At 33.4% G+C, this 72,089-nt stretch overlaps 7 protein-coding genes across 9 annotated transcripts; 3 read left to right on the top strand and 4 right to left on the bottom strand.

Moving 5' to 3' along the window:
- Positions 1-21,108: 21,108 nt before the first annotated feature.
- On the bottom strand, positions 21,109-23,164 carry LOC134700013 (uncharacterized). Its single transcript, XM_063561412.1, has 2 exons — positions 22,843-23,164; positions 21,109-22,178 (listed from the first exon to the last, which is right to left on the bottom strand). The coding sequence occupies exons 1-2, from the start codon at positions 23,162-23,164 to the stop codon at positions 21,109-21,111; spliced, it is 1,392 nt and encodes a 463-aa protein (XP_063417482.1).
- Positions 23,165-24,499: 1,335 nt separating this feature from the next.
- LOC134700012 (uncharacterized) lies at positions 24,500-27,361 on the top strand. The gene has a single exon (XM_063561411.1). The coding sequence runs from the start codon at positions 24,500-24,502 to the stop codon at positions 27,359-27,361; it is 2,862 nt and encodes a 953-aa protein (XP_063417481.1).
- A 2,403-nt stretch (positions 27,362-29,764) lies between these two features.
- Positions 29,765-35,182, bottom strand: LOC134700011 (uncharacterized). Its single transcript, XM_063561410.1, has one exon. It carries the CDS (start codon positions 35,180-35,182, stop codon positions 29,765-29,767), a length of 5,418 nt encoding a protein of 1,805 aa, XP_063417480.1.
- A 2,161-nt stretch (positions 35,183-37,343) lies between these two features.
- Positions 37,344-39,008, top strand: LOC134700017 (uncharacterized). Its single transcript, XM_063561416.1, has 3 exons — positions 37,344-37,461; positions 37,822-38,014; positions 38,483-39,008. Exons 1-3 carry the CDS (start codon positions 37,383-37,385, stop codon positions 39,006-39,008), a joined length of 798 nt encoding a protein of 265 aa, XP_063417486.1. The 5' UTR covers positions 37,344-37,382.
- Positions 39,009-39,471: 463 nt separating this feature from the next.
- On the bottom strand, positions 39,472-43,671 carry LOC134700016 (uncharacterized). 2 transcript variants are annotated; one of them, XM_063561414.1, is made up of 4 exons: positions 43,342-43,671; positions 41,993-42,167; positions 41,234-41,423; positions 39,472-40,364 (listed from the first exon to the last, which is right to left on the bottom strand). In XM_063561414.1, exons 1-4 carry the CDS (start codon positions 43,651-43,653, stop codon positions 39,515-39,517), a joined length of 1,527 nt encoding a protein of 508 aa, XP_063417484.1. In that variant the 5' UTR covers positions 43,654-43,671; the 3' UTR covers positions 39,472-39,514. The 2 variants fall into 2 exon arrangements, with proteins under 2 accessions (XP_063417484.1, XP_063417485.1); XM_063561415.1 differs by having other exon boundaries at positions 43,534-43,671.
- Positions 43,672-44,767: 1,096 nt separating this feature from the next.
- On the top strand, positions 44,768-54,766 carry LOC134700020 (uncharacterized). Of its 2 annotated transcripts, none has more exons than XM_063561417.1 (7): positions 44,768-44,859; positions 45,871-46,042; positions 46,560-46,689; positions 49,617-49,940; positions 51,533-51,607; positions 54,026-54,097; positions 54,507-54,766. In XM_063561417.1, the coding sequence occupies exons 1-7, from the start codon at positions 44,783-44,785 to the stop codon at positions 54,764-54,766; spliced, it is 1,110 nt and encodes a 369-aa protein (XP_063417487.1). In that variant the 5' UTR covers positions 44,768-44,782. The 2 variants fall into 2 exon arrangements, with proteins under 2 accessions (XP_063417487.1, XP_063417488.1); XM_063561418.1 differs by lacking the exon at positions 44,768-44,859 and adding an exon at positions 45,178-45,358.
- Positions 54,767-54,812: 46 nt separating this feature from the next.
- Positions 54,813-67,914, bottom strand: LOC134700022 (putative nuclease HARBI1). The gene is made up of 4 exons (XM_063561419.1): positions 67,637-67,914; positions 56,385-56,722; positions 55,318-55,569; positions 54,813-55,032 (listed from the first exon to the last, which is right to left on the bottom strand). The coding sequence occupies exons 1-4, from the start codon at positions 67,853-67,855 to the stop codon at positions 54,813-54,815; spliced, it is 1,029 nt and encodes a 342-aa protein (XP_063417489.1). The 5' UTR covers positions 67,856-67,914.
- Between the last annotated feature and the right edge of the window lie 4,175 nt (positions 67,915-72,089).

The following is a 72,089-nucleotide window of genomic DNA, read 5'->3' as shown; positions in this document are numbered from 1 at the left end:
TCGATACCAGTCGAGACTCAATTTAAAGGTTGAGACTGATTAAGCATTAGTCGAGACTGGTTGAGCATTGGTCGAGACAGGTCGAGCATTGGTCGAGACAGGTCGAGCATTGGTCGAGACTGGTCGAGCACTGTCGAGACAAGTCGAGACTGGTTGAGAAAAGGTCGAGACCAATTCTGATTTTTCAAGTAAAGTCGAGACTGAAGTCGAGTACAAATCAGTACAGTTAAGTACTGTCGAGACCAGGTCGAGTAAAATGTGTGCTCGATTTTACTGGTCGAGCACAAAAACTGGTCAATTCAGACTCTGAATTTCAAAGATTCTTCAACCGTATTTTTGTGTCGTTTCTCGCGTTACTTTTTGCTTCCGAAGAGCATAAGGCTGACTGATTTATAGATAATCGTCACCGGCAAATTCGTAACTTTTGCTTTCAAATAACAAAGAACATCGACCAATAAGAATACAGAGAAGAAAATGCCGAGAACTATAAGTATTTATGTAGCAGATGTAAGAACAGTGGCATGACTTTTGTGTCCGATTTCGTAACGCAAATTTTAGATGATGTAATCTGCTTTGATGTAATAGAATTCTTAAAAACAATATGCAAATATGAACTCTCGCGAGATGTTCAAACAGGTAAATCAGAGATGATTTACATTCTTGTTTTGATCTTCGTAATAATGAAGTTAGAAAATGACGTTATCGTTATGCGTTACATTTCACACGAAACAGAAGTCCAGTTATTTCCTTTTTTTTAATAAAAATTGTTTGTCTATTCATTTCCGGTCATATGTGAAACATGTGACTAACATGTGATCACGCCATTACGGCCGGATGTACGAAATACTAGGTCTAAACATTGTTTTTGTTTCCAACGGGATGTTAGCAAACATAATCTGTAGACTTGTTTCGTCTTGTTTAAAAGAGGAAAATACAATTGTCAAAGAGATTGCGCCGGTGGTCTGTTATTTTTCCTATGTGCATAATGTTACATACGATCCTGTGTGAAAATAAATGCCCAATGACTTGACAAAATCGATTTCAGATTTGTCAGACGTTAGAACACACTTCGTTTCCTGATAATGATGTGTAGAGTCCTTGGAAAAATCAATCGAAATTACGTCTCTTATCATTGTACCAATGCTCATTGGATTGATTTAACTTCAGCAGTAAATATTACTGGATATTTTAGGTGAATAAATATAATTTAATAAAAAATACATGTTAATATGCTGTTACACTTGGAATGTACAAAGTTGGAATCTTTGTCACAATTTTTAATTCTTATTTTTTATTCATTGTCTGCAAACACTTATCAGAAACGCAATAAACTTGTCAAAGGAGAAGTAAACTTTTACCATGCATGACCTGAAAGGAAGTACTTTATTGATTTTAGCCCACTAAAGTAGGTTAAAATGTGGAAACCATGTAGATGGTGTACAGGTCACAAGTATCACATTGTGCCTATTTTAAAGATTTTAATTCCAAGTTAAAAAAAAATTTCTTTACTGGATTTAAAGAATGTTACATTGCCAATGATTTGGAATAAATTGTATATAACGGGAATTTCAAAACCAAATATAAATACATTTTTTTGGCTTAAACATCAAGATACAACGATTATGGTATCCTGTATCAATGAAGAAAAAATGGAAATTTCTGAATAAATTGTACTAATTGTTTTCAAAACAAGTACATATTTAGGAGTTTTATAATACTGTTACATTAAAGATGGATTTTAAGAAAAAGTATACTGTTCAGATTATTTTAAGCAGATTTTGCAATAAAATAAAACTTAAAAAATGCTTTCGGTTTCTTATGGTTTCCTGTCGCGTTTAAAAAAAACTTTAATTTAACATTGAAAATAGATTTTAAATATTAACATGAAGCAAGTAACACTAGTAATGGTGTTCATGTATGTCTTATGCAATATATTGTGCAAAATAAAGCAAATAAAGATTGGTTTCCTGTTTGGTTTCCTGTCATGTAAACGGTGAATCAAAATGTATTAATTTTTTCTTGAAAAACTCAATTGTTCCATTAATACTATTCTAACACCAACACAACCCACAGAATAAAAGTTAAAGTTTTAGAACTTATAAAAATGAAACCAAAAGAAACCAAAGGCCGAATACCAAATTATGGTCCATATTGCACTCGCAAGCTCGTGCAATATAAGATTCTACTCGGGACAATATTCCCCAATATTCATGCAATAACCCTATAATATTCTAGAGCATTTAAATAGATTTTTTTTATTTTTTTTTATTTCTAAAGACCAATTTGATTTAAACCTAAAAAATTAGCATCCAAATGTCAATACTAAAATGACCCAAGTTTCTATAATACATGTCCAAAGGCCATGAAACTTGGCCAACTATCTCATAATTTCCTAAGCTTAGGTCAATCAAAGTTTTATTCAGATTTGTTTCTGTCGTATTAGGTCCAAGGACACAGAACTATCATCCTTTGGTTTTCGTTGTCTGCGAATATAGTTCCTAATGTAAACAGTATATATAACCCTTTTTTATACACCTTCCCCAATTCATTTCTTGATATAATGCATGCTATATTAAGAAGAAGGATGAACATGATGAAGATATGAATGTAGGACAGAAAGTCACAGGACAAAAAGTCACAATTCAGTTTTGAGATTATTTTTCTTAAACAAAAAACAATCAATTTGAAAAAATATTTTTTTTATTTCTAATAATAGACATGTAAAAAGCAATTTCGTAATTACATTTATTTATTAAATATCAATAATGATCAAATAATTGTTGTGAAAACAATATTTCAAAGTGACTTGTTACTTAAATGGCTTTATTTGCCAAAAATATATCCTTTGCATAATTAAAATTTTATTCATTTTCATTTATCAAGGTTTTTGAGCATTTTCCTTAACTTAAAAATGTAAATGTATAATAAAATGAAAATATTCCAAATTATATTTAAACAACTAAGTGTCAAAAATTTATTTGTTACTTTTTGTCCTTTCAAATTTGAGACTTTTTATCCTGTCCATTTACTGAAATTACATGTTAAAATAATGGGTGTTGAATCTTTATGGTAAGAATTAATTTGAAGATTCCAAACTGAATTTTAGACCCCCTAAACACAGAATTGTCAATATTTTCAGTAAGTCTTAAGCAAGCCAACTATGAGGTTTCTATGCTTACTTATAATATATATAACATAGTTGTATAAAGATATAAATATACTCCATACACACTGGATAAGACTTTTATTAAAATTCTCACTAAAATAGACAAATTGAGGAAGACTTTATCAAAATGCTAACTAGAGAAATTCAAGGTTATCTAAATTCAAAGTTACATGTATGTGTACAGTGTTGTGAAAATTAATTTTGGCTATGGTTAATGATCTTTATTGGGGGTGAAGATCCTTATTAAAGGATCATTAAAAGTTAATTCATATTAATTAATTTGAATGCCATGTTAAAAAACAGGAATGAAAATTTTATTTTGTTATCAAAACAAATATTGCATTTTATTTTTGTGTTTTCACACACAGGTAATTAAAAGTTTATTGTCATTATACATGCCCATCTGATGTCATTTTTTTGAAACCATACCATACTAAATTGTGTATTGTAAGATAGGAGATAAGTGTCAGAAGAAGCCATTCATACAGGTTCTTACTAACCTTCTCTACTTTTGACACAAATCTTGTATTTCACTGTCCAATCAATTGATGGCTGTATGAAATTAACCAATCAAAATTAATGAAATATTAAAACAACTAAAATTCTCTTTGCTATTTATATTAGCATGTTAATTCTTTGATTTATATATAATCATTCTCTGTGCAAGTATGGATTACAACGCTAGCAATAACCTTCCAACATCTTATCCGTATATGAACAACTATAACCATCAACAGTCATACCACACTACATTTCAACAGAATCCTCAGAATCAACTACCTAACCATGTGCCAAACCAACCAACTGTAAGGTGTACATTGAACTGTAAATGTTGTTCTAAGTTTCTTTTGACCGGTAAAGTTTGTTCATGCCATCAAGACAAAGTATCCATAGGTACACAGACTGACAGTCTTCAAGCTAACTTCCAGAAAGAGGACTATTTTAAACCAAAGACATCAGCGTATCAGTTCTTACAGGTATGTAACTTTCTTTGATGATTAATTTACAAATAACATGCAATAAAAATTATCTCGTGTGTGTAAATATTCACAGCTTAAACCTCTGACTGGTAAAAAAGTTTTTTGCTAAATTATTCAGATTTAAGATTCCTTATTTATTTTCAAACATTAAAAATTAAATGACAATTATCTACAAGAGTAAAGATTGCAAGTATGGTAAATTAGAACTTTACAAAAAATAATAAATTTACAGATTTATGCTTCAAATCCTGCTATACCTTCACTAATTAAGGAGAACATCCAAACAACATGGAAAACATTTAAATTATTGACAAAACTTGAACAAAAAATTAATGAGTTTCTTTTTTAATTAAAAAAAATCCATTACAAAATCAAGGGGGATATAAATTTTTATTTCTTTAGAAAAATAAGGCCATTGAATCCTAGTTTTATTTTGTAGACAAGACAAGACAAGACAATATTTTATTTGAGTCTCACCTCTTCTAAAACATTTACATAATATTACAATTTAAATATTACAATATAAAACAAGAGCCACTCTAAAAAGAGTTATGAGAGACTATAAAAAAAAAAGGTATATACATTTACATATATATATTTACATACATAAAACATAAAACAAATTAAAAGTATACAAATGTTAAGAATAACATACATACATAAAGCAGTTTAAAAGTAAACAAATTTTAAGAATATAATAAACATTTTCTTTTCAGTAAAATATCATAGCAGATTTTGGCAGTGTAAAAATAAACATTTTCATCACTAAATAAAAATACAAATTTATCATCATCTGACATACTATTAAAATCATGACAAAAAGAATTAGCATGACTAAACAACACAGCACGAAAATCTGCATATAGTGGACATTTCAAAATTACATGTTTCTCATCTTCTATGGTTTCATTTCAACTAAAACATATTCGTTCATGAATAGGTAAGTTCTGATACCGGCCCGTTATTTTGTATTTCATAAACTTGTTTTATAATTGATGAAAGCAATTCCGATTTTGAATTTAAACCAATTGTATCATTTGTAAAGGTTATTTAAAATAAGACAACATAGTTTCACCATTCAACCTGTGTTTAATATAAAAAATAATTTCATTGTATTATTTTATTGGAATTATTTTAATTGTCTGTGACCCCAACATTTTAGATTAAAAAGTGTAAGCAAATTTACAGAAGTTTGAAAGGAAAATTCTATTAAGTCAAATATTTAGACACCAAGCTGCCCCTTGAATATATATATCATAGGGAATATGTATGTAACATGGTTAAAAAAGGTTTGTACTGAACTTAATGATGTAAGTTAAGTTACATGAATAATTATACATTAATTAAACATACATGACATATATATATATATTGTAATTCAAAATTAAAAAAAGATAATATAATATGTTATTCTTTATTACAAATGCTTTTAGGATGAGTTTCATTTCATCCTCAAATGTCCACTTTTTTCAAGGTTTTCGAACAATTTATCTTTAATAGCCCTATTATTGGAAAAAAACATTGATGTACACATTTATTAACATAATGAGCAAAGAATGTAAAAAAGCTGTGTAATTTAGATAAAATTATATTTGGATCTTAAAGATTTTGGGTGGCTGATTATGTTATAGGCCGAGATACCATAGATTCCTCTACTTTACATACCAAATAATGGCCCATTTTTATTTTCCAAAATATTACAGGGGGGGGGGGGGTTCGAACCAATGTTTTAAGAAGATTGATCTTTTATCTTTCTGTAGAACATTTGTAGAATTTATTCACATTATAGGTGTCATACCACCAATAAAAAGTCCCTATCTGTTAAATCAAATTTTGCCATTTTCACAGCTTTCTTTTAATATTTTAACAAGTTTAACTTTATAGAAACCAGGCATATCCTGAATCAATAGTTTTTCCAATAACTCTTTATGGGAGTGAAGTTTGGGGTGTAAGCCATTAGTGTTCAAAGATTTAGCTCCATTTAACATTTACATATTAGATTTATTTAAAGAAATCTTAGGAGTATGAATGTGCCTGTCCCAAGTCAAGAGCCTGTAATTCAGTGGTTGTCGTTTGTTTATGTGTTACATATTTGTTTTTCTTTCATTTCTTTTACATAAATAAGGCTAATAGTTTTCTCGCTTGAATTGTTTTACAATGTATTATCAGGGACTTTTATAGCTGACTATGCAGTATGGAGTATGTTGAAGGTTGTACAGTAACCTATATTTGTTAATGTTTGTGTCATATTGGTCTTTTGTGGATGGATGTCTCAATGGCAATCATACCACTTTTTTATAAAACAGCAAGTGTAGCCTGTTTAGCTGAGACAAACAGAACCCCTTTTGTACTTTCAAATTCTGCTTTCAGCTATAAAATTTCTAAACCACACTGTGAACTATATAATAATGTAGAGAAAACAAGTAAAAGGGTTAACATTGTAAAAGACTGGTTAAATAAATTAGGTTTTGGTCATCTCACTTTTGATACTATAAATTTATAATATCACATAAATACTATCCAACAAAGAATCTATGACCAGGCTTATCAAATTAGGAATTGATTTATCAATAAATGGGAAAAATTAAATTTCTTATGTCATACTAAAAGAATTAGAAAAAGGCCCCATATATTGATATATGTAAACTCAAAACTGATCGATCAGTATTCAGTAATTAATTTAAACTTAGTGCCCATTCCCTAGCAATTGAAAGAGGGCGTTATACCAACATTGAAGGAAATAAACGCATTTGCTTATCCTGTTTCAAACAAGAAATTGAGGATGAATACCATTTCTTCTCAATCTGTCCATACTACATGTATAAATCATTGAGGGATACCTATATATACAAAATTTTAATAGTTTAATAATTCGCAATTTCAATTTTATTAAATTGCAGTCCGCTATAACACTGAAGCATTTGACTGCACTTTCATATAGCAGTCTACAAGTCATTATAAAAATCACCATAAGGTCAATTAAAATTAATTAGTAGATTTTTATCCAATTTTTTTGAAAAAATGGGGTGGGTTGGAGGATTTAATTTTTAAATTCTATTTCATATGAAACCGTTTTGTCATGAGTTATTCATACCCCGGGGTATAAGCAAGTGTAAAATAATATTTAATATGTTTATATATGGGCAGGAATTCGCTAGTGAAATTTTAGGGTCAATAGTGTTTATCCAATTAAAAAATAAAGAAATCATGCAAATTTGGAGAATAAACATTGTTTAAATATCAAAGTGGGTTAGTCTTTATTGCCAAATGCAAAAAAATTGGATCCAATTGAAAAAATCAACAAAAAATCAGCACTTGTTACGTGCTGGCAGTTGAAAACTGTAGACAAAAAGTGTGACATTTCTGCAGTGGCAAAACCCCTAGCCATATTTAGAATATGCCTGAAGAATTGTTCTACTATAATAGTTGAAAATCAACTGCAAAATGATCGGTCTATCATTTAGAAACCCCATTTTGTACAGAATCCGATTATTGCTGCAAATAAAATACGTTTGAAAATGGACAAGTGCATGTAACTTTTCGGGTCAACAAATGTTACATGCACCTTTTCATTAGCTGATTAGCTTTGGAAACAAGTTATTGGTCCAGCATGGCAAATTTTGAAAGCTGTCAACAATGGGTACAATTTGGATTTCATGATTTTTATCAATCAACTGAAGTTTGAAAAATATAGAAGGTAAGAAAATTTATTTCATTTTCGTGTCAATACTGCCCAATAATACTCATCTTTTTATAACAGTTGCATACTTTTTATAGTAAGCATTACCATAATTATTTTTTTCACATTTCAACCCACTGACAATTACATTAAAATGTGGCTTTGCCATCTTTCACACTTGGCATCTACCAGTGATCAAGCAGATGATAAGAGAGTGGGACCAGGTTAATTTTACCTCACAATGAAGTGTTACATGCACTTTCTGTGTAAATTAGGTTCTTTGATAATGATGTGTGACTTGCTTTGCAATTTTGTCAAAAAATATAAGTTTATCTTGTATTTAAACAGGTTTGAACCTTACGATATCCATTTTATTCCTCATCATTTGTTGGTGTTCCTGTCAATGTTACATACATAACCCAGAATTACAAATGAATTACAATGAATTATAATGTTTTAAAAGCATTGATTTCCAAACCTCTGTTATGAGCTTTAAAATGAGTTTATCTGAGTTTATAAATGACTAACATCTGAAATATTGTCATCACACAATTTCTTTGATGCTCCTATGATAACTTTATGAGTAACATGGACTACGATTTTTGTATCAAGTCTTTTTTGTGTTACATGAGAAGATTTTACTGTGTTGAAATCAACAGTTAATCTAATTTTTAATATTCAAAGTTATTATTATGATACTTATTTTAAAAAATAATGTATAAAGTAAACCCAAATTAAACTTTTTTTTCATTAAGAAATTGTGTATGTAACATTGACAGAGTCTATTATTTAGACTTTTACATGTTCAGGCCAGTGTTACATGCGTAAACAAAACTTACTGCCATATGGAGCTATTATCTTATTTTTAATTTACAAAATTAAAGCGTTTTCATGTTTCTGTTTAATTTGTCTTTTAACACTAGTTAGTAACATTGACAACAACATTTTGTGTCAAGATTATTTTATGTTACATGCAAAGGTATTACTTCCTTTAAGTCAGACATTTATATAACATTTTATAACCTAAATGATTAATTAGATATTACTGGGCAGCAATTATATTATTTCTCCAAAGTTGACTATTAAGCACACCACTTATATCTTCTGGTCTTCATGTATGTAACATTGACATACAACCTTTTACTTTTCTGTCAATGTTACACGCATGAACAGAACTGATAACATTTACTAACTCCTTTGCTCTATAAAGAGATTATTGATAATTTAACTTGTTTTACCACCATCAAACTTCATCTTTATTTCTAAATATAAATATTCTTTATAGAAGTGTATTTTCTTCATTGACAACAAAATTGGTGTCGGTCTTGAAAAATTTACAATATTTTTTTTTTTAAAAAATCTACAGGCAATATAAACCAAAGAAAGAAAAAGATGATCAGCAATAAATGTGATGAAGAAAACTCTCAGGAAGATGCTGCAAAAAGATACTGTCCCTGACAACCAGTCAGATGGTGATGTCCCTGGCAGCCAGACAGATGGTGATGTCCCTGTCAGCCTGGAAGATGGTGATGTACATATCAGTCAATCAGTTAGTTGGTGATGTTCCTGTCAGTCAGTCAGTCTGTGATGTTCTTGTAAGCCAGTCAGAGGGTAATATCCCTGTCAGCCAACAGATGGTGATGTCCTAGTCAACCTGGCAGATGGTGATGTTCATATTAGTCAGTCAGTTGGTGATGTTCCTGCCAGTCAGTCATATGGTGATGTTCCTGTCAGCCAATCAGATGGTGATGTCCCTGTCAGCCAGTCAGATGGTGATGTCCCTGTCAGCCAGTCAGATGGTGATATCCCTTTCAGCCTGTCAGATGGTGATAACCCTATCAGCCTGGCAGATTATGATGTCTGTGTAAGCCAGTCTGATAAGGTCCCTATTAGTGAGTCAGGTGGTGACGGTCCTTTCAGCCAGTCAGATAGTAGTGTTTTTCTGTGTCAGAAAACCAGATGATGGTGACTGTGCATGCAGACATACTAGTGATCTCCAATTTAACTATTCTACAGCAGTGTAGAAGATAGTTATTTCAAAATCTTGTTTATTTATCCCTTTTCAATCACCAGTCAACACATGTATCATGTGTATTTACTGATGCTCATTATACATGTTATAGAAATCATGAGGAATTCAATTTGTAACATTTTTTTTTAAATTGTTATGCCAATAATTGACATTCCAGAATATCTTTTGCATTATAAGAGGTCCAGGCTCCTTCTGATTTCAAAATAATAATAATAAACTCATCATGGATACCAGAATTGAAATTTTGTAGGCCAAAAACGCTTTTCGTTTACAAAAGACTCTTCAGTGACGCCAATGAAACAAAAAAGTAAAAGAAGGCCAAATAAAGTTGAAAACAGGACTATGGTCTAGTGGGTGTTGGTTTTCTCTTCTGAATTGTTTTACACTGGTCATTATGGGGCCCTTTAAATTGTGGCTTCCTGTAGTTTAGGTAACAAGTTTTCAAGATGAAATGGCATTGAAAAATCGAAACAAGATATTTGAGAGTTTCTATATTATTGTAAATTTTATAATCTATGCATGGATTTTGGTTCTGTTTGAGGGTAGATTAATTGTTGTTTTGTTTTTTTCTTTTTTCAGATAGATAGTTGAAGATGTTGGAGACAGAAAACAAGAAACAAGAAACTTGTTTTGAATGTTTGAAATAAAATTATTGTTTAACTAAACCTTAAAAAGTTATCATAAATGTAAGATTAACCAGCAGAAATAAAACGAGATATGGGGTAATATGTCTATCAGACAACAACCTCAAAGATGAAACCCAAATTGTTCTTTATAGAAGTTATGTAAACGATTGAAAATAAGATTCTCAATAAATGCAGCTGTATCAACCTCTTGTAGATTTGTCCATGTTTTGTCTTGGTTTTTCATACTATTAGTTTTAAGTGTAACTGTGTCACATGAATGAGGGATACATGTAATCATTTTGTACCCTTACTTTGTCAGTATTAGTTATTGAGTGAGAAACTTGTGGATGCTGATGGTTGTGTGGTTGTCTTCTTATCAATCTCATCCCTGTGCATAAAAAAACTGGTTGCTTACTTACTGATATAAAAATGTTTCATGTTGTGGAAATTTTGGATGACTCCTTCATCAATTGATCTATCTTTGCCAAATTGGTCTTAATTTTATTTTTCTGGTTATTTTGACATTTGAATATCTTTTAATTTAGCCTTCCATAGTGTACCACCATGAACAAGCATAACTTCTGGTATAGTTAAAAAATATGTCTGCTGTCTGAAATTTAGGTGAATGGTTTTGGTATTAACCACTATTTAAATAATATCATATATGAGAAATGTGGCAGTATTATTGTTTAATTTACATTCAGATGGTTGTTTGGAGGCTTTTTATATCTTTTAAGGTCAATTCTGGCATGGTTCATTATTCATATTTTTTGTGTCCACGTTACATGCAACATTTAAGTCACTATTTTATGACAGAAATGAGATAATTGCAAAAATATTAATACAATTTTTTAATGTGAGAATAACACAATGAAAAAGAGCCTTTACATGTTCAGAAAGAAAATGATTCTTACTGTATTTTTTCTCTTAAACATTGCATGTAACATTGACAGAAAAGTAGAAGAAACTTGTTTTCACAAAATTTCTGAAAGAAATGAAAATATACATTTTAGAGTTTTGATGATAGACAATGTTTTGTGATCAATATATATGATATTGAATGTTGAATAAGTTAAGGAATCATTAATCTCAATTTGGAAAAAGTGTCCATGTTACATGCTCCAAATTCATTATTTGCTTTGGTTCCAAACTGACGCAAGTTTAAAAATGATCTTTTTGGTTACAAATAGAAGGACACCATTTGTAGCAATAATTTGTAAAAAATTTAGAAGCTTATAATGATTTTTATTTTTTTTTTTACAATGTCACACTAAAGGAGCATTAGCGAATTCCTGCCCATATACATGTACGATACATGACGTACAAGGAATCATGAATAATTTTTCAAACTCTTTAATAAATATCTCTTGATTGGCAACCACTTTTATACATGTAATTGCCGTTTTAGAAAACTATTTATAGTAAACATCAAAAACAAAGAGAAATGCTCTCTTGAGTTAGACTATACCTACACCAAATTCATTTTGCTTTCTAAGCGATAGTTTGTTGTCCCCATAAAATTAAGAAAATGTATCAATAATTGGTACAATTGTATGAAACACAAGTACTAAGAGTACAGAATAAAATTAAAACTAATAAAAAATGAAATAAATTTGATTTAAAACATGAACTTTACTAAAACATGTAAAAAGAACATGTTGTTGAATGACTAAATTGAGGGTATTGGAATAGAAGGCATTTTGTCAACCAAAAAAGACAGCCATGGGTAAATCTAAGGGCTTGCTATAATAAAATTATGTTTGTCGACTTTTTTTCCCAATATACAGTCAAAGATCTACCAAGTTTATGCTTGTGTCCTTTTCTTTAATCCGATAAGGTTTTTTGTACCAATTTGTTCCATAATTCTTACACTTTGGATATCATTCACAGTCCAAATTTCCTGACACAAAGTCATTGTATATAAATAAATAAAAAATACGGCCGGTTTCTAATCATTTGTTACATACTGCAATTTGTGTTTTTGGACACAGCATTTTACTCATAACTCTAATATTTCATGCCCTTCTCCTAATCAATCTCTATTCTTGGTAGATGATATTGTCATCATACAACAGCATAATATGTCGAAATTTGAAACAGGAAGTTATCGATGTTTCCCGTTAACGGACATGAATAAAATTTGGAAATCGTAATTATTTTTCAAATTTAAAAAAATTGGGGCGGAACGATTTCAGAAGGGGGGGGGGGGGGGGGGGGGGTGATGAAAATCTATCAATTAATTTTAATTGGCCTAAAGTATATTAATGATTGTTTTTTTATTGAGAACATCTGTTTCACTTGTATTTCTTTTAATGCAACCTAATTTTTCTTTTTGTTCTTTTATTAATTGTTCATGAACATCATTATATTTTAACTGTTGATATATATAGTCTTTTTCTTCTTCCCTGTGAATACCACTGTCTCTCTAATATAATTTCAATCAATTTAACTATTGTCAATTTATTGTCTCAAATTTGAATGCCATTACTATTTAATGTAAATGTGTTTGTGCATAAATATTGTCAATTGTCTATACCAAGTGGGCCTTTTTGACCTCCTAATCACTAATTTACCACTTATCTTTCAAGAGGAAGGAATGAAAAAAATCTGATTCCCAACCTGAGGGAAAAATATTCTATTAAAGCAGAGGAGTCTGGACACAAATATATACTTGAATCCAGATTACCCTCATACTTTATAATGAAAGAAATAATTGGATATCTAGAGCTAAAAAATTTTAAAATGGTCTTCTGTGAGAAAAAAGACATAATTGTACATGGAAAACTAAATAAGATCACCAAAAAAAGTACCAACTACAGCAACAACAAAACATGTAAAGAAGAATGTGAAGTTTGCGAAATTGAAAGAAATGAAGAAAAAATTATACCATGTATACTCGGAGATAAAACATTCAACCTCAAAAAGAACATTCATGGATGTCAACTAGTAAATCTTATTTATGGACTTCACTGTGAAAAATGTAACCACTATGTCTATGTTGGAGAAACAGAAAGATCACTAAACGAAAGAATAAAAGAACATCTTGCAGATATCAGACATGATAGAGATACAGCTGTGGCAGAACATTTCAACCAAGAGGATCATTGCAAAGAGGACATCACAGTTCAGGTTCTGCAACAGATTTATGATAAATCAGCAAATTACAGGAGATATATTGAGGCACAATGGATGCAAAAACTTAATACAATTAGACCATTTGGAGTTAACGTTAAAAAGGAATGACTTTAATTGATCAAAACTTATAAAATTTAACTTTAATTCATGCTAAAGTATTGTGACGTCATGTTATTGTGACGTTAAAGTATTATGACGTCATGACGTTTCCAAGGACATTTAGCTATAACATCTTATCAATGATTGAATGTAATGTCAGCCATGTAGTTGAGAGGAAAAATAAAGAACTGAAGAAGGCCATTGGCCGAAACGTCTTGAAAAATTGGTTTATTTAAACAATTATGTCCTAAGTCAGGAATCTGATGTACAGTAGTTGTCGTTTGTTTATGTAATATATACGTGTTTCTCGTTTCTCGTTTTGTTTATATAGATTAGACCGTTGGTTTTCCCGTTTGAATGGTTTTACACTAGTAATTTTGGGGCCCTTTATAGCTTGTTGTTCGGTGTGAGCCAAGGCTCCGTGTTGAAGGCCGTACTTTTACCTATAATGGTTTAATTTTTAAATTGTTATTTGGATGGAGAGTTGTCTCATTGGCACTCACACCACATCTTCCTATATCTATATAAAGTATGTTCCCTATTGGAATTTTGAAAACAAGGATTTTTATTCAAACCCTATAAAAGGATGGAAGATTGTGAGGAGATGGAACATGGCAGACTGGAATTTCTAAGAATAACTGACAAGAAGGTTAGATATATTTCACATTTAAACTTTTTAAATTCCTGCATTAAAGACAACGTGGTTCCAAATGGATTTCAACTAAAATGGAAATTTAATCTAGATGCAAAACCAGAAATTATTCAAAAAAGCAAAACAGTACTTCATGATGCTTCAATGAAACTCTTAAACTTATCGATTAATGTATGTGAAAACAAAATTAATGAAACTAGTATTACCCTAAATCAACTGTCCAATAAGCTATGTGATACAGATGTAGATAGTTACCACAAAATCAAAATGGAAGCAAGAATTCTGTTAAAAAACAACAAAGAGGAATATGACAACAGAAAGAAGTCAAAGATGAAAAGGATAAGACAAAATCAACTCTATAGCTGCAATTGTAACACAGATATGGTCAAAAATAATTTCCAGAAATTGTCAAATGACAGTGGTCAAATCAGGGATGATGATCTTATAAAAATGAAAGTGAGAGGAGATGGAAATTGTTTCTACAGATGTATAAGCCTTTTTCTATATGGCATTGAAAACCACCATAATAAAATAAGACAAGCAACAGTAAAGTATATGAAAGAACATAAAGATAGATTTTTACCTTTCATAGATGAAAACTTTAATTTACACATGGCTCATCAATCTATGACTGATGGCACACTAGCTATAGAATCGTGGGCAACAGAAGCTGAAATAATTGCAGTTGGTGAAATGTATGACTACACAATATTTGTAAAAACTAAAATAAATGGAGCAGTTGCATGGATAAAATATTCACCAATGAATGGTGCACTTGATAAAGAAAGATGGATAGCCATTGAGCATTTACAAAATCATTTTAATTTATTGAAATTTAAGCAGAAAAAGTGTGTATGTAAGCAGATTCAACTTACAACAAGTAACATTCAGGAACAAAACAACATGGTTAGAAACAGAAAAGTACAAAATGATGAGATAGATTGGTTTGATCAAACTAACATGAAAGATAATAGTAATAAAGACATAGAACCAGTTACTTACAGACCGGAGAAAGAAAAGAAAAGTATTCAAGAAAACGAAGTCACAAATACAAGTTGCCCAGTCATTAATCTGTCTAGTAAAAATCTAAATACAGAACACATGTCATTGTTATCAAAAGGATTGTCTTTCATTCCTGCTCAAAAGAAGGTAAACATTGGTAAGGTTTTAGCAGATTTAACAGAATGGGAAAGAAGAATGAGACTAAAAGAATATTTTTACAACATCAAGGAACATGAAGAAATTAAAGAGAAATCAGAATGCAGTAAAACACGTAGAAAAAATAAAGATTTTACACCAAAACCAGGAAAAAACATCTGGTTAGATACATACATAGAGGTAGTTAAAGGAGATGTCATGAATGGTCTGAAACAGCGCAAATCAATAAATCTTACAACGAAAGAAGAAAACGCTCTTAAGGATATTTTACAAGATGATGATATAGTTATACGACCAGCAGATAAAGGATCAGGAATAGTAGTCATCAACAAAGAAGAATATTTTAAGAAACTAGAAGAGGAAATAACAAACAATGATACTTATTCTGAAACAGAGCAAAACACGACACATCAAATTACGAAAAAGGTAAAATCTTTAGTAAATAGAATGAAAAAAGAGGGATCAATTTCTGGGGAAATGAAAACTTATTTAATACCAAAACATCCACATCCAGCAAAATTAAAAGGAAACCCAAAAATCCACAAACAAAACAAACCATATAGAACAATAGTTAACGGGATAGGTACTGCCACTGAAAAAATTGCAGAAATAGCAGAAAAGGAACTAGACAACTATGTTATCAACTCACCAAGTTATATTACATGTATTAGAGATACTACAGATTTTTTAGATAAACTTTCAAAAGTAAAACAGCCAATACCAGTCAGAGCTCAGACATAAACAAGTCGATTTTTGTTTTTCACTTAAATAAGTCGAAACATGTATTTATTATAAAAATGTAGTTTCAATTTTAGACTTATCTAAGTCAGAAAATGACAGACTTGTTTAAGTCTATTTATGTTGGTGAAAAAACTTAATGTTACTTTGTGGCCAAACTACACCACCTATGACAGCAAAAACCTGTATGAGAGTTCACAAGGACTTGAGCTATCTATATTTAATTATCTAATTGAACATCCTTACTAAACACAGTTGTTTTACCTCATTAAGTGTGATTCCAGGTGGTTGCATTGTAAGGTTAATTAACATTATCTCCGATTTTTTAGACTCTCATTCATATTTTTCTTTAGAAGACAAAGCATTGGCTTTCAATGTTGTCATTATTTGATTTAGATGCATGACCTCCTTATAAATATGCGTGGGTCTTGAAGTTAACCAATTTTGATCACTTATCTACTTGTAGGAGTCGATATTTGCAACTTTTTGATTCTGGTCAATTATTTCTAGTTTAACAATATTGGACTTATTCAAGTCGTATTTTGTCTTACATTAAAGGGAGACAAATCCTAAAACTTACAAATTTAGACCTCTATGAGTCAAAAGCAGATTCAGACTTATTTATGTCTGAGCTCTGACTGAATACCAAAAAACAGTATATTGTTTTGTTTTGATGTAGTAAAATTATACCCATCTATTCCTAGAGAAGAAGGAATAAAAGCATGTAAAAAAGCTCTTGACACCAGGAAAAATAAAGAAATACCAACCAATGATATTCTACAAATGATAAAATTAGTTTTAGAGGGAAATAACTTCAGATTAATTGACAGAGATTTCCTGCAAAATGAAGGTGTGGCTATAGGGTCAAAACTAGGAAAAAATTTTGCATGTACTTATATGCGACAATGGGATAAAGCACTGGAAAAATTCAAAGAGAAACCATTGTTTTATAAACGCTTCATTGATGATGGTTTTGGAATTTGGACTCATGGCGAACAAAAACTCAAGGAATTTATGGACTTTGCAAACTCAATAAATGACAAAATAAAGGTGGAACTTAGGTACAACAGCAATCAAATTGAATTCTTGGATACACTTGTGAAAATAAAAAATGGTAAATTAACAACAGACCTTTATACCAAGCCAACTGATAAACATATATATGTTCACAGCAAATCATGCCATCCAAAAAATGTAAAAAGGGCAATTCCATATGGTTTAGCATTACGATTAAGAAGAATTTGTGAAACTGAAGATGACTACCAAAAACATAGACAAGAACTGAAATTACAACTGCGAAAAAGAGGCTACAACGGAAAATTTATTGAAAACCAACTAAAAAGAGCAGACAACTTAAATAGAAAAGAGCTATTACAGAGAAAAATGAAATTAAAAAAACATCAGAACGCATACCTCTTGTTGTAACCTTTACGGATTTATTACCTGATATTCATGACATTGTTAAAAAAAGAATTAATATTCTACATAACTGTAACTTGATGAAAGAAATATTTCCAGAACCACCACTAGTAGCTTATAGAAGAGATAGAAACTTAGCAGACATAATTGTACATGGAAAACTAAATAAGATCACCAAAAAAAGTACCAACTACAGCAACAACAAAACATGTAAAGAAGAATGTGAAGTTTGCGAAATTGAAAGAAATGAAGAAAAAATTATACTCGGAGATAAAACATTCAACCTCAAAAAGAACATTCATGGATGTCAACTAGTAAATCTTATTTATGGACTTCACTGTGAAAAATGTAACCACTATGTCTATGTTGGAGAAACAGAAAGATCACTAAACGAAAGAATAAAAGAACATCTTGCAGATATCAGACATGATAGAGATACAGCTGTGGCAGAACATTTCAACCAAGAGGATCATTGCAAAGAGGACATCACAGTTCAGGTTCTGCAACAGATTTATGATAAATCAGCAAATTACAGGAGATATATTGAGGCACAATGGATGCAAAAACTTAATACAATTAGACCATTTGGAGTTAACGTTAAAAAGGAATGACTTTAATTGATCAAAACTTATAAAATTTAACTTTAATTCATGCTAAAGTATTGTGACGTCATGTTATTGTGACGTTAAAGTATTATGACGTCATGACGTTTCCAAGGACATTTAGCTATAACATCTTATCAATGATTGAATGTAATGTCAGCCATGTAGTTGAGAGGAAAAATAAAGAACTGAAGAAGGCCATTGGCCGAAACGTCTTGAAAAATTGGTTTATTTAAACAATTATAGAAAAAACTGACTCAAGACACCCCCCTTTTTGAAGTTAAATGGGTTCTCCCTTAGCTTATAGAACTTAATGAAAGTATAAAAGTCCCACCCTGGTTAGTCCTATAACATATGAGCTCGGGGGCATTATTTACTATTTCTATTTACTGTTCTGATCAAATTTTTTTTACTATCAATGTTTAGTGGTTGTCGTTTGTTTATGTGTTACATATAAATTTGTTTTTCTTTCATTTTTTTTACAAAAATAAGGCCAATAGTTTTCCCTTGAATTAGACCACTTTCGAGTTCATCCGTCACCGGAAAAAACTCGTCAATTATATGCGCCTTTATCATCGTCATTTGAGCGTTTAGGGGCGTCGTCACTTCCTTCCAATGTTGAGCGAGTGGTTGGAAAACTATAATTCTATATTGTACGAATTATTCGGAAAATTGAATTCTCAAAATTGACAATCAACACTGCTGTCATTAGGGAAATGTCAGTAAGTACCTACAGAGCAACCATTATTTCTAGTTTATCCTGCACAAAGACGATCACTAAGACGCTTGATGAACGTAAATAGTGCAGGGATACAGGCGAGCCCCTCTATCTGGTAAATGACGTCATAAAGGCGTGTATAATTGACGAGTTTTTGCCGGTGACGGATGAACTCGAAAGTGGTCTATTGTTTTACAATGTCTTATCAGGGACTTTTATAGCTGACTATGCAGTATGGACTTTGCTCATTGTTGAAGGCTGTACAGTAACCTATATTTGTTAATGTAATTTGTAAATTGTTAAATGGATCTGAATCTTTGAACACTAAAATGGCTTAATTACACCCCAAAAAAAATAAAAAATGAAAATATCAGTAAGACAGTATAAAAACGTTAAAAATTGAATAAGAATAGGACTACACCCTGGTATATGAAACATGTTTATTATTCATTTAAATTTAATATCATGTGAATTTCACACCTGGTTGTTCACAGTAAATAAGCTGACCATGCAGGGAGTTAAATAAGGTGAATACTGACCTAAGGTTTTTTCATCAACCTCCCATGCACAGGCACTTGTTTCTGTCAATGTGGATTCTACTATCCACATCTATTTTTGTATGGGTGTGGAGATAGTTAACCCTACAATGACAGAAACAACTGCATGTGCCCGTCATCATGTGGCGATGTGCTCCCATGCCCAGAATCTGATCATGTCAGATGTGTCAGGAAAATGATTTGCTTAGTTATGAGATATTCAACATATTACATGTATGTCTTCAACTTACTATACAAAGCATCTTTGCAATATTTTCTCAATTTCTGAATAAGACAAAAACTTTAATATTTTTGGATTAAATGTTCTGTCATCAGCAGTGATGACGCCATTCAGAAGTAAAGGTGAAGGTCAACTTTGCCTTCCAAAAGTAAACTAATTAGCTCCCTTGACCACCATTTGCCAGTGAGCAAAATCATCAGAGAGGTAACATGTTCTAGTCATGAGGGTAACAATACTATTTATAACAAAAGGTGACAGTGTCTTACTATATTTGTCACAGCACAAGCTTTAGTCCTATAACATATGACCTCGGAGGCTTTGTTCACTATTTACATTTGCTAACATATGACCTCGGAGGCTTTGTTCACTATTTACATTTGCTGTTCTGATATTTTCTTTTTACTATCAATGTGCCACCCGAGGTCATATCGCGATTGGCAAAAAACGCGTAGCATGAAAAAAAATTTAATTCTGATTTGACCAGCCACGTAAATGTTTTAAATATGTTAAGAAGTGATTACTTACCTGAATTATGGTAGTTATATTGATTGTTTCTCCTTAAATAATCCAAAAGAAAGAAAAGTTTATCCAGGTCATTGATGTTGACACCGGTGAAATTCAAAAACTCTGGTCAACATAAAAATCGAAATTGGGAACAAAACGAATTTTTTCCAAATTATATTCCTCCGTTATTGGAGCACCAGTGCCAAATGGTACTAAAGTGAAGTAATAAGTGATGATCATGAATTAAAAAAATCGGCATCTTTATCAATACTATATTTTCTTAAATAGATATAAAAATTATATATAGATAACCATATACAGTTTATGTATATAATATGTCCTTAACAGAAAATCTGAAAATTTGATAGCTTCTGTAAATGATCGTCTACATTGCATTTCTGAAAATGGATCAGGATAAGATTGTAACAGTATACATTGCAATTTAGTAAATGTATCAGAAATAGACTGCTATACCCGGCGAGCGAGGCAATCCTCATTCACCGTCTATTATGATTTCAGTCTGTGGTGTGTACATTGTAATTTTCATTGGAACAGAAATAGACTGCCATTCTCGGCGAGCGAGGCAATCCTCATTCACCGTCTACTACATTTCAGTCTGTTTTTTGTTTGTTTTTATACATGGATCACAAATATTTTTTGTTTTATACATGAATCAGAAATATTAAAAAGAATATGTGGTATGATTGCCAGTGAGACAACTCTCCATAAGATATCAAATTGACACAGAAATGTACAACTATAGATACGTCTCCTATACCCGGCGAGCGAGGCAATCCTCATTCACCGTCTACCATACCATATTTCAGTCTGTATTTGTAGTATTTACATTCTGAATTTCATTTAAAAATTTCTGTACACTAAAACTACATCTTGTGTGACACTGACATTTAGAGGCACAAAGTGTACAACACTTGCACATGCTGCATTGACACCAATCCAATTCACAACCTTCACAAGATTCTTTTTCAATTTCTTGATTGCTGTCTTCATCAGAAAATACATCTAAAATTTGCTTTCGAATGCATTTCCCGTCTTTATTTTTTACAATATCAGCAATATCTTTGTCTGTTGTCTTGAGGGCAAGAGTAAAGTTGTCATACAAGATCAAACTATATCCCTGTCGACCATCCCTAGCACAACGACCCGCCTCTTGCCAATAGGAAAGAACTGTTTTTGGACAGCCAATATGGACAACTAAGTCTATGTCTGAAATATCCAAACCCATTCCTAGCGCCACGGTAGCAATAATGCACCTGATACGACTAGTTTTTGTCTTGAATTCGTTGATAATTCGGTCTTTCGAATCCTGGTGTGTGCTTTTGTGATACATCTCCAGAAGTACTTGATTACCATCCACAATTCCGTCAACATAAGCCATTTTACCGAGACTATCTTTTAAACAACAAAATATTTCAGATACTGCGTCAATAGATCTGCAGTAAACAATAATTTTTTTCGATTTCTTGCCATTAGTGCGAATATGGTTTATTAACCAGTCTAAGCAAGAATCGTAATCCGTGCTTTCTTTTTTTAAGATTTGTAGATATAGGTTTGGCCTATCTGGTGACTTGTATACAAGATCAGTGTCTTCGTCTAGTAGTTGCAAGTGTTCCATTATGTCCTTTTTAACTTTTTTTGTTGAAGTCCCAGTCAATGCCATCAAAGGAGCTCCAAAGAAGCTTCTTAGCTCGTACAACTGCTGGTAATCTTTTCTGAAATCATCCCCCCATTCGGATATACAATGCGCCTCATCGATTGCAATTAATTTCAAGTGAGTTTGCCACGTAGCTGAGAGGAAGACAGTTTTCCAATAAGGCTTTAAAACTGATTCAGGCGATGAGAAGACAATTGAATACTTTCCATTGGTTATTTCTGAAAAAATTAATATTTAAATCAAGAAGGTGATTGACCATAAATTACAACCGCGTACAATTGTTGGCCAAAAAAAAGAAGATCTGGTATGAATGCCAATGAGACAACTCTCCATAGAGTCATAGAAATTGACAACTACAGGTCACCATACGACCTTCAACAATGAGCAAGTCTATACAGCATAGTCAACTATAAAAGTCCGTGTATACTTGTTTATATGTGCAGTGGCGGATCCATTACTTTTTGTAAGGAAAGGGGGTCCGCTGACTGACCTAAGGCTGACTGACCTAAGGCTAACTGACCTAAGTGGCTGCTTCAGTCACGCTTCAGTGGTTCCCCCTCCCACCGTCGTTTAACTTTAATAAGTATTATGAAATTATAATTGACATAAAAAAAAGTTTTAGTAGAATAGGGGCACATACCAAAGATGAATGAGATAAATATTATCAATACAATAAATCGAAAAATGAATTTACATGACGGGAATTTGATCGTATGGCGTTGATTTCTTTATATGTGAATGATCGTGAATATATGATAATAAAAAGGTATAGAATGGATTCCTTTTTTGAAAAGGAAAATTGGCGGCAGTTATATTCTTTTCACACATAATAATTTATAATATCCCCCCCCCCCCATTTCTGCCAAATAAAGTTCAATGTACCTGTTACTGTCTGTCTTTCCATTTCACCTATTCCTGTTATTTTAGCACAGCGTACATTCAGTTTATTAAGTCTGCATATTTGGTCATCGATCAGCAAAGTCAATGGAGATATGACTATCGTTATACAATCTTTATCTTCTGACAGCATGGTTGGTATGGCTACACATAAAGTTTTTCCAAATCCAGTTGGAAGTAAGGCTAATACATTTCGTCCTTTCAGCACAGACAAAACAACTTGAAGCTGCTCCACTTTAGCTTCATATTCTATATTGTAACTGGCTTTAACTGATTCAAAATTTGCGTTGATACTTTTGATGTCCATTTCTTTATTTTTGTCGGATTATTATTTTGGCGCCCTTTTCACGTCTGCTTGAAACCACGATGGCTGCATGTGCAAACTGTAACAAAGCGTTTTCCAAAAAAAAAGGAGATAAGGGTTACTTTAGATTTTCGCTAGAGAATTCCCTTACTGGAGATCAGAGTGCCAGAGATTTGCTAACAGATGTTACGGGTGCAACTTTTACCCCTGTTTCCAGCAAACGTTTAGGACAATTTGTGTGTCCAGAATGTTGGACCAGACTTAATGACACTGCAAAATACCAAAATTCCTTGAATGAATTTTGGGGAAGGACATTTTCCGATTCTTATATTAGTCAGAAAAAAAGACACAGTACTGGAATTACAAAGACTTCCCCTATCAAGAAAGCTCGATTTACTAGTACACCATGCCAGGTAATATGCACTTAATATAGAAAAGTAAATAGTGGTATTTATGAATGACAAGTGATTTTTTTTTCATAAAGTATTCCTTTCTTTATATGACAGATAGAGAGGGGGTGTATATTTTGCTAGTATATATAATCAATTCAGCCCCGGCTAGTTCATTTGCGTGCGTAATGGTACATTTCGTGGAAAGGGGAACACTTCATTAAAAATGGAAAACCTGTACAACTTTATATTTAATTATCACTGTTTAAATTCAATGCTCAAGATCTTCTTATTGACCTGTTTCTATAGACTTGCAAATAATACCATGCTGCACTATTGTTTTCACATGCGGATTCGGGGTGGGGTGATAAGCAATAACAAATTACAGCTAATTTCCTAATGCATGTGAATGAAGACTTAGTATGAAGGTTAGGCAGCAACATTTGATATTTTTGGGGGGTGGGGGGGCTATAGGGTTTTTTTTCTGGACTAACTTTTTTTCGACTTTGGCGAAAAAACAATCTATTTTTTTGGCGACAAGTTGACAACTATTTTTTTCTTTTAATTTTTGCATTACATATAGTGGCAGCTGAGGGTGAAACAAACATTTTTTTCTCATGTTGAAAACAAATTATTTTTTCTCCAAAAACTGGAAACAAACTTTCATAAAAAATCCAAAAAATTGGAGATATCAATCTTAATTACAAATTTGAGTAAACAATTATACAAACAAAGACAGCAAGCCAACCAAAGTTTTACTCTACAAGCATTAGGAAATTAGCTGTAACGAAAATTCATAATTAGATATTGATACTTAGCTCAAAATGTTTCATTACAGAAAAAAGGAGTCGCAAAGAATCTTTTTTCCAAAAAAGCTTCAAAAAGTACCAAGTGGGAATCTATTATCTCAGCAGTAAAAGCTAGACAATATGGTAGGGCAATAAGAGGTATGTACACCGCAACAAAAGGCAGCAAAAAATCGTTCACCAAAGTTGTTGTGAACCTGGTGCGAAGAGAAGTATTGACATTGCTAGGACAAAAACTATTCCCCTTGTTCCAAGATGTCAACATAGTTAATCTGGAACAATTTTCGTGGACAAAGACTCTAAATGACTTTGAACAGGCATGTCCATTGCTGTCTAATGTCCTAAGAGGGGCAGTTACCAAACGGGCAAATGAAAACAGTCTAATCAGAGGAAAATCTGTAAACTTAGGACCACAGATTGGAACATCTATTGCCTGCATTCTCAACGCTAGAGCTCCTAAGACTGCTAGCTTTCTTCCGTCTCTGTTTTCAGTACAGTTTTGGAGAGGTGGCTTAAAACGCAATGTCATGAAACAAATTGCACATACCGGAATATGTAAAGGGTATGATACCACCTTATCTATCTTGAACAAAATCAGGCAAGGCTTTGATTCTGCTGCAACAACATGTAAAATAATAATTGAGGAACAACATCAACAACAAAATGTTAGACGAATCAATGTGACAAATGAAGATGCAGACTTGTCTGTAGCTATAGCTGCTGTTGTTCCTAACATAGAGGACGAAGTCAACAGTTTATCAGCTAGCAGCCAGGATACAATAATAATGAACATGGACGATACAATTCCGTATGGAATGGAAGACACAGATGACGATGATGTTCTAGATGACTCCCTTAGTGACCATTCGAATAGTGATGGTATACATTTATCGTCAGATGATGCAGATGATATTTCGGACGGCGATGAACAGTCGGTAATTTCACATGAATCTGACGAAGAGAAAGAACAAATTGATCTACATCCCGGCTTCTCCATGTGTTGGGATAATGTTGGAAAAAAGGTTACCAGTAGACATCCATCTGAAACCTCAAAAAATACGTATCTGAATATGGCTCTAGGATACATAGCCATCAACCGTCTTCAAACCACTCATTTGAACTGGAAGTTCGATGAAGAGTTGAAGAAGGCAGCTGAACTACCATCAAACATTTTTGTTCCAAATGAGAATGATTTTGAACTTCTATCAAACAGAATGAAAGTTATGGTCGCTCGCATTATAACCCGATACTTACCATGGTTTAATGCCAACTTCTCCGACTGTGTCACTTCTCATATGCTTCATGAATATTCACTGGATTCATCAAAGAGAAGTGTTCTAATTAACCTTGGAGTTTTTGATGTCGATCCTTCCTCTACTCAAGGGGCCATTACTATTTATGAAAATTTGCAAAGGTATATACCATCTATACAGGACAAACCTTACACTGCGATAGTATATGGCGATGGACTCAGTTGTGAACGAGGAAATGATGCACACAGGGCACGTGTAAATGGTTTGAATCCATGGGAAAGATTGGAAGGCTGCGAGCCTGCAGTACAAGAGTTTCACAAAGAGATGATTTTATTACAGGACTACTTCGATGAGTTCTTTAAGGGTTCCAGTGCTGCAGACAGAGGAACACTTAATCATCTGAAAAACATTTTCAACTTTCGTCAAGTTAAATCAGACATATCGGACAATTTTAACCACGCATGGCAGTTAATGTGTTTGGTAACAGAAGGATATGTCTGCTTATTAACTATGGAACTTATGGAAATGGCAGAAAAGGGCGATAGACCATCAACAGCCCCTGAATCCATAGAAAACTCGTCTGTTGACGACAGACAAGAGTATTTACAGTCTGTTGTTAGCTCTGTTGTTCAAAATGTTTGGCACCATTTGGAAACAGAATCTTTGAAAACGGATGACCAGACAGAGCCGGAGAAATTCTGTTGTGGAGAAGACATCGAAGAGGAAGTCATACTGTGTGGGGCTGGTAGGAATTGTACTAAGGGTGAAGTCTTTCACTATTCATGTGCTGGACTGGATACTGAAAATCTCCCTAATAATTGGTTCTGCAGCGACACATGCAGAAACGAGAAAGACTCCTACCCTTACTGCACCTGTCATCAAGATCTCGGTAATGATGAGCCAATGATTGGGTGTAGTGCTGGTTCCAAGTGCACGGCAGACGAATGGTACCACACTAAATGCTTGGACATGACAAACGTTCCAGAAGGCAATTGGTACTGTAGATCTGCATGCAAATCGTCAAAAAAGTCTAAGAGCCGAAAGAAATCTAAGTCAAGATCAACTGTAAACAAGTCCGACGATTTCAAATACAATTACAGTAGGGCTATAACATGGACAGGACTGAATCTGCTCTGCCGACGAGATGCAGTTCGTGAGGCGGACGGTGAGGCCATGATGTCGCACTGGAAGTTAGACCTCGTACACTTCTTTTCGACAAAACATCCAAAATATGTCATATTAGCACATAGACTGTTAGTTTCGATAAATGGTTGGCTTCCAGATAAATTGAAGCACGATTTAATTTACAACAGAACAGTTAACTACGGGGGTGGAATTGGTCGAAATTTACCAATGGATTTCATGAACGAAATTTTAAACAGATTATTTAAGGATTTACTAGATTCCGCAAAGGGTAGGTACACCAATAATACAATACAAAGATGTAGTCAGATTGTAGGACCACTTGGTGAGGCATTGGACTCTGTATTTGATTCCAAAGTAATTGAAAACGAGCTTTATAGACATAGGCGGCGAAATGCAGACCGGGACTTAAACGTCAGCAGAATGATTACATTTCTTGGTGGTGAGTCTTTGTTTTCACAGACTCCTGGTCGTCATCATAGAGCTTTTCCAGAGTATATTCACAACGAAAATCCAAAATTTCCTGGAAAGTTTCAAGGAAAAATGAAACAGCTCTCAAAAAGATTGGACAAACGCAGGAGGATCATGAGGATTATAGTTGACGCTTGAGTACATACAAAAATATCATAGGTTTAGAAATGGAAGAATGCATAACATTATTTAAACCAAAAATTAATGTATGAATTGTTTGGAACAAAAACTCTAAATTGTCGATATTTATTTCACTAATTAAAAAAAAAACTGGGGTGTGTTTGCCAACGAGACAACTATCCATCAAAGTGCAAATAAATAGTATGTAAGCAAATATCGGTTAACCTTCAACAATAAGTAAAACCCAAACCGCATAGTCCGTTTTAAAAGGTCCCGAAATGATCATGACAAATGTAATAAAAAGAATCAAAGTGGACAAGGCACGGGATCCGATGTATTGATATACATCCCCGGATTTCAAAGAGTACGTGTACAATCACTTGATTAAGAGTAGACACCTTTATGTATAGAATAAATGCAAATTATAAATAACCGATAAATTCTTCCCAAGAAACCGATTTGTAATAAATGCAATAAGATTTTTTTTTAGGGGGGGGGGGGGGGGGGGAGTCTGCTCACAATTCGTTTAAATAGTATATTATACCGTTATCACGATTAACTGCCTCACGACATGACATTAACGGAAATAAAGCAGCCTTATACATATATGATTTTTGTATCTACAGCAGTAAAACGTATTGATTACTTGACTTATGTCTTAGATTTTATTTGGCGGGAAAATACCACGTGGCTTTCTTTTTACATTTGTAATTTGACAAAATGTCGTATTCAAATTTAAGAAAACAACTTGACCGTTTTGAAACCGAATTTAATTTGGCTAACAGGAATAATCCTCGCAGAAAAGCTATTCTGATGACGGACAGTAAGGGGAAATACCTTCAAGATGTTGTTAATCGTGACGAAGATATAATTGAGATATTGTTTAAAAAGGGGGCAAAAAGCAGTAACAAATCACTTCTTAGAAGAGCAAAGGATTCTGTTAGAGGGTGTGATTCGCCGCTTTTAATGGTTTGGACAGGAACCTGTGACTTCACCAATTTCTCGCCGGGTGATAGAAATATTTCTTTAAATGAAATATCTGTGGCAAACGTTTTGGCCGATTTGGTTGATGTCAAGAAGGAAATTTTGGAGGTTAATCCGACAACTGAAATAATATTTTTACACTGTCCACATTTTTCAATTAAATTGTGGAATGACAAACAAGTTCACACAGAATCTAGCTCAAATGGAGATGATAATGTATTAGCTGAAAAAATTGATCAGTTAAACGAAGAACTAATTTCTTTAAATGCGGCCGATACAGGACCAAAATTTTCTCTTGACATATTAAAGTCCAGCAAAGTAAGGCGCGGTCGCGACCGGTCCTCTATGAGGACGAAATACTCATATAATTTTAAAGACTTGTATAAAGATGGCATTCACCCTATAAACCTTTTGGCGGAAGTTTGGCTACGAAAACTCCAGCAACTTGTTCTTAAAAAATGTTACTGAATATTCATTTAATTTTAATAATAAAATTTGGAATTTAGGATTAACTGAAGATATTTTTTCTTCATTTTAAGGTATTTAAATTCTTCCATTTCTAATTTCTCGTTTCGGTGAATGAGGATTGCCTCGCTCGCCGAAATTAATTTTTCGTTCGAAATATACAATTTCTCTATTTCAAACAACTATTGGAAATTCTGGTAGAAATATATCACAATGAAAACAATATTTTATTTAGTTCATCAATTATAGACTGTAAATTTTGCTATAAAATTTTTAGTGGAAATCGGACATGTACTACATGTATCATATGGACACTCGATAGCCTTACAAAGACAATTAACAAAGAAGAAGAAACATTACTGTGAATGACCCTCATGGATATTCATAGTCGTTAAACACCCCCGTAGTTACAGACATAACACATACAGATTTTCCGTTAAACATGGTGAATGTGGATTGCCTTATGCAACATGGTGAATGAGGATTGCCTCGCTCGCCGACTTCATTAAAAGTGGACAGATGTAAAATATACAGATATTCCGTTAAACATGGTGAAAGTGGACTGCCTTATGACATGGTGAATGAGGATTGCCTCGCTCGCCGATTTTATTAAAAGTGGACAGATGTAAAACATACTATGTAAGATGCTATGATGCTAGGGTTAGTACTTCGCTTTTGTAGGCAATAAAAAGACGTTGTGTTGCTTTCAATTCTATAATTCAGATCCCATACAAGTTTGCGTTACAATAACGTTACGTCAACAATAGTAACGTTGGGTACGTTTGAACAAGGTCGTGAATCTTTGACACTCCGGGCGCCGAAAGTGAAATATAAATAAAAATGAAATGAAAATTTGACTAAATTGAAGACATATATCATAATTCATCACTTAACTTTAAAGTCTATGTATCATAAAAGAAAGAATTAATCACTTTGAATTTGAACAGTCTATTTCGATCATAATTTGAAAAGTTATTTTGTCCACTCGTGAATCTTTTGTACAGCATCTGACTTCGCCTGACGGAACATCTTGGGTCGTGTAACATCCTCCGGTTCAGATTCAATACAGTTCACTTCGATTGGGTATAATTTCGTGATTGGGCGGTTGGTGGTTCCGTTTTTAGTGCGAAGTTTTACAGTTCTGATAAGATTATCCTCTCCTTTTACGAGTTCTTCGACAACGGCGAGTTTCCATGAATTTCTTAAAGTTTCGTCATGTATTTGAACAACATCACCAATAGCTATCGATTGTTCGTTATTTCCGACACTTCTGTGATGTTCCCGTAATGAGGTCAAATACTCATATTTCCATCGCTGTTGAAAGTGGTTTAGAATGTCTCTTTGTAATTGAACACGTTTGTTAAAGTTAATTGGTTCAAAATGTCCATTGTTTTCACTATCTGGATACGGAAGTCGCGTAATTTTTCGACCATACAAAAGATGTGATGGTGTCAGTGGTTCTGGATCCGTAAGATCGGATGAAACATACGTTAGAGGTCTATCATTGAGAGTTGCTTCGATCTCTGTTAACACAGTTTGTAAAGTCTCTAAATCGACACAGTTACTTCCTAATACTTTCTTCAAACACATTTTCGTTAACCCAATCAACCGTTCATAGAAACCACCAAACCACGGAGCTTTCTTTGTAATAAATTTCCAATTTGTTCCTGTAGAGCTTAGACTTTCGCGCACTAAATTTGAGTTTGTAAGATGTTTGATTTCTCGACTGGCTGCTTCAAAAGTTAGTGCATTGTCAGATATTAGTAACTTCGGTAAGGATCTCCTGCTTGCGAATCTTCTGAAGGCTAACATAAATGTAGGTTCTGATAAGTTATTCACAAGTTCTAAATGAACAGCTCTCGTCGACGCACATGTAAACAAACATAAGTATACCTTTGATTTTATATCATCTGTATTTCGCACATACATAGGACCAGCAAAGTCTACGCCTGTAACAGTAAACGGTATATCCTCGTGTAACCTCTCTTTGGGCAGTGGCGGTGGATCAGGTTGTTGGTAAGCATGCCCTGTTACTTTCCAACAGTTAACGCATTTTCTAAGAATAACTTTGACTCGTTGACGAATTCGAGGTATCCAGTATACTTGTCGCAAGTGTGTTACGGTAGAGTTGACGCCTTCATGTAAATGATTGATATGAGCATCCATAATAATGAGTGAAGTGAGTCTATGTAACGGAGGTAACAAGTATGGATGTTTAGCTGATTCCTCCAAAGGTGCATGTTGAATTCTCCCGCGGCAACGAAGTGCATTTTTTTCATCAAAGTACAAGTTGAATTGTCTTACAATAGACGGCTTAACTGTCACAGATTTGTTGAAATAATTAAAGACTTCATGATATTCTGATTTCTGAACCGTTTGTATCCATGTCAATGTAGCATGCTGTATTTCATTAACGGTCAATTCCGACAATGTTCTATCACTCCGTGCTAACTTACAGTTTTGTATAAATCTCATCACATAGGCTGTAACACGTATTAATGTCTTCAAACTGCTATAACGTTCGATATCCATAATCTTATGTATGCCAAATTCTTGACGTTTCTGAGATGTGAGTAAGACGTGCTGTTTTTCTGAGGTTTCATTAGTGGGAATCTCCATTATATTCTCGTTTTCAACAATTTCGTTTCCGCTCCATGTTGGCCATTGTGTTTTGTCTGTTATCCACTCGGGTCCATGAAACCATAATCTGTTGTTTATGAATTTCGTTCCTGTTATGCCTCTAGTTAATAAATCTGCAGGATTTGCATCCGTCGGACAATAACGCCATTTTTGATTTTCATTTGACTCCTTAATTTCCTTGACTCTGTTTGCGACAAACTTTTTGAGTGGTTTTGTTGATTGAAGCCATTTCAAAACGATCTGACTGTCACACCAGAAGTTGATTTGTAAGTTTCCAATATGTAGATTTTGAATAAGATGTTTCGCAAGTCGAGCCCCTAAAAGGGCAGCCATCAGTTCAAGATTAGGTAGAGTGACACTTTTCAATGGGGCAACTCGATTCTTTGCCATTATTAATGCAGACTCCTTTTCTGTGACAAGATACGCACAAGTTCCATAAGCTAGTTGACTTGAATCTGTGAAAATATGTAATTCTGCTGTTTCAATGTCCGTTATTCCTGAACACTCAAAATAACATCTAGGAATCTCAATGTTCATTGCAAATTGTAGATCTTTGGTCAAATCACTCCATGTTGATTCGATTTCTTTTGGTAAAGGGCAGTCCCATGCAAACTTTTCTTTCCACAACAATTGCATTAACATCTTTGTTCTGACGGTGACGGGGCTAAGCAGACCTAGCGGATCATAAATGTTTGAAGATTGTTTTAAGATCTCACGTTTTGTTATTATCCTTTCCGTTGTTGTATTTATGTTGTTTCGAAACGAGATTTGATCGTTGTTCACATTCCAACGGAGACCAAGAATTTTGATGTTCGTATCTCTTTCTATGCATTTTTCAGATTGGGCTAAGCGTAGTAATTCTGTGCTATTTGACGTCCATGATCTCAGATTGAATCCTCCTCTTGCCAATAAATCTCGCGATTCTCTGTAGAATTTCAGCATTTCTTTCTCATCCCAGAAGCTTGACAAAACATTGTCAACATACAGGTCGTTTTTCAGTATCTCGGCTGTTTTACAAGAATTGAGTTTGAAGTGCTTCATAAGGGTGGCATTCAAGATGTAAGGTGAGCATGTAGTTCCAAATAGAACGACTCTAAAACGGTAAGTTATCAGTGGACTGTCTGGGTCAGATGGATCACTCAACCAAAAAAATCTTGTGACGTCTCTATCTTCTTTATCCAGTTCGATATTCAAAAACGCTTTCTCTATGTCGGTAGTCACTGCGTGCTTGTGTAATCTGAATCTAGCTAAAATTCCCGTCAAATCGTTTAACATCGGCGGAACTGACATGAGACAATCGTTTAAACTAGCCTTGTGAGGTGATTCGTGACAACTACAATCATAGACTATACGTATAGGAGTCGTAGATGAGTCCTTTTTTACTGCATGGTGAGGAATGTAGTGAATTCTGTTTGACTGGTTTCCATTTTCTGTTACCCGCTCAATGAACCCTCGGCGTTTTTGGTCCTTAATTATGTCGCCATACATTTTCAGCATGTTGGTATCCTTTTTGAGTCTATCGATCATATTACAAGTTCTGCGTAAAGTGACATTATAGTTCGTAGGTAACTCATTGAAATCATTTCTCCATGGCAGTTTTGCGGTATAGCGATTATCTTGGTAAGTTATGCATTTTGTTTCGTATTCATCATTGAAGTCTTTCATGGTGGTTGTTTCTAATTCGTCTGCTTTGACACCAATAGATTCTAAATCCCAAAACTTTTCCAGGCTGCTTTCCTCTTGCTGATGTTGAATCAGTACATTAAACATTCCTGTTGATGATTGTTCTCCTGTAAAAGTATGCATCGGTCCTGACAACAAGTATCCCAAACGGGATTTTACGGCCGTTGGCCCATCTCCTCTGATCACGTGATCCTGCACAATACTCCAATAGTAGTCCGCTCCAATTAAAAGAGAAAGTTCAAATTTCCTATCCTCTGTGACTGGGTTAGCTAATCGTAATCCTTTGAGATATGGCAGTTTTGAAGCGATGACATTTGTAACATTACTGAGGGGTGCGGCAATGCGCGGTACTATCAGTACATCCATAGGAATAAATCCACCAGTTTCAATTTCTAAAGTAATCTGAGCCTTATCCATGTGTCTCACGTTCTGGTTGGCGTTTCCAAAAGTTGATAAACTAATTGTAGAATTTCCACAAGGTTTAAGTTGTAATTGTGCTGCTAAATCTTCTGAAATAAATGATTTCTGAGACCCTTCATCTAGTAAAATGTTAGACATCGCGCTCCGATCCTCGAACCATACAGGTGCTACTGCTGTCTTAAGAAGTATCTCGGTATGTGCCTGTGCTTGTGGTGTTGACGTGTAAAACGTTGACAAAGGGTTACTTTCTTCTCCATTAACATTTACTGTATTGACAGCGGCGGCATCAGCGGGAGGTACAGGTGCTTGAATTTCCTGATTACATAGAGCAGTGTGATGTCTCTTGTCACATTTACGACATTTATATCGTGATCTACATTCTGATATCTTATGTTTACCAAAACAGTTGAAACAAAGTTGTTTTTTCTTGACTATTTCGTAACGACTGGCATTATCTTTAATCTCTGAGCAATCAACAGCTGAATGGGATTTGTTGCAAAATATGCATGGCTTGGGTTTATTCGATTCAGTGTTGTTCCTGAAGTTTGTGTGTACTCTATTTACTTGTCTATAATTTCCTTTCATTGTAGCCTTTGTTACAAACGATGCGGTAGGGGTTAAATTATCTGTGTTCATAGCGTGGCCAGCTTGTTGAGCGCGCAGCTCCTTACCTATAGCCTTCCGTAGTAAGTCTATGGTCCATGTACTTGTATCATGCTCTCTTGTCAATGTAGTTCTCAATTCCGGTGGTAGTTTTCTAAAGATGATGGGTGTAAGTACTGTTCCAAAATTTGTTTGACACTGTCCTAGTGATTCTAGGCCTCTAATACTAGTTTCAACTTTGTCATAGAATGTTCTGAGACTGTTTAATGACATTGTGGGGTTTGGCAAATCGACTAGTTTTTGCATATGTGCATCAATAATGATTCCTTGTTGACCATATCGCGCTTGTAGTAATGAAATTGCTTGCTCATAGTTTGCGTGTGTAAGTGACAATCCCGATATGCAACTTTCCGCTTCTCCGTGAAGCTGGGCCTTCAAATATGTGAAACGTTGTACGTTCGTCAATGATGGGTTTGTATGGACAGTAGTTTCGTACGATTCCCAGAAAGTTTGCCATAGAAGTAAATCTCCCGAAAAAGTCGGCAAATCTAGTTTTGGAAGTTTGTGATAGAACTTATAAGTTTCATTTAATGGCGGATCTCTGTTGATCTCATATTCTCCTTGTGAGTTTGCACTTGTCGATGTTTGCATGTGCTGATTTGTATTCTGATTGAAATTATTTGAAGATGAATGCGTTGTACTAGTATTTTGTACGATACTTGAGGTTAATTGACTCACCGAGTCCTGAGGTGTACTTGATCTCAACTCCAAATCACATTCTTTGTAGCGGCGAATATTAATGTCTATATGCTGATTAAATTCGTCTGCATCCAAAATTTCCTGTTCCACACTTTCGGCATCCAAGGAATCCAATATTTCAGCGTCTAGTTTCTGCAAAAGTTCATGTTTACGTTCAAGGTTTTCAATGGCACTATGAATGTCCCGTCGGGTGATCTCTCCTTCGTTGATTTTCTCGTCAGTTTTGTGAATCTGTCTGGTTACGGCGCTTCTGTGGCCTCCTCTCACTGCTTTCAGCTTATCCATCGGTCACGGTACCAATATGTAAGATGCTATGATGCTAGGGTTAGTACTTCGCTTTTGTAGGCAATAAAAAGACGTTGTGTTGCTTTCAATTCTATAATTCAGATCCCATACAAGTTTGCGTTACAATAACGTTACGTCAACAATAGTAACGTTGGGTACGTTTGAACAAGGTCGTGAATCTTTGACACATACAGATTTTCCGTTAAACATGGTGAAAGTGGACTGCCTTATGACATGGTGAATGAGGATTGCCTCGCTCGCCGATTTTATTAAAAGTGGACAGATGTAAAACATACAGATATTCCGTTAAACATGGTGAATGAAGATTGCCTCGCTCGCCGATTTTATTAAAAGTGGACAGATGTAAAACATACAGATTTTCCGTTAAACATGGTGAAAGTGGACTGCCTTATGACATGGTGAATGAGGATTGCCTCGCTCGCCGATTTTATTAAAAGTGGACAGATGTAAAACATACAGATATTCCGTTAAACATGGTGAAAGTGGACTGCCTTATGACATGGTGAATGAGGATTGCCTCGCTCGCCGATTTTATTAAAAGTGGACAGATGTAAAACATACAGATATTCCGTTAAACATGGTGAATGAAGATTGCCTCGCTCGCCGATTTTATTAAAAGTGGACAGATGTAAAACATACAGATTTTCCGTTAAACATGGTGAAAGTGGACTGCCTTATGACATGGTTAATGAGGATTGCCTCGCACGCCGATTTAATTAAAAGTGGACAGATGTAAAACATACAGATATTCCGTTAAACATGGTGAATGAAGATTGCCTCGCTCGCCGATTTTATTAAAAGTGGACAGATGTAAAACATACAGATTTTCCGTTAAACATGGTGAAAGTGGACTGCCTTATGACATGGTGAATGAGGATTGCCTCGCTCGCCGACTTTTCCCAAGTGGATAGATGTAAAACATACAGATTTCCCGTAAAAACATTGAAATTTTTAAATACATTACTTGTAAAAAATTAATGTGTCGAAAAAGTTTGGTTTGTAAGATTATGACGTCACGATTAGATTTATACACTCAGCAGAATTTAAAATATGGCGGAGGAAAACAAACGATCAGTTCGGTATGAACATGGATAATTAATTAAGGAATTTAGTCTTTCACAACAATGTAAGTACATTTTTTCATTCATTTTTTTTGTCTTTTATTAATACATGTTCATGCTTCTAATGTACAGTAAATGCTAGTTTAGATTTTCACAATATTCTTTCCGCAGTCAAACCAGGGCGGAAAGTGCTAAAGGAAAATGATCAATTCCGATATGACTTCGCATTAGACAAAAAATAAAAAATGAAAATATCAGCATGAAAACGTTAAATAGTGAATATATAATGCGAAGTCATATATTATAGGACTACCAAGAAGTGTGAACTATCAGCTATATGAATTTAAAACTTATATGGTAATTAACCTGTAATAAAATTAAAGTTTAATACCCATTAAAGGGTTATGAGTTTAAGGCTGCTTTGAAGTAGGTGGCTTCTGAAGGAAATTTCAACCTATACAAATTTTGTTTTATATATCAGAAACTGGATGTCTAATATATACTTATATGAAATAAATGATGACTTTTAAATTATCAGAATTTTTTAAAATAGGCCTATACTGATCCATTACTTTATTTTTTTATGGTTATAATTAAGCTGTTGAGTTTTTCATTTCAAATTTTTACTTCTTTTCCCACAGCAAAACACTTAAAACCTTCATTTGAAACTTTGTCAACATAGTGATGAATTATATATATACACAGTATGAAAAAAAATACATTGTCCTAACTTTTATGTAACATGGAGTGTTGGTATAACACGTACTGCCCTACAGTTAAAGTTGGTTGTATCTAATCATAATTATTGTTAATTATCAATTTTATTCTGTCCTTTTTTTCTCATCAATAAATTTGTAATTTTCACTCCTAAATGTTACAATGTTATACAGCGATAATAGTTTTGTCTATGAAAACACAATTTCTTATTGAAACAAATAAAATAACCAATTAGTTGTGTCCGTCATGTGTTATGTATGTACAATGCCATAACCACAAGAACAGCACAATATTTGTATAAAACAAGCAAATAGATTGAAATATTGCACTTTTAAGTATGACAAATTTATTTTATAGGTATGTGTAGCCTTTGGAACATCCCTGATAAGGCCCCAGAAGCAATGGTTGTTGAGGAGGTCACTACAACAGAGTCTCCACTTCTGCTCGCTATGAGAAAAATGGTGTTTACTTCAGACAATAGTGAGTGTTATAAAAAACAACAATATCAAGTCATAAACAAGTCTCAATATTAGAATTGAAAAAAATCATAAGGTAATTTTTTGTCAATGGATTATCCCTCTTTGATCATGATAAGCACCATTTATACATTGTCAGTGTATATGTATATAAAAAAAATGATGTGATATGATTGCACTGTGGACAACTCTCCACAAGAGACCAAAAATTAAATGAGATGCAAATTAACAAGTGTCGGTCACTGTTCATCCTTCAATAATGAGCAACGTTCATAGGTATAATCAGCTGTAAAAGCTATTTTTCCACAATCATAATTTTGTGAGAATATAATTATGTTACTGTTTTTCAAATTTATATTTTCAGTTCCACCAGTTGAGATAAGCCTGGAATTAGTGACATTTATTGAAAAGGAGACTTGCGACCAAAGAAAAAACCAAATGTGGAAAGACCTTCACATAGGACGTATCACAAGCAGTATGTTTGGGGATATTCTCAGATGTCATTCCTCACAAGAGCATCTGGTGAAACAGATTTTAGAAGGATCTAGCTTGGATAGGTACACTTCTGCTTTCAATTGATTCATATTAAATAATAACAAGATGCTTATCTGTTCTTCACTTCTCTTATTCACTATTGCTTAATAGTTTGTATAAATGAGCATTCAAGCTAAACATTCATACACTACATTATCTCTTTTACATTTGTAAATAAATCAATGAAATAAATTATTTACTGTAATTCATAGTTAACTGCATGTATTGACTCTCAAAATGAGTTGACAAACATCACATAAGTAAGTCATTTCAGGCTAAATACATGAACATGTATTAGTTCTTTTTTTTTAATTTAATGAGTCTTTAAAGTCAATTATAAATAACCCAGTATGACCACACTAAACTGTAGCTAAATGAAATACAATGTAAGTTATAATTTTGTTTGTGGTTGGTTAATCTAGCTAAAAATATTTGTAAAACTGATAGTTTCTATTAATTTTTTTTTATATATATGTATCTTATTCCCACAGGTATCCTCAATTACCAAAGGCCATGCAGTGGGGTGTCGACATGGAGGACCGGGCAAGGCAGGAATATGTTACTTTCCAGAAAGCCTTAAAGGGAGATATAACAGTGTTACCCACAGGGCTCACGCTTTACCCACATATGTCTTTTCTTGGTGCATCTGGTGATGGAATGGTTTTAGACGGTACAGAAACCGGGGTACTAGAAATAAAGTGTCCTTTTTCATGTGGTGGAGTTCCAGTCAATACTATGGAGATAGAGGACATTTTAAACCTAAATTCGGCTAATTTCTGTTTAGAATGGGGACCAACGGGACCACAATTGAAGAGAAATCAGAAGTACTATGCTCAAGTGCAAGGAGAGATGGCAATTATGGGTCTACCATGGTGTGATTTTGTTGTATGGACAAATGCTAGCAAAAATAACATTTTTATCGAGAGAATTTGTTTTGATGAAGTTTTTTGTAATAGTATGTTGCCAAAACTACTTGATTTTTATATGACATGTATTTATTCCAAAATTTGTGAATGAGCTGAAATGTGATGTTTAAACTCTCATTAAATACTTTTATTAACTTATTTAACATCAACTGCAAGCACAAAGTAAAGTGTCAAATGGGCACTCAAAATTATTTACTTGTTCTTCTAACCTTTTAGCATTTAAAAATTTAGTTCGAAATTTTATCATTTCAAAATTTAATTAGATATGGAGTAAGATACTTTTTTAATATTTTATTTCTTGCAATTCTTCACAAACTTAATTTAAAGATTTTCAATACACAATGCTCAGGTTAAAAATAATACCTACATGTACATGTACATGTATATATATATATACTTTTCAAAGTCCACATTCAGTTAAATACATGTAAGTCATGTTGATCTAAATCAGAATAAAAAAAGTTAATTATTTAAGTTGTATTATTGTACTTTATTGTTTTAAAGATTTTGCAGTATAATGGAATGAATTTCACTTGGCCACATTTTATGAATAAATAAACAGGTAAAAAAAACTTAAATTTATACAGCAGATTTGAATTACAGATCATTTATATCATCCTGAACTAAAGGAACATCTAGATTTGTCAACCAACAACATGTTTGAAATATTTTAGTACTAAGTGGAGCAATTGACAATGGTAGTACCCCTTCTAAAATATGGAAGTTTTTAACTCGTCCAATACTTCTTTCCACATGAATACGAAGTTGTGCAATTTCTTGTGTCTGAAATACTTCATCTGTCGTAAATTGGTCCTTAATACCTCTGAATGGTGGAATATTTAAAGCACACTGACGTTTTACAAGTAAATCATTTATAGTAAATCCTTTGTCAGCCATAACGCTATCGCCAGGCTCTAGTAAATCAAGTATACCACATTCAATTGTTATTTCACGGTCTGATACTCTTCCACCCCAACCTTCAGATACAAATGAGATAACACCTGATGGTGTGATGCCAACTAGAAATTTAAGAGTGTTATGGTGTTTGTAGCTGGAATATGTCAAACTCTGATTTAAAAGACTGGAAGCTTTCTGAATAAAAAGTTCAGTACAATCAATGATCACTCTGGTAGATGGGTATCGATCTTTAAAAGAATTTGGCATTGTTCTGGTAATGATGTCTCTAGGTGGAAAAACGTTAATAACTTCAAGTTCAGCATGAATAAGGTTGAGCCAGGTTGTGAAATAACTAGAATAAGAAGAAACAGAAATTGAAAATCTATCCGCTACATCCCTCACATACAATCCAAGACGAAGTCGCATCATAACAGCTAAGAACTGTTCAATAGGCTGAAGTCGGGAAGTAGACACCCTAACCCTATCCTTACTGGGTGTATTTCCATCTCCCTTCCAATACTGCATTCTGGAACTCTTTGCACATAGGTAACTGAAACAGAAACAAATAATTCTAAATGACTGTCTTGAAGAAGTTTAATGAATAATTCTGGCCTTTTCATATGTGTTACATATAAATACCACAAAATTCTTGAATCAAGGCATACAAACATCATAAACTTAGTATTCTGTGCACGATTTTATCATTTTTTTGCATAAATTTTGTATAATTGTCAAATTTTTATTCTCAATTGGTCAGTGTTGTTGTGAATATATGGTAGGTAATCATGTTTTGATGCTGAGGTTTAAGGATTGTCACCTGTTTGTCAACATCATAAAAAAGCATGGATATTTAGAATGTGTTTAACATGTACTATTAGATAATAGTTAAGGACATCCATTCAGCATTATGCGATCACTTGATTTTTATGAGATAGGTCAATTTGCATGCAAAAAATATGTCAGGGGAAGGAAGCGATTAAGATAAAGTATAATTCTTCTAAATAGGAACGAATTAAAGAATTTTCTTTATAATTCTTAATGAAAACTGTACATTGAGTTATAAAAAACATCCGCATTATTTTTTTTATTTGAGGTGTCTTATGACTATAGGACCAATTTTCTGAAAGAAGGGAGATAACTCAAATTGAAATCTGAAACCGCTCTGAATTTGGATTGTATTTTAATTTCTGACACAGCACAGGTATCTGACATAGAATGAAGGACTTCAAAATGTACTTAATAGCAAACAATAACCAAAATCTAGATTCAACATAATTAATATTAAAGAACACCCAAAGATTAATTGATTTTTATGAAATTAAATAACACCAAAAGATTAGTTGTTTTAAATGTTATGAAATCTAATAAAGTTTAATATTTGATTATGAATTTAGAGCTTGAGCTTTTTAATGTACTAACTTGAACAACCAGAGAAACACTGTGAATGTTGGTAACCCAGTGTAGAACTTGGTAGCAGAGTCATCATCTTTAATTCTGTGGATACCACTATTCCTCTTTGATTCTTCAGAAAGCTGGTCTTTCAATTCCTTAATCTCTTTCCTCAGGAGTAGATTTTCCATTAGCAATGGATCAGGGTCACATTGAAAACCTTAAAAAAAGATTAAATAAAACATGAATGACCGTGTCAAATGATTTACAAGTACAAAAAAAAATGTACATAAATTGAGCAATATGATTGGTGTCACATGTTGAGCAAGACCTGCTTACCATTCAGACGCAACCGAGCTCAGCAAAGATTTTTTGGGGGGTTTCATTATTTCATCAGGTTTTAATTTATTGGGTTATATATGGAACTGCCCTCTTTTTCCTACATGGGATTCTAGCTACATCTGACTGCCAGTATTTGTAATTCAGTGGTTGTCGTTTGTTTATGTATTACTTATTTGTTTTTCATTCATTTTTTTATTTTTTTTTACATAAATAAGGCCGTTAGTTTTTCTCGTTTGAATTGTTTTACAGTCTTCTCAGGGCCTTTTATAGCTGACTGCGGTATGAGCTTTGCTCATTGTTGAAGGCCCTACAGTGACATTCAGTTGTTAATGTTCGTGTCATTTTGGTCTTTTGTGGATAGTTGTCTCATTGGCAATCATACCACATCTTCTTTTTTATAAGTACTGATTGGTATTTAAAATATGAATTTTGAAATACAAAATGTACCTATTGTTCTTGTTTGCACATAGGGCAGTTCTATGTCGTCTTCCACATCCATGGCATTGTGGTCCACACTTATTTCTACCTCTGGCTCTACAGTGGAATAGGAGTGAGCAAGAATAGCACTGTCTCTATTTGTCTGGTCTATACATCTCTGCAGTTGTTCCTCTGCTAATAAGTCCTGTTTAAGCAAAAAATAAAGTAAATGAGTAATATGCACACTGTATGCATGTAATTTACAAAAGATTTATGATTGGTTATCTTGGTCTTTTTTTTATAATCAACAAATTGAATATTATGGCTTGATGTCTCAATTTGTATTATCTTTATAGTTTATTTAATTTAATATTTTAACTATTAGGTACGATACTCTAAAAATATTATTGAAGTACTGAAATTAATTTATTTTGATTGATTATGTAAAACAAATGAACTTATAAACCCATTTTAGGGCCTAATACATGTAGCCGACAAGGCAGTTTGTGCTTTACAACTATGTTCACGGTTTATGTCTGTGCCATTTTGGTCTCTTGTGGACAGTTGTCTCATTGGCAATCGTACCACACCATCCATGGCCTTCTTTTACTTTAATGGTCCCAGCCCTTAAAGATATATGCTGAACCATTTTTACCCCAAATTTTACCCTAACCCATATACCTTAACCTTTAGGGGTGTGCCATTTTTGCCTAAAAAAACGTACCCATTTTAATATAACATTCACTGAAATTCAATACCTATAGTTATATAGAAATTTAAGAAAGAATGACCTATTCTTATATACAATATTTAAAATATGGCCCATGCTTATAACCACTAACTCATCATCACTCATAATTCATAAATATACCAGCTACCCTTAAGTTTTTATATATAAATTGACATGGTTTGGTGCACATATATTTTATAATGTATAAAGATTCTCAATTTAGCATATTCATATATGATACTATGTAGATCATATCCCAAATCAATATACATTTAACAAACGTAAATGCATTTTAATATAGGATGTCATTAAAAAGGAGGGTCATTCTTATATAAAATCTCGCAAAACTATGACCCATATTTTTGGCACATCCCCGTATACCCAATAATAGGAAGTTGACCCCCCGTGACCTGATACCCACACAAATTATAGGTTCATTTCATTCATTAAATTGATGAAACGTTTTTCAGTCTGATATTATAAATTCATAGCTAGCTCAAGAGATATTTTTATGAGTCCCCCCTCCCAATATTTTTACATATTTTTTACCATGTATTAAGTTCCATCAAGTATTTTTAAATGGCCTTCATTACTCATATGACACTAAAATTAAGGGGGGGGGGGGGGTATTTTGCTTTTAAATTTTAACCTTTGATTCTTGTCTGGAGACGGTTCTAGTTTCCCGTGCCTTCTGTTTGGTGCTTAGTGGCTTTTCCTTGTATGGGAAGATGGTTGGAACATAATTTATATCATCTGGGTCATCACTGTGCCACCCGTCAACAAAATGTAGTGAGCAGATGCGGACGCTGTCATTTGGCTCCCAATCAGCTCTATTTATTACCTTTGTCCACAATGACCGCTTTCTTTTATCCTTTGGGAACCTAAAAAAACTAATACCGGCATTTCTTGCTGCTTCGTTTGCCTTACTGTGGCACATATACGCACAACAACTCTTCACCATTATCGTTTGTTTACGCTGTTGTTATGGATCCACCCAGAGCCCGTTACGCGCATGCGTGAGATTCAGGACCGCAGTTACAGTGAATAAGGTTATTTCAGGCTTTCTTAGTAAAGTTCAAAGTTTATTTGTTAAGATTCTGTAATGCCTACTATCATTTTACTTAGGTCTGCGGGAGTCTAAATCTGTACGCCATTTTTAGAATGGCAAGTTTAACCTAGATATCATGTACTTTGACTAGGTCTGGGTTTTTTTTCATTGAAAATTATTCAATAAAGTGGAGATGAAGCCTACTATCAATGACTATGAAGGAGACTTGAATTATTTGTTAATATGACGGCCGTTATTTGTCCTGTAATGGTTATTCTTTTACAAATTGTGACTTGAATGGGGAGTAACTGACTTGTGTCATTGGTACCAATACCACATCTTCTTATATTTATATATATGTTAAAACAGGCGATCTTTAAAGGTTTTCATAGAAGGTTATTATTCTATAAATATGTCTTTGTGTATTCATAGCAGAGGTGGATTTAGGGGGGGGGGGGGGGGGGGCAGGGGTCCCGGGGCCCTCCTTTTTGGGAAAAAATTTGGTTGCTTATACAGGGAATGACTAAAGCGTGACTGGAGCGGGGCCCCCTCTTAGGTCAGTCAGTGGGCCCCCACTTATGAAAATTTCAGGATCCGCCACTGCATAGTTATTGATTCATAAATGATTCTTAGCAGCTGAGTTCTAATAGTATATGATATCATCTAATTAAAACAGTGCTAATGCTACATCATATCTAGTTGATTGATAGTTGTGAAATGCGACCTTAGCAGGCTTCATCACATTAAAATTTATGCTCTTGTTATAAATTATTGCAATAAGAAAAAGATGTGTATTTAAGTTTAAGAGGTATGCTTTCTATTAAAAATCAGCCCTTTTCACAAAAAATCTTAAGATAAATCTTAAGATTTAATCTTACGAGTATCGTAAGTGAAATCTTAAGTCATTTTCACAAAGGCTGTCGTAAGATTATTTTTTATCTTAAGAGTATTCTTAAGTTTTTATCTTAAGTAAAAACTTACGACTACTCGTAAGATAAACAATTGCATAGCAACCTTGTTTCACTTTCGTTTCACATGCGCAATGACGACTTCCGATTATCACTTCAATCCAAAATGGCAGCACACGGACAAGGTGCTAGGTACTGACTACTGTTTAAAGTAAGTATAATGCTGCTTGGATTCAACAAACAACCATAAATATATACTTTATTCTGATTTATGTACGTCGATATCGTGATACTTGCATGACTCTCCCTGTTTTTATATTCATCTTCCAGTTGCAACTCCCGAGCTCCATTCACAGAAATTTATGAATGAATGTGAAACTGCACTGACAGCGTCTGCTCGAGATTTTTATAGATTGGCTTTTTATATCGTTTGTGTACCTTTGTGAACATTAACTTATGGGTACCATTTGATATATAAGGTTAGATCAAATTATTAGACATGTTTTACAAAGAGAACTGCCAGGATGTCGTCTGCTGTTTACACTTTCCAAAATGGCAAATAAAAGGAAGAGAAAGCCAAATTGGACGGAAAGTGAGCTGAATGCTCTAACTGATGGTGTTGCTACCAATATCAGATTGATTAAAGGGAAGTTCAGCATGACGGTTTCAAATGATGCGAAAAACAAATGCTATTCAGAGATAACTGAAAGGTACATGTACATTTACATACTGCACTGATTTCAGATCCCATATAAATCATTTGTCACATTTATTACACACAAATAATAGAAACAGTGATTTCATGAATACTCGCATATAAATTAAACCTGCTAAAGCTTACTTTCTGTGTCTTTTTTTTTATCGCACCTACATGTATGTAATTAAAAATGTATTATAGTCGTTTAAATAGCTAGCCCAGAGACATGTATACTAAATGTATTTATATGTCTCTGGCTAGCCAGAGCTCTTGTTTTGTCTGTTATTATGTAAATACAATGAAATATATGCCGACTTTTAAATAAAATTTACTTTCTTACTTATATTGCTCACTATCACCCCAGTGATATTGTTTACCTTGGACATTGTTGGAGAAGAATCTGGATTTAATTTTTTTTTTTATTAATAGTCAGAAATCATGGAAATGATCATGTTAAAAATATTAGATAGTACACAAAACATGCTTTTTCTTCATTTTTAAACAACATCTTGAATTGATTTCCAGTGTTAACTCTGTAAACCCTTCGGCCATAAAACGAGATGTGGCTGACATAAAAAAAAAATGGCAGGACATACAAAGCCTGGCAAAGAAGAAGGAGTCTGCTAGACTCCAGGTAGTAAAAAAAACAGGAGGAGGACCACCACCAGATGATACGTTGAAATCATGGGAAAAAAATGTGAGTACACACATATATAAGAAGATTAGGTATGATTGCCCATGAGACTAATCTAATTATGGTTTACCATTGTCTTTCTGTCAGTCCGTCATCAATTTTTTCGGACAATACCTCAAAACACTTTCACAATTTGCAAGTTACTTATATTATGCCTAAATTTATTTCCTTGAAACTTTACATTATTGTGGGTATGATGTAAGAAGCTCACTTTTGATTTATTTGTTGTTTCACAGTTATAGGAATTTAACAATTCAAATTGAAGGCAATATTTTATGCTTTCTTTTGCAAATTTTACTTATGAGAAATAATTTCTTTATCATGCATATGATCATGATGATTGTCCAATACTTGTGTATCAGTGCAAGTATGTTTTGATGATGAATGTTACATGACAGTGACTTTTGTACCTTATTGACCAATCATAATTCATATGAGCTTACTTCCTAATAAATACATGTAAGCAAATTGTATAAGAATCATCTAACTATAACTTTTTAAAATTTAATTATTGAATTAGATTATAGGAACCTTCACAAAAACCATGGTTGAAGGAATTGAGGGTGGTTTTGACACCTCAGACACATCAGACACTTCTGTTGACATAAGTTGTGGTAGTGGTGCAGTTGGAGGACAACCAAAATCAAATGGTTTGTAATTAATATAGAATTTAAACACATTTTAGAGGTTATTGACATGTAAACCAAGGGGATTAACTCAAGAACAACAATCATTAATACATATGTAAGTTAATGTGTGATAGGTGAAAGTCATCAATGGGAAAACACTGATAAACAATAAAAAACCATTTAAATTCCGTTTCATCTCCGCTTCGAGTAAGTGTTCTACTACTAATCTATCAGTGCTTCTAACCACCTCCCTTACTACTATCAAAGAACTGGTTATTAGCTTTTGTAATAAAGCTTATGAAAATAATGGTATTAATTATTTTTGGAGTGTTAAAAATTCTTTAGAGGTTTTAGATAAAATACATGCTTTCAATGGTCCTTACAATTCTGTTGACAGTTATGATTTTTCTACTCTGTACACTACACTTCCACACAATCTTATAAAGAAAAAGTTTTTGTATTTGATAAAATGGTCTTTCGAAAAATCTCATTGTAATTTTATTTGCTGCAACTCGTTTAAGGCCTTTTTCTGTAACGAAAAAGGAAAGTATGCTAGATACACTTACTGGAAATGTGAGGATATGATTGAAGCTTTAAACTTTCTGCTTGATAACATTTATGTACGTTTCGGCGATAAAGTGTATCGTCAGGTAGTAGGTATTCCTATGGGCACCAACTGTGCCCCTTTAATAGCAGATTTATTTCTATATTGCTATGAATCTCAGTTTATGACCAAACTCAGTAAAGACCCATCATTGTTACATTTGGTTGATACATTCAAAAATACCTACCGTTATCTGGATGATATTTTTTCGTTGAATAATCCAGAGTTCTCTAAATATACTTCAGAAATTTACCCAAACGAACTTACTTTAACTAAATCTAACATAAACAGCAGCAGTTGTCCTTTTCTAGATTTAGACATTTCAATTTCAAACGGGAAACTTCACACTAAAATTTACGACAAAAGAGACGATTTTTCATTTCCTATTGTTAATTTTCCTTTTTTAGACGGCGATGTGCCTTTGGCTCCATCATACGGTGTTTATATATCGCAACTCGTTCGGTTTGCCCGTGTGTGTTCTGATGTCATAGATTTTAACGAACGTAATCAATGCATCACTGGTAAATTGTTGTGTCAGGGATTTCGATACCATAAATTACTTAAAACTTTTACTAAATTCTTTCATAGATACAAAGATTTGATTAGTAAATTTGGCTATACCTGTAGAAAGCTTATTAAAAATGGTATTTCTCATCCTAAATTTTATGGTAATATTGTACTTAAAGCGAGGAAATCACTATGTGATCCTTGTAAACTCATCGAACCTTTGAACAAACTTATAAGTAAGGGTTATCGTACCAATATTGTAATTAGATCTCTGAATATAGTTCACATTGGCACTAATATTGATTTTGTCATTAGCAAATTAAAACATAACTAAATTTCATTATCTTTTGAGGCGAGATGTATAGGGGACACAGCCACGTTAACTTTTATTTCTATAGAAGTCGCTCTTCACTATACTACTACCTGTCGATACATTTATTTTTGGCATTGCACAAGTCATGTCTTCTTTGACTATTAATGACGTTAAAATACTAAATCCCTGTGATGTGTTTTAGTCGATTTTAGTCTCTGATGCATGATTTTTTACTATTAATTGGTTTTGGCTTTTAACTAGCTGTCAGTAACTGCGAGTACTCTCAAATCGTATTTTCTTGTTAATTCGACCTGTTGATACTGTTTATAATGCTTTTTTGTCATTTTTTATTTATATGGATCTTGGCTGTATACCAGCTTTGATTATTTGTAATATCTTCAATTTTTCACTTATTCTTACAACATTTGTATAAACTTCAAGATTATAAAAAAACGTTTTTTTTCTAAAGTGAACATTGATTGGTTAAATATTTCTCAGTGTGTTTGAATTTATTTGATAGCCTTTTGGTCATGACTGTTTGTCTCTAATATTTAATTAACTGTGCATTTGTATTCAGATATCGCAGATCAAATTTATTCGTTCTTTGTGTAATCATACGTTTTTTGATTGAGTTAAGTCTGCTAATTGATATTTTATCGTATGTTTTTATATGTTGTGATGTTATGCTATTGTTTCAGAAAAAGGGAGAAGGTTTGGGCCCATTAAAACGTTTAATCCCGCTGCAAATGTTTGCACCTGTCCTAAGTCAGGAATCTGATGTACAGTAGTTGTCGTTTGTTTATGTAATATATACGTGTTTCTCGTTTCTCGTTTTGTTTATATAGATTAGACCGTTGGTTTTCCCGTTTGAATGGTTTTACACTAGTAATTTTGGGGCCCTTTATAGCTTGTTGTTCGGTGTGAGCCAAGGCTCCGTGTTGAAGGCCGTACTTTAACCTATAATGGTTTAATTTTTAAATTGTTATTTGGATGGAGAGTTGTCTCATTGGCACTCACACCACATCTTCCTATATCTATTTACACAACTCTTTATGTCTGCATGTAATCCTGGGGCGCATTTCTTTTACATGAATCTGAAACATGTTTCCTAATCATTTTTATGTTTCACCGTTTCTTTTAAGTGAAACAGAAACATGATACCGAAACATGCTATGAACAATGAACAGGGCATCTCATACATGATTGTCATATCTCAAAAGAAACTTTCTAGTTTACAATGTATCTTATATTATTTCACTGTGTATTATCGGTATCGGTACAGTCGATATAGGTACTTATCAAGTGGGGGTGATGATTTTTTTCCCGACACGTTAAGAAAATCTTTGTTCAGTTTTATCTACATTACTCTTGTCTGTCCTTCTGTCTTTCTTTCAGTCACACTTTGATTTGTAGATATGCAATAATATAATCATAATAATATTTCAAAATTTCCATGGCAAGGACAGCAAAAAAAGGAAACAGAAAGTCCCTGTATTGTTTATCAGTTTTATTGGGTCATTTCAGATGATCATGGCTATTTAGAGAGAGTTCATGGTCCAATAGCAACATTAATACCAGCAAGATACCACCAGTTTATTGATGGTCAAACACTTAAGTCCTATGTGGCCTCCAACGAAAGAGATGCCCAAATATTTAAACAGAAAGCTGGACCTGCTGATATACCAGTAATAACAAAAAAAACCAGCAACAAAGTGTATTCACAAATAACTGATAACCTAACAGATTCTGGAAAAGATGCCATCAATGATATCAATCCAAATTTGTTCAATTTATTGATAGATTGGTGTCCCGATTTTGAGAGCTTTGTTTGTTCAAAACCTGTTCCAGGTAAATTACATAAAATGTAATAAATGTTGTTTTTTCTATGCAAGGTTCGGGTTACAGGTATGGATAGGATAACAGGGAAGGTTAGGGTTAAAGGTTGGTTAAGGGTAAGAGTAAGATGTTGTGTTAGGACTAGGGTAGGGGCTTCAGTTAAAGATTAGAGGTAAAACATGTTTTCACTTTTGGTTTTATAAAACATTTTGTTTATATAATACCTTAAGGAGGCTCGAGGGTATAAAAATTTCAGAAAAAAATAAACATTTGTTTTTCAATACAAATTTTATTTGTTACCTTTTGTAGTTGTTACTTTATCATATGGTACAAAAATCATTCAAAACAATCAATTCCTGTTGGCCCCGGATGACTTTTAAAATGTATACATCATTGAAAAAGTTCCAAATTATCTCCCTTTGGTGAAAAAATTTTTTTTGGCTTTAAAATGGAAATTTCTTTTTCAACTCATCTGTGACCTATATTTTTTAATATAATTTCCATATAAGCTGTACTTAAACTAAATTATTGTAAAATTTGAGCGATTTCTGTAATAAATTCCTTTTTTTATTTCGATATTAACTTTATTTCTCCTATTACTTCAACAGAAAAACCCCATTTTTACAAAAATGTATGACTTTTCGAAGGCAGATTGTGAGCGCAAATAAACAATGATCCCACTTTTTTATTTTATTTTTCTATTTACTTTAAGATTAAGTTCATTTATAGAATAATAAAGAGAAATCCGAAATATTAATGATTTAGACCTGCGAACCCCCTTAAATCATGTTTCTGATTTCAAAACATTATACTGAAACATGTTACAGATTTAGGTTAAAGAAATGCACCCAGTGTAAGATATTTCAGTATGTTTGATATAGTTATATATTTTGAAGGTTTTTTTATAGGCAAGACTGATAGGTATCTAGGTCATGTAGGTATAATACTGCAGTGTAAGGAAATCAACTTGTCTGTTCATATTTTCGAAGTGCAACTTCTTTTTAACCTGTGAATAGATTTAAACTTCCTACAGATAGATAAAAAGCTGTGGTATGATTGCCAATCAGACAACTCTCCACATATAGCCCACTACATTTATATGAATATATATATGAAATTTGCATTGATAATTAGACTAATATTATATTAACATGACTAATGTATTATGTCCTAAGATTGCATATGTCAAGCGTGAAAAAATAACACATATTTTTACACTTTTTTACTGCTACTTTTCAGTTTTCCACATTTTCCCCTGTCATGCTTGCCAAAGACATTAATTTGATATCATATTTGTTACATAATTAGAAAAGATGGAGGAAAAAAACAAAGGGACAGTCAAACTCATCAATCGAAAATAAAGTGACAACGCCATATAACCTGACCAGTTAAAGATCGTACGGTCCTTGACCAAGCAAAAAAGATGCACCTTGAGATTAAGAAATTTCTGGAACAGTATGCATTTAATTCCAAGTCAAAACCAAAAATTGGCGAAAATATTCTTGGAGTAAATGAATCTATTATACAAAATTTTAATTTTTTCAAAAATGTTCTTTATTCATATTCAGACTCAATTTCAGAGAATGCTTTTTTTCTATGTGTAGCTCAACAAGACAACCTGATACAATCAGTGGATGAAATGCCAGTAGATAGAAATCCAACAGATGATTTAAATGAAGGTATTTTTGTTTAGGGTCATTTTAATATAAAGACCACCACAATTCTCATTTTTTCATGGCGTTTGATGATTTCTTTAGACAATACAGCATTATTTCACACTTTTTTCTGTATTGGCCTTTTTTTTGTTTCAAATATTTAAGCTATTCCGAAACATTGCACAGTCTATTATAGTTATTAGACTATATCAGTGTCTTAGTCTATATGACTGTCCTGTGGGCAGTCCATATATCATGATAATGACCAGTTTTCCAATAACTTTAACCCCGCCACATAATTTATGTATGAGCCTGTCCCAAGTCAGGAGCCTGTAATTCAGTGGTTGTCGTTTGTTCATGTGTTACATATTTGTTTTTCATTCATTTTTTTACATAAATAAGGCAGTTAGTTTTCTCGTTTGAATAGTTTTACATTGTCTTATCAGAGCTTTTTAAAGCTTACTATGCGGTATGGGCTTTGCTCATTGTTGAAGGCTGTAAGGTGACCTATAGTTGTTAATGTTTGTGTCATTTTGGTCTTTTGTGGAAAGTTGTCTCATTGGCAATCATACCACATCTTCTTTTTTAGCTCACCTGGCCCGAAGGGCCAAGTGAGCTTTTCCCATCACTTTGCGTCCGGCGTCCGTCGTCGTCCGTCGTCCGTCGTCCGTCGTCGTTAACTTTTACAAAAATCTTCTCCTCTGAAACTACTGGGCCAAATTGAACCAAACTTGGCCACAATCATCATTGGGGTATCTAGTTTAAAAAATGTGTGGCGTGACCCGGTCAACCAACCAAGATGGCCGCCACGGCTAAAAATAGAACATAGGGGTAAAATGCAGTTTTTGGCTTATAACTCAAAAACCAAAGCATTTAGAGGAAATCTGACATGGGGTAAAAATGTTTATCAGGTCAAGATCTATCTGCCCTGAAATTTTCAGATGAATCAGACAATCCGTTGTTGGGTTGCTGCCCCTGAATTTGTAATTTTGAGGAAATTTTGCTGTTTTTTGGTTATTATCTTGAATATTATTATAGATAGAGATAAACTGTAAACAGCAATTATGTTCAGCAAAGTAAGATTTACAAATAAGTCAACATGACCGAAATGGTCAGTTGACCCCTTTAGGAGTTATTGCCCTTTAAAGTCAATTTTTAACCATTTTTCGTAAATCTTAGTTATCTTTTACAAAAATCTTCTCCTCTGAAACTACTTGGCCAAATTAATCCAATCTTGGCCACAATCATCTTTGTGGTATCTAGTTTAAAAAATGTGTGGCATGACCCGGTCAACCAACCAAGATGGCCGCCACGGCTAAAAATAGAACATAGGGGTAAAATGCAATTTTTGGCTTATAACTCAAAAACCAAAGCATTAAGTGGAAATCTGACATGAGGTAAAAATGTTTATCAGGTCAAGATCTATCTGCCCTGAAATTTTCAGACGAATCGGACAACCCGTTGTTGGGTTGCTGCCCCTGAATTAGTAATTTTGAGGAAATTTTGCTGTTTTTGGTTATTATCTTGAATATTATTATAGATAGAGATAAACTGTAAACAGCAATTATGTTCAGCAAAGTAAGATTTACAAATAAGTCAACATGACCGAAATGGTCAGTTGACCCCTTTAGGAGTTATTGCCCTTTATAGTCAATTTTTAACCATTTTTCGTAAATCTTAGTTATCTTTTACAAAAATCTTCTCCCCTGAAACTACTTGGCCAAATAAATCCAAACTTGGCCACAATCATCTTTTGGTTATCTAGTTTAAAAAATGTATGGCGTGACCCGGTCAACCAACCAAGATGGCCGCCACGTCTAAAATTAGAATATGTGGGTAAAATGCAGTCTTTGGCTTATAACTCAAAAAACAAAGCAATTAGAGCAAATCTGAAAATGGTCAATTGACCCACTAAGGAGTAATTGTCCTTTATAGTCAATTTTTAACAATTTTCATAAAATTTGTAAATTTTTATTAACATTTTCCACTGAAACTACTGGGCCAAGTTCATTATAGATAGAAATAATTGTAAGCAGCAAGACTGTTTAGTAAAGTAAGATTTACAAACACATCACCATCACCAAAACACAATTTTGTCATGAATCCATCTGCTTCCTTTGTTTAATATTCACATAGACCAAGGTGAGCGACACAGGCTCTTTAGAGCCTCTAGTTATATATTATGTAAGTGAGTCACAAATGAAGATGCAATCATTGAATATTTTTAGTTGCTCACTTATCAAATTTGATATATGTATTTAAGAGACAACAACTACCAGAACCATGTTATAAAAAAATAGTTAATTTAATTTATAAAATAAATGCAAAAGAATTCCACCAAAAAAGGAGGGAAATCAGCAAACTGCTTCATATTTTAAAATAATAATTCAATACTTATTCTTATATGATGGTTAATTTTGTCTTAATTTTTTATATTAACAGATGTTGGTTCACAGGCACAAACCAGTAGCAGTAGTGCTAATTCATCTTTTGCATCAAATGGGAAGAAAAGAGGTAATCATATTGTGCTTTTGCCATAAAAATAGATAAAATCATCAATAATTCTGAGAGTATTTCTTGTGCAATACAGTATCCCCTATTGGCTGTCAAAAATAAACATGTTTTGCAATCTTAATATATTAAGAGCCATTAATATCACAAATTTAACTTTATCAACATGCAACTCAAATTTGATCTGTTGCCCGATAATTATATAACATACATGGCACCCAAAACAAAACTTTGAATAAAGCATTTAAAAATCTGTAAAATTTTAGTGTTAATCAATACAACTTTGTTGGCAGAAATGAAAGTTTGTCGTTTACAAAACAAAAAATTTATAAAATGTAACACAAATGTTTAAACTTAAAGTATTTTTCTTTTCACTATAAATGTTTTAACTATATATTTATATATTTTATAGCTGCCATCAGTAATGAAAATGCTTCCTCTGAGAGGTATTTCATACTTAAAGCAAGTAAACTCCAAAAAGTAGAGGAGTATAGAGCCCAAAAACTTAAGATTATGGAGCAGATGCTGGAAATGCAGAGAAGGTCTACTGTGGCCCTGGAAGCCATTAGAGCGTCACAGCACAGAGAACAGCAGTACGGGATAGATCTGCAGTGTTTGTCTCCAGTCATTAAATTTTCTGAAAGTTATTTTGATTTTTTTTTGGTATTTTGAAAACTTAATCACTGTATAATCAGTGTCATCCAAAATTTATTTTGACTCAAAATCTCTGTATTAATCTTCTCCTTATAGCATTTGCCTCATTATTTGGTTGGTCATCATTTATAATGTTATGATGTCCTAACTCTTGGATATCCTCATCCTCAGGCACTGGCAGACCATCACTACATGCCTTGTTGTGTAGTCTAAAACAAGCCCCAATCAACTTACAACACTTAGGAGGGTTGAATTGGAGTGACCCACCGGTTTTATGTAGACATCTGTAAATAAAAAAAGGTTTAATATGTTTAAATTGGATACTAAAATTGAGAATGGAAATGTTTATATTCTGAATTAATATTCCACTACTACTATTAAAAGTTTCTTTTTCAATAATTATTCCATCTCCTGGTGTTGTAAGGAATAGTCAATTTGCCAATTACCAATTTGATTCTGTTATTACACACCCATTTATTAATAATGAAATTCTGACAATTTAATAAGTCATTTTTGATACAGAAAGTAAGATAAAAGCAAAACAGCTTTTATCAAGTATTAAAGATTACCTGAAGCGAGCTTTAAGAACACCAAATGCCCTCTCTACCGTATTCCTGGTCTTGCAATGAGATTTGTTGTAGGCTATTTCTTTCTGTGAATTTGGATTTAATAAGGGTGTCATTAGCCATTTCTTTAATCCATATCCTGAATCCCCAAGAAGCCATCCATTCTGACCCTCCATTATTGTAGGAATATTGGAATTGGCCAGAATGAAGGCATCATGGGTGGCTCCAGGCCACTTAACAACTATGTTTGTAAACCTTTTAAATAAAATATAGAAGAAACACTTTATTACTAAAAAAAATCATGATCATAGATACTTATATAAATGCAACTTGAACATTTTCATTGGTTCCTGTTCAGGTTATGTTAATTGGCTATTTATTTTCAAATATCTATGCTAGCAGAAACCTTGTTTTTTTTTGGTTTGATGGTCCCACCCGTTTTTTAAAAGCTTCCAATACCACAAATAGAAGGTTGAGCTTATTTTGGGGGGTCATTTCCTCATAGATATAGGAAGATGCGGTGTAAGTGCCAAAGAGACAACTCTCCATCCAAATTACAATTTTTTTAAAAAGTAAACCATTATAGGTCAAAGTACGGCCTTCAACACAGAACCGTGGCTCACACCGAACAACAAGCTATAAAGGGCCCCAAAATTACTAGTGTAAAACCATTCAAACGGGAAAATCCAAGGTCTAATCTATATTAAAAAACAACAAAAAAAACCCACCTTTTTTAGGAATAAGGCAAAAAAGGAGCATTTTTAAAGTTTTTAGACATAGTTATTTGGGCTTTGATCAATGTTGAAGGTGAGGTATAGTTGTTAATTTCTGTGTCATTGGTCTCTTGTAAAGAGTTGTCTCATTGGTAATCACACCATATCTTCTTTTTTATTTTGAATAAGAATCAGTGGAAAAGGAGAATATGTCAAAGAAATTCAATGTACATGTAAATAAGTACACGCTCTTATTTTCGAAAATTCACGAATTTTATTTAGCTTTAAAATTTCTAATATCAATGTTGTTGTTATTTTGTTTAATTACTGAATAATGAACTTATAAAAATAACTTACTTCAAATCTGCATCACAGATGGCCTGTACATTTATGGCGTGGTATTGTTTCCTGCAAACATAATTTGGCTCATCATCTCCTGACATCCCTTGGATAGGAATAAGCGTTCCATCAATGGCACCCAACACATTTGGGAAACTGCTTATTTCAAAGAATCTCTGTTTTATCTTCCTCTGTTCTTCTTCCATTCTTGGGAACTGGATGTTCTGGATTCTATCACACATAGCATTGCAAACAGAATGGACTATTCTTGATGCAGAGGCAATGGAGATACCATGCAAATCGGCAACTTCGGACAAATAGTCGCCCTTTGCTAATATTCTCAATGTTGTCATGACCTACGAAAAAGAAAAAAAGTATATTATATATATATTACACCTAAATCAATATGTAGTACACAACCGGCAATTCCCGGTGTACGAGGATATACAATGAGTGGGTAAATAGGAAAACAATATAAATGTGTTATTCAGAAAATTACTCGCAGAAATTAAGCCCTGCAACTTGTTACATTTTTCCAGAGACATATATGTGTATATATGTCATATGTCTCTGATTTTTCAAAGGTTTTGTCAACTGAGGATAGATATACTGATTTGCTTGGACATATTGAACATTGTGACTCAATATAAAACAATTTGTACACTGGATATTGAAAATAGTGTACTCAATACTGGAAATTGCGAAAGCTAAAGTGATCAGAAACTGATTTTAAACGGATGAATGTGATATATATATAAAGTGTGAATAATTCACCTTTTTGCGGGTAAATAATTGCTTATATAGGTAACCCAGTGGCGTAGCCAGGGTTGGAATGATGTGGATGTTTCGCCGAGCGGAGCGAGTCGAAATTTTTTTGGGACCTTTTTATGCAGAAAAATATTTTTTATTTAAAGCACATGTACTCCCCCAGAATCCGACACTAATTAGATTTTTGTTTAAATTCAAAATACACACCAATTCATATATTGATATTTTCAACCGACTTTTATTGTTTCCTCGTAACTACCATCACATGCATCATTCAATTCAAAAATATTTGATGTAAAAGTTTCCCACCCAATCTTATATTTGACATATCAAAAGCGGACCCCATTACAGCGGCACTTCTGTATAATTGGGGAACTTCGGAATATAGGAACTGAAGTGACTGCCCTTTCAACCTGAGACTACTATAACATGTGTTATAGTAGTCTCAGTTTCAACTTATAGTTTAGGTTTTTGATTTTTTTATTACCTATCTAAGCGCGTTGCAGGAGAGATAAAAATACCAGAAGTCTGATCGTCCGGTCTTGTTAGCACTCTCATGTGTACAATTCTTGCCAGATTTAGTGAAACGTATATTATCTGCAATGTCTTTGATACTTTCGAAAATAAGTCGTTATCAAATATTTTTAACCAGTTATGACCTTTTGAAATATATTAATTGTAATGGAAATCCCTTTTCATTTGCTGTGAAGCTTTTATTTTTCTTAAGATATTGAGAATAAAAAATATAAAAGTGCTTTTTTAGTTATTCCCTTGTTCCTTACCCTTTGATAGATAAAATATGACATGTAATGTGCATGGCGGGGAACATTGAAACTTAGTTTATTCTGTAATTAAAAATAAAATTAGTATTTGAACCTAGATAGAAACGGGAATTCATTAGACTAGGAATTATCACGATCTATTACAGATTGAATTTTTTTATCACGTCGTTTACCATGTCACAAGAAACGATATTAGGATATGGTGTTTTAGTTGTTAGTTGCTAAAGTCAGATGAGAAGCCATCAATCTACTAGGTTTAATTTCAGATGAAACACGTCCACGGGTCTGCGTATCATCATCCTCCCCGCTTGCCTTAGCCGATGATGTAGATTTATTTCTGCGAACAAAAGTTATTGAAATACAATTATGCGATTGAACTATCTTGTTTACCATAAACTAAATTATCATAAATGAAAGACCATACTGCTCCGAAAACGACTGAATATTATCCTCATATCCTCACCCTTACTTTCGAGTTGAACTGCTGCTATTTATTTTTTTTGGCCAAAATGATGTGGATGCTTGAGCAACTATACACACCAAATGGGTTAATTAAGATTTAAGCAGCTACTGCTAGGTCACCATTTGCCTCTCAAAATTCAATATATCGTATGTTAAGCTTAAAAGATCATGGCTTTACAAAACGGTCTCATATACATGTATGTAAACAATAATTTAAATGAAAGAAAACTACCCAATAGAACTACGACATTACAATCTCATGACAAGAGAAATAAATGAATTCTGTATAATGAAAGCCGTTATTGCTTAAAACAACAACACGAGAACACCCTGTTTTGCTTGTTTTCTGCGTTGTGGTAAGTGGAGTGCTGTGCGTCTTGGGTTTCTTTTTATAAACGTCACACGGTATTATTGTTTTGTTTTTGACCTCTGAGCTTAATTGACTATTTAATTTCTTTCGTCTTTCTTTTAATCAGTCCCTATAACGAAACAGTTCATATATATATATATTCAATTCAAGAGTTAATCTAAAAATGAGGGTACTTTCTCTAAAAATGAGGGTGCTTTTTATATGGCCTTCCAAATACCGTTTCGATCCCTAACATCACTGAAGAGACATTTATTGTCGAAATCCGGATATGGTGTACTAAAGAAATATTGACACCGAATGTTTGTGGCACAACATCCTGTCCACAAGTTAACAATTTTTTTTTCTGTGACGTATTAAATTTATAATAAGATCCATTTTGTTACAACCTGTGATCAATTTTATTTGGCAATCGCCAATGGCAGTCAGCAGGGTTCAAGAACATCAGTTGTTCGACCTGTTAGTCAAATGCGTTTTGTTTAAATATACTTTTTCACTCTTTTGGTCTTTTGGAAAATGTTGTTTGTGCTGTTTTTAGACCCTTCTACAACGAAATTTGTTTGACATGCACACGTATAAAAATTGCGGTTTTTATCCAACGCAGTCATAGGTTTGAACGTAGTTTTCAATTTAGACTCGTTTATATTTTTTGTTTGGGCATGTATCATATTTTCCCTCTGGTTTATATGATCCGTTCATCCTATATATTGACTCTTAAAATTCAAGAGTTAATCTAAAAATGAGGGTACTTTCTCTAAAAATGAGGGTGCTTTTTATATGGCCTTCCAAATACCGTTTCGATCCCTAACATCACTGAAGAGACATTTATTGTCGAAATCCGGATATGGTGTACTAAAGAAATATTGACACCGAATGTTTGTGGCACAACATCCTGTCCACAAGTTAACAATTTTTTTTTCTGTGACGTATTAAATTTATAATAAGATCCATTTTGTTACAACCTGTGATCAATTTTATTTGGCAATCGCCAATGGCAGTCAGCAGGGTTCAAGAACATCAGTTGTTCGACCTGTTAGTCAAATGCGTTTTGTTTAAATATACTTTTTCACTCTTTTGGTCTTTTGGAAAATGTTGTTTGTGCTGTTTTTAGACCCTTCTACAACGAAATTTGTTTGACATGCACACGTATAAAAATTGCGGTTTTTATCCAACGCAGTCATAGGTTTGAACGTAGTTTTCAATTTAGACTCGTTTATATTTTTTGTTTGGGCATGTATCATATTTTCCCTCTGGTTTATATGATCCGTTCATCCTATATATTGACTCTTAAAATTCAAGAGTTAATCTAAAAATGAGGGTACTTTCTCTAAAAATGAGGGTGCTTTTTATATGGCCTTCCAAATACCGTTTCGATCCCTAACATCACTGAAGAGACATTTATTGTCGAAATCCGGATATGGTGTACTAAAGAAATATTGACACCGAATGTTTGTGGCACAACATCCTGTCCACAAGTTAACAATTTTTTTTTCTGTGACGTATTAAATTTATAATAAGATCCATTTTGTTACAACCTGTGATCAATTTTATTTGGCAATCGCCAATGGCAGTCAGCAGGGTTCAAGAACATCAGTTGTTCGACCTGTTAGTCAAATGCGTTTTGTTTAAATATACTTTTTCACTCTTTTGGTCTTTTGGAAAATGTTGTTTGTGCTGTTTTTAGACCCTTCTACAACGAAATTTGTTTGACATGCACACGTATAAAAATTGCGGTTTTTATCCAACGCAGTCATAGGTTTGAACGTAGTTTTCAATTTAGACTCGTTTATATTTTTTGTTTGGGCATGTATCATATTTTCCCTCTGGTTTATATGATCCGTTCATCCTATATATTGACTCTTAAAATTCAAGAGTTAATCTAAAAATGAGGGTACTTTCTCTAAAAATTAGGGTGCTTTTTATATGGCCTTCCAAATACCGTTTCGATCCCTAACATCACTGAAGAGACATTTATTGTCGAAATCCGGATATGGTGTACTAAAGAAATATTGACACCGAATGTTTGTGGCACAACATCCTGTCCACAAGTTAACAATTTTTTTTTCTGTGACGTATTAAATTTATAATAAGATCCATTTTGTTACAACCTGTGATCAATTTTATTTGGCAATCGCCAATGGCAGTCAGCAGGGTTCAAGAACATCAGTTGTTCGACCTGTTAGTCAAATGCGTTTTGTTTAAATATACTTTTTCACTCTTTTGGTCTTTTGGAAAATGTTGTTTGTGCTGTTTTTAGACCCTTCTACAACGAAATTTGTTTGACATGCACACGTATAAAAATTGCGGTTTTTATCCAACGCAGTCATAGGTTTGAACGTAGTTTTCAATTTAGACTCGTTTATATTTTTTGTTTGGGCATGTATCATATTTTCCCTCTGGTTTATATGATCCGTTCATCCTATATATTGACTCTTAAAATTCAAGAGTTAATCTAAAAATGAGGGTACTTTCTCTAAAAATGAGGGTGCTTTTTGTATGGCCTTCCAAATACCGTTTCGATCCCTAACATCACTGAAGAGACATTTATTGTCGAAATCCGGATATGGTGTACTAAAGAAATATTGACACCGAATGTTTGTGGCACAACATCCTGTCCACAAGTTAACAATTTTTTTTTCTGTGACGTATTAAATTTATAATAAGATCCATTTTGTTACAACCTGTGATCAATTTTATTTGGCAATCGCCAATGGCAGTCAGCAGGGTTCAAGAACATCAGTTGTTCGACCTGTTAGTCAAATGCGTTTTGTTTAAATATACTTTTTCACTCTTTTGGTCTTTTGGAAAATGTTGTTTGTGCTGTTTTTAGACCCTTCTACAACGAAATTTGTTTGACATGCACACGTATAAAAATTGCGGTTTTTATCCAACGCAGTCATAGGTTTGAACGTAGTTTTCAATTTAGACTCGTTTATATTTTTTGTTTGGGCATGTATCATATTTTCCCTCTGGTTTATATGATCCGTTCATCCTATATATTGACTCTTAAAATTCAAGAGTTAATCTAAAAATGAGGGTACTTTCTCTAAAAATGAGGGTGCTTTTTATATGGCCTTCCAAATACCGTTTCGATCCCTAACATCACTGAAGAGACATTTATTGTCGAAATCCGGATATGGTGTACTAAAGAAATATTGACACCGAATGTTTGTGGCACAACATCCTGTCCACAAGTTAACAATTTTTTTTTCTGTGACGTATTAAATTTATAATAAGATCCATTTTGTTACAACCTGTGATCAATTTTATTTGGCAATCGCCAATGGCAGTCAGCAGGGTTCAAGAACATCAGTTGTTCGACCTGTTAGTCAAATGCGTTTTGTTTAAATATACTTTTTCACTCTTTTGGTCTTTTGGAAAATGTTGTTTGTGCTGTTTTTAGACCCTTCTACAACGAAATTTGTTTGACATGCACACGTATAAAAATTGCGGTTTTTATCCAACGCAGTCATAGGTTTGAACGTAGTTTTCAATTTAGACTCGTTTATATTTTTTGTTTGGGCATGTATCATATTTTCCCTCTGGTTTATATGATCCGTTCATCCTATATATTGACTCTTAAAATTCAAGAGTTAATCTAAAAATGAGGGTACTTTCTCTAAAAATGAGGGTGCTTTTTATATGGCCTTCCAAATACCGTTTCGATCCCTAACATCACTGAAGAGACATTTATTGTCGAAATCCGGATATGGTGTACTAAAGAAATATTGACACCGAATGTTTGTGGCACAACATCCTGTCCACAAGTTAACAATTTTTTTTTCTGTGACGTATTAAATTTATAATAAGATCCATTTTGTTACAACCTGTGATCAATTTTATTTGGCAATCGCCAATGGCAGTCAGCAGGGTTCAAGAACATCAGTTGTTCGACCTGTTAGTCAAATGCGTTTTGTTTAAATATACTTTTTCACTCTTTTGGTCTTTTGGAAAATGTTGTTTGTGCTGTTTTTAGACCCTTCTACAACGAAATTTGTTTGACATGCACACGTATAAAAATTGCGGTTTTTATCCAACGCAGTCATAGGTTTGAACGTAGTTTTCAATTTAGACTCGTTTATATTTTTTGTTTGGGCATGTATCATATTTTCCCTCTGGTTTATATGATCCGTTCATCCTATATATTGACTCTTAAAATTCAAGAGTTAATCTAAAAATGAGGGTACTTTCTCTAAAAATGAGGGTGCTTTTTATATGGCCTTCCAAATACCGTTTCGATCCCTAACATCACTGAAGAGACATTTATTGTCGAAATCCGGATATGGTGTACTAAAGAAATATTGACACCGAATGTTTGTGGCACAACATCCTGTCCACAAGTTAACAATTTTTTTTCTGTGACGTATTAAATTTATAATAAGATCCATTTTGTTACAACCTGTGATCAATTTTATTTGGCAATCGCCAATGGCAGTCAGCAGGGTTCAAGAACATCAGTTGTTCGACCTGTTAGTCAAATGCGTTTTGTTTAAATATACTTTTTCACTCTTTTGGTCTTTTGGAAAATGTTGTTTGTGCTGTTTTTAGACCCTTCTACAACGAAATTTGTTTGACATGCACACGTATAAAAATTGCGGTTTTTATCCAACGCAGTCATAGGTTTGAACGTAGTTTTCAATTTAGACTCGTTTATATTTTTTGTTTGGGCATGTATCATATTTTCCCTCTGGTTTATATGATCCGTTCATCCTATATATTGACTCTTAAAATTCAAGAGTTAATCTAAAAATGAGGGTACTTTCTCTAAAAATGAGGGTGCTTTTTATATGGCCTTCCAAATACCGTTTCGATCCCTAACATCACTGAAGAGACATTTATTGTCGAAATCCGGATATGGTGTACTAAAGAAATATTGACACCGAATGTTTGTGGCACAACATCCTGTCCACAAGTTAACAATTTTTTTTTTCTGTGACGTATTAAATTTATAATAAGATCCATTTTGTTACAACCTGTGATCAATTTTATTTGGCAATCGCCAATGGCAGTCAGCAGGGTTCAAGAACATCAGTTGTTCGACCTGTTAGTCAAATGCGTTTTGTTTAAATATACTTTTTCACTCTTTTGGTCTTTTGGAAAATGTTGTTTGTGCTGTTTTTAGACCCTTCTACAACGAAATTTGTTTGACATGCACACGTATAAAAATTGCGGTTTTTATCCAACGCAGTCATAGGTTTGAACGTAGTTTTCAATTTAGACTCGTTTATATTTTTTGTTTGGGCATGTATCATATTTTCCCTCTGGTTTATATGATCCGTTCATCCTATATATTGACTCTTAAAATTCAAGAGTTAATCTAAAAATGAGGGTACTTTCTCTAAAAATGAGGGTGCTTTTTATATGGCCTTCCAAATACCGTTTCGATCCCTAACATCACTGAAGAGACATTTATTGTCGAAATCCGGATATGGTGTACTAAAGAAATATTGACACCGAATGTTTGTGGCACAACATCCTGTCCACAAGTTAACAATTTTTTTTTCTGTGACGTATTAAATTTATAATAAGATCCATTTTGTTACAACCTGTGATCAATTTTATTTGGCAATCGCCAATGGCAGTCAGCAGGGTTCAAGAACATCAGTTGTTCGACCTGTTAGTCAAATGCGTTTTGTTTAAATATACTTTTTCACTCTTTTGGTCTTTTGGAAAATGTTGTTTGTGCTGTTTTTAGACCCTTCTACAACGAAATTTGTTTGACATGCACACGTATAAAAATTGCGGTTTTTATCCAACGCAGTCATAGGTTTGAACGTAGTTTTCAATTTAGACTCGTTTATATTTTTTGTTTGGGCATGTATCATATTTTCCCTCTGGTTTATATGATCCGTTCATCCTATATATTGACTCTTAAAATTCAAGAGTTAATCTAAAAATGAGGGTACTTTCTCTAAAAATGAGGGTGCTTTTTATATGGCCTTCCAAATACCGTTTCGATCCCTAACATCACTGAAGAGACATTTATTGTCGAAATCCGGATATGGTGTACTAAAGAAATATTGACACCGAATGTTTGTGGCACAACATCCTGTCCACAAGTTAACAATTTTTTTTTCTGTGACGTATTAAATTTATAATAAGATCCATTTTGTTACAACCTGTGATCAATTTTATTTGGCAATCGCCAATGGCAGTCAGCAGGGTTCAAGAACATCAGTTGTTCGACCTGTTAGTCAAATGCGTTTTGTTTAAATATACTTTTTCACTCTTTTGGTCTTTTGGAAAATGTTGTTTGTGCTGTTTTTAGACCCTTCTACAACGAAATTTGTTTGACATGCACACGTATAAAAATTGCGGTTTTTATCCAACGCAGTCATAGGTTTGAACGTAGTTTTCAATTTAGACTCGTTTATATATATATATATATATATATATACGAGTCTAAATTGAAAACTACGTTCAAACCTATGACTGCGTTGGATAAAAACCGCAGTTTTTATACGTGTGCATGTCAAACAAATTATATATATATACGAGTCTAAATTGAAAACTACGTTCAAACCTACTGCGTTGGATAAAAACCGCAATTTTTATACGTGTGCATGTCAAACAAATTTCGTTGTAGAAGGGTCTAAAAACAGCACAAACAACATTTTCCAAAAGACCAAAAGAGTGAAAAAGTATATTTAAACAAAGCGCATTTGACTAACAGGTCGAACAACTGATGTTCTTTAACCCTGCTGACTGCCATTGGCGATTGCCAAATAAAATTGATCACAAGATGTAACAAAATGGATCTTAATATAAATTTAATACGTCACAGAAAAAAAAAAACATTGTTAACTTGTGGACAGGATGTTGTGCCACAAACATTCGGTGTCAATATTTCTTTAGTACACCATATCCGGATTTCGACAATAAATGTTTCTTCAGTGATGTTAGGGATCGAAACGGTATTTGGAAGGCCATATAAAAAGTACCCTCATTTTTAGATTAACTCATGAATTTAAAGAGTCAATATATAGGATGAACGGATCATATAAACCGGAGGGAAAATATGATACATGCCCAAACAAAAAATATAAACGAGTCTAAATTGAAAACTACGTTCAAACCTACTGCGTTGGATAAAAACCGCAATTTTTATACGTGTGCATGTCAAACAAATTTCGTTGTAGAAGGGTCTAAAAACAGCACACACAACATATATATATACAACTCGTCTAAACATCAACCCAACATTGTTAGATCTGTAAATTTGCTTTCGCAAATATATATCGTTCTATAATAATATTTATGAGGGGGGTGGGGGACTTGAGTCAGTGGAGGCTCTGTAAAATTTTCGCTAACAATATTACTAGATTTACTATAGTTAATGGGTCATACAGGTTTTCCATGTTTTTTTAATATTGTCGATTTTTGTGATTTTCACTCGTCATCAAGATGATTGACCCTGTTTTTGACAAGTTTTCTGAGGCTCTAAGCACGGACATGGGACGACCCTTGTATACGGAAATTAATGTCTACTTTCTATAAGAAAATTAAAAATCAATTGTTTTGACACGTTCAAATACCATGCCAACAAGTATTCTACGAATTGGTGTCTGGAATTGGGAGTTCAGTAGTCATATCTAATTTAATTTTCTTTTAAATATTTGCAATTTTCTCTTTTCTCTATACCTTATGCCCATTATTCTCTAATTGTTATATTTTTCCAACTCATTATTCTCTATTCCTTGTTATAGGTCCATTTTTCTTTATTCTTTATACCCCTCCGTTATTCTCTATTCTATAAACCTACATCCACACCCTCATGAAGTAATTTTCTATCATTGCAGTTATCAACCTTTGTCGGAATATTGGGGTGGTGGACCAGTAGGGTGTCGGACTTATGAGGTGTCGGGAATATCTGTGCAATCCCCATACGTACAATATTTTGTATGTTATTATATCCTATGTGAATATCAGATATTTATTTGATGTTTATACCCAAGATATACTAAAGTGTTGGATAGGTTTCATCTTTATAACAGTTTTCCGTTTAAACACAATTTGTTAAATATGTATATATCTGTATATAAATATTAAGGACAGTATACATGATGCTCTCTTTATTAAAAATATCCAAATTAAATCAATGTGTAATATATCCATGTAACATGTGGTCTCTCTTAAGTCCTACAAATAACAATGTATGTTAGTATGTACTGTTTTGTTGTGTGTGTCTCCCATCTGTAGTAATCATTATTTTAAATGTTAACTTGGCATGCCATACTTCATAGAAATGCGGACGTGAAAGAAAGCACTCTTTATCAAAAGGCTAAAGCGTCAACAGAGTTTACATTCGAAGATTTCTTCATTTATACAACAAAATACGTGCGGAAAATGTGTGTTAATTTTCAATGTTGACATCAATATATCGATCTGCTGGATGTAGAATTTTAAGTCTATTTGTTGCAAAGCAAAGACCGGGTTGTAGTATTGACACTGATATGATATTGTTATCGTACGGTGCAGTCCGGTATATTCGTGCCTCCACTCTGACAAATTTTCGACTTTAGAAAGAAAAGTTTAGTGATCTTTAATGTTCTAAAAAATCTGTACAACATCGAGTCTTGCTTGTATTGTTGCTTGTTCGGGATTGGCGTAACATAATTTGCAATCATTCACTTCATAGCGGACGTGATAGAAAGCACCAAATTTGCACATTCAACTTCAAGAGCAGATGGCAGTTAGGTCCGCTGCTGTATGCCCTGAGGTAATCGGTGCCCTGAGGTAATTGGTGCCCTGAGGTAATCATGGTAATGCGTCATTGATTAAATACGCACGAAAATATAGTTCTTATTTAAATAGATCTTAATACCAAATTTTAATGTGACCAAACTTCTCAAGACGGAAGTAAAATGTGATTTGTGTTGTGTTATACTTACTTGAATATGCGGTGGGATTGCCTTTGATCTGTTTGAAGGTCTTTCAATGGCATCTCTGAGTGTATCTGTTAAGTCTAAAATAGACTGCCTGGGAAAACGATACCGTGCTATTAGCTGGTCATCATTAAGAAAATCAAGATCGTCGGTTCTGTCACGAAAAACGCGATCCCTTCTCAAAGCTCTTCTGTTTACAATGTCGAAAATAAATAAGGCAGCCATTTTTATCAACTTAAGATTTCTCTTAAGTTTAAAATATATACTTAAGAGTGGGTAATGGCACTCTTAAAGTTACGATAATTTTTACTCTTAAGATTTACGTAAGATTTTTTGTGAAAAACCTAAAAATCTTAAGATTACTCTTAAGAGTAAAATTTATCTTAAAATTTTTTGTGAAAAGGGCTACTGTACGAAATCCTTATAGTATGTTACTAGTAATTAGTTGTTAAACATTATGTCAATTGCGTACAGTTCCATTGAATCCATATGAGATTTTCTTAGTAGCGGGACCATTGTCAACCCAGATAGCAATACTTTATTGGGCCAACATTGGTATTTAGTTGGCACAGTTGGTAAACAGTTGGCGTTGGCAGGACAACAAGAGGCCAACGTTGGTCCAACAACACTCAGCCAACAGTTATTTTGACACTGTTGGCCCCTCGTTGGCAAAACAACTTGGCACCAAATGTCATTATTGTATGGTTGGCCAAATGTTGGCCCAACATTTTCTTACCAACTGTTATTTAAGTAGTTGGTCCAATGATATTCGACTTATGTCGTCCATTGGTTCAGTGTAAGATCTTCTGACCGAACCCACTGAACCAATTTTAAACAAATTGTATTTGAATGCTCATTCTTAGGATATATTTCATGACAATATTGAAATATAAGCCAACATTGTGCCAGCAATATGCCAACGTATTACAATGTAAGTACTTATCTCCCCATTTTATACCACAGATTTTTTTATTTAAAAAAAAATATTATTCCAAAGTGCAAACAAAAAGATGTGCTCTTCATTCTCTTTATCCAATATTTTCAAATCTGTGTAGTCATCTAAATGTGTTTATCTTAATGTTTGAATTTTTTTTTGCGCAAACAAAAAATATTTAAAACCAGCCCAAAACAGTAAATAAAATTTGAATATAGTTGCATTTGAAATAGAATCATTAAATTAATCTGATCAATTGACACGAGTGTTTAGAATGAAAAAAAAAAAATTTCCTCACTCTCCTATTGACAGATAATTGTATGAAATCTATATTCATTGCAGTATAGACTGTAATATACTGATTACTAATAAAAATTATAAGGAAAGCATAATAAAACGTTATTAAAGACGTTGGCAAATTGTAGTACGACCAACAATGGCCCAACATAATTTCAAAACTAGACTATGTTGGTAGACTGTTGGCAAACAGTTAACATTGTTGGCAGAATGTTGGCAAATAGTTAACTTTGTTGGCATACTGATATTGGCCCAACAAAGACCCAACATGTTGGGCCAACGCAGGGCCGATGAGCAAAATGACGGTGGCCCAACATAGTTTTCCAACGTTGGCCCAACAATGTTACCAACAGAATGCCAACGTGGGCCCAACACATGTTTGCTATCTGGGAACAAGATTGGTTTTGGGGAAGTAATCTCTTTTAAAATCTGTAAGGCGCCATCATGATTTTGTTGATTATTGTGGAATTTATGTATCACACATAAACACGAATATGTTTCATTTGTCGTAAAAACGATTTCGTCACCCTTTTTCATCCTATCAGCGAATAAGTGCATGCCATGAACCGGGGATATTATGTGAAGAAAAGCTTGTAATAACTTCTGGAGCTCTCGAGGCAATCCCTGTTTTTTTTTTTTTGGGGGGGGGGGGTCGTTTTGCTCAACTTGAAGTTTAATGCCAAGCTTTTTGTTTTGCTGCTTTTTTGTCCCTCATCACTTAGGGTAACCTAAATACATTGGAAAACAACCAGTCAACCAGTTTTTCATGCAAACTAAAATAAAACCCCACATAAATTCACTAACATTTATTGTGAACGAGAGAAAACGACATTTAATTGGGCGACACCAGAACATTGACCTCAACTGAAAACAAATATAACATTTAATTTGCATGATTATTTCAGTTAATATTCTTCATACTTTAAGTTACGACATTCAAACCAATTTGAACAAATCGCGTTTAATTGCCTTTCGTAAATTTTCACTGCGGTTTTAACCTGTATGGTTGCATGTACATATATATTATATGACAACATTGTATTGCAGTAGGAACAGAGGAATCAAGTGATGAATATGTATACACTAAGAATGGACTTCTAGCAGCAACATCAACATCAGTACCAAATCTAGCTCCATTTGCATCAAAAACCAAAAGACAATTTATATCAGGTGCGCATTCGCTGCATAATATATCAATGTTAAACAACTTGGGAGATGACAATGATCATCCGAGGAAAACAAAATACATTCCCTTAAAACATTTGCCTCGGATTACCATAAGTGATGGGGAAACTGAATTTAACGTATGATGGCAGTACCAATGGAAAACACTTTATAAAAATTATTGTTCTTTTGAAGGTCGTATTGTTATATGTGTCGTTGGGTCGCTGTTTCATTGACATACATCTTACACCCGTCTTATCTTATTTTTATAGTTGTTTTTCTCGCTGACAAAACGTGGGACGACCAACGATAATATTTTACCAATTCGAAGTTAGCTTAACTAAAAACAAATATCGTAAAGATAATATAAGGAACAAAAGCATATTAATAAAAATAAAATAAGATGTCAAGCTTGAACAATTTACAAAAATAAAGTAATCTGGTACATGGGATCCTGGTTTGGCACCAGACGAATACTATGAAATACAAATCAATGTACAACCTAAAGTTACTAAATCTCGTCCATGGGATCCTGGTTTTGCACTACCAGACGAATACCTTAGAATACAAATCCATGTACAACCTAACGTAACCTGCTCAATGGGATCTTGGCTCGGTATTAGACGATTACCATATCATAGTATACAAATCACATGGGAACTTGGTTCGGCACCAGACGAATACCGTGCAAGGATATAAATCCAGCCATGAAGCACGTGCACGTTCAAGCTGACGCGCGGTTTTATAGACCGAAGTAACTGTTAAAAACGCTCTATATAACTAGAGAACGATTTCGACCAATCATTATGTATCATGTAAAGCTTGATTCTTTATCGATTTTGATCCGGACAATTAAGGTAATTTCTATGTCCAATGTGTATAAGGGTAAAGCGATTGTATAGGCTCTTCCATGAACCTCCCTTTTTTGTTTGTAAAAAAGTAAACGGCTGGCACTGTGATTTTTTAGAGGGAGGGGTTTTTGAAATAGCCATAATGAACGTTTGTCGTATCTAGGTCAACTATGCCAATTTCGGAATGCAACGCATGACAGTCATAATAAATTAATTGGTAACAATATGTCCATCTGTTCATTGAACAGTTTAGAAGTGTTTTTTAAAAGTTAATGAAATATGTTGAATGCATGCCAATTTGATAAAATTCATTATTCTGCAGTAGTCAATATACGCATGTGCATTTTTTTTTATTGGATTTAGAGCATGGGTTTATTCATAAAGCGAAAGAGGCACGTCTTATTAGAATAGTATTTATAACTTCATTTTGTTTGTTATTTGTCTTAAGCTTTTATGTAAATGATGTACAATAAAAAGTCAACTTAACATTATCAAAGACAACCTTTGCCAATGAACTGTTGTCAGATAACATTTTATGTATCATTTATTCAGCTGTACTAATTCTTGTATGTGTATTTCATACAGCTTTAATGACATATTTCATGTATGCATACTTCATGCATATGTAATAATACATTTTTAGCATTGTCTTTTACCAATCTGTAGTATAACAGTGAATGTATACTTCGTAAAACTGTAACCGTTGTGAATACATTTATGTATACTTCATAAATTTGCAATAATACATTTTATATAGACTTCATAATCTATAATAACACTTTTGATACATGTATTAGCAATTTTACCTGACCATATCGGGAAATAGGTATTTAGTCGGATCTTAACACGTATTTGTGATTTCTTTAAACCGGGTTTCGATAAAAATAAACGAAGAAATGTCAAAATGTTTAGGACTTAATTAAATCCGTATTTCGGTAAGATTGTGCAAGCATACGATTTTTATTGCGTCTTACACTTTTGAGAAGCGAATAATCTGTAACTACTTTATTCAAATATTCTGTAAAAACGTTAATTTTGAGCTATGAAAGTCAAGTGACTCGAGAATTTTTCTAAGGAAGTTTTAAAAAAAGGGTGCAAAAAAATATTTTTACAGTGGGTTAGCTTTCATTAGTCTTCACTATCTATAGATTAACAACTTTTGGTTATATTTATAATTCAGAATCATCATTGAAGGTGGAGCACGATTGCGCAG

This window comes from Mytilus trossulus, unplaced genomic scaffold (genome assembly GCF_036588685.1).
Source record: "Mytilus trossulus isolate FHL-02 unplaced genomic scaffold, PNRI_Mtr1.1.1.hap1 h1tg000110l__unscaffolded, whole genome shotgun sequence".
In the NCBI taxonomy this organism is placed as follows: Eukaryota; Metazoa; Mollusca; class Bivalvia; order Mytilida; family Mytilidae; genus Mytilus; species Mytilus trossulus.
Note: the sequence above shows the minus strand (reverse complement) of the source record. Positions and strands in the feature narration are given on the sequence as shown.

Bases quoted from the DNA above. Each gene is read 5' to 3' on its own strand.
- LOC134700013 (XM_063561412.1), bottom strand. From the start codon at position 23,164: ATGGACATCAAAAGTATCAACGCAAATTTTGAATCAGTTAAAGCCAGT. The intron at 22,179-22,842 runs GTACATTGAACT...TAATTTTTTCAG, and splicing joins GGAAAGACAGACAGTAACAG to AAATAACCAATGGAAAGTAT.
- LOC134700012 (XM_063561411.1), top strand. From the start codon at position 24,500: ATGTACACCGCAACAAAAGGCAGCAAAAAATCGTTCACCAAAGTTGTT.
- LOC134700011 (XM_063561410.1), bottom strand. From the start codon at position 35,182: ATGGATAAGCTGAAAGCAGTGAGAGGAGGCCACAGAAGCGCCGTAACC.
- LOC134700017 (XM_063561416.1), top strand. From the start codon at position 37,383: ATGGTTGTTGAGGAGGTCACTACAACAGAGTCTCCACTTCTGCTCGCT. The intron at 37,462-37,821 runs GTGAGTGTTATA...TTATATTTTCAG, and splicing joins GGTGTTTACTTCAGACAATA to TTCCACCAGTTGAGATAAGC. The intron at 38,015-38,482 runs GTACACTTCTGC...TTATTCCCACAG, and splicing joins GAAGGATCTAGCTTGGATAG to GTATCCTCAATTACCAAAGG.
- LOC134700016 (XM_063561414.1), bottom strand. From the start codon at position 43,653: ATGGTGAAGAGTTGTTGTGCGTATATGTGCCACAGTAAGGCAAACGAA. The intron at 42,168-43,341 runs GTTAAAATTTAA...TTGCTTAAACAG, and splicing joins TCTCCAGACAAGAATCAAAG to GACTTATTAGCAGAGGAACA. The intron at 41,424-41,992 runs GTACATTTTGTA...TCTTTTTTTAAG, and splicing joins TGTGCAAACAAGAACAATAG to GTTTTCAATGTGACCCTGAT.
- LOC134700020 (XM_063561418.1), top strand. From the start codon at position 45,201: ATGGCAAATAAAAGGAAGAGAAAGCCAAATTGGACGGAAAGTGAGCTG. The intron at 46,043-46,559 runs GTGAGTACACAC...TTATTGAATTAG, and splicing joins TGAAATCATGGGAAAAAAAT to ATTATAGGAACCTTCACAAA. The intron at 54,098-54,506 runs GTAATCATATTG...TATATTTTATAG, and splicing joins ATCAAATGGGAAGAAAAGAG to CTGCCATCAGTAATGAAAAT.
- LOC134700022 (XM_063561419.1), bottom strand. From the start codon at position 67,855: ATGGCTGCCTTATTTATTTTCGACATTGTAAACAGAAGAGCTTTGAGA. The intron at 55,570-56,384 runs GTAAGTTATTTT...TTTATTTAAAAG, and splicing joins ATCTGTGATGCAGATTTGAA to GTTTACAAACATAGTTGTTA. The intron at 55,033-55,317 runs GTAATCTTTAAT...TTTTATTTACAG, and splicing joins GTTCTTAAAGCTCGCTTCAG to ATGTCTACATAAAACCGGTG.